Here is a 57,820-nt window from a genome sequence, read left to right as displayed (position 1 = left end):
ACACCACCCCCCCAGCTATCCTACACCCACCCAAGCGATGCTGCCAAGTCCAGAGGGGGGCCCTGCAGCAGAGCCTCTGTGCCGGCTGGCCAGGACGCCCACCTCTGGCAGACTGTGGCCCCCACTGCAGGGTCCCTGCTGCCAGTGTGGAGAGAGTGCACCACAGGGAGACCGGAGGGTCCATAACCCCTGGGAACTTGACCCACAGAACACAGCCCTGCCCCCAGCTCCTGGCAACCTGTGGACACGTGCAGCAGGGGAGTCCCCGGTGAGCCCCGGCAGGGAGGCAGCACCTGCTCTCGGCCAGCACAGCTGTGTTCAGTGAGAGCTTCGTGGGCTGGCATGCAAGGGAGGGCGCTGCCCCAGGCCATGTGAGGAGCAGGGCGCATGGCCAGGCCGCCACAGCACGGAGCGCCGAGACGCTGAGGACACACACAGGAGCTGACCTGAGAGAAGTCTCTTTATTACACCCGCACAGGGAAACCAGGCTCTCCTGCCCCCGGCCGCGGCTCCGCACAGGCCGCCCCGCAGGGCACCGCAGCCCGGAGCCTGGCCAGCCCCGTTCCCCTCCTGGGCAGTCAGGACAGCGGAGGGAGACATTGCAGCTCGCGGGGCTCCAGACACGCGGCCTCCCCGCCCCTCCAGCCGGCCCTGAGCCAGAGTCCAGATCGGGCGGAGGGAGAAAGCCAGGCCGGGGTCTCTAAAAGCCACTCCAGCCCGAGCCAAGACAATGGGCGGCAGAAGCGAAGCCTGCGGGCCCCGCCGCGGGGAAGGGCCCCCGCCCCGCTGCGTATCTCCCCGGAGGCCAAGGCCGAGCCGGGGGCGGGGCGGGCGCGGAAGACCCGGAGGGGCAGACCCCAGAGGGAGACGCAGACGGGCGGCCCCGGAGGTGTCTGCCACGGACGAGCGGAGTCCAAGGTTCTCGGGGCCGACGCCAGAGTCCGGGCGCCCACAGTCCGTGCGCGCACAGACACGGACGCGCGCGGGCGCCGCCGGGCTCACCTCTCCTTGACGTGGTTCTGTGCGCCCGCTGCCCCGCCCGGCCCGTCCCCGCCGCCCCCGCCGCACAGCGCCTCCGTCAGGTCGTCCATGACCGCCGTCTCTTTGGGGTCGAGCAGGTTGAACTCGCGGGCGAAGAGGATGAAGTGCGCGTAGAGCGTGTTCAAGTGTCCGTGCAGCTCGAGCGCCAGCGTCTCCTTGAAGTGCGCCGAGTAGATATGCGCCAGCACATGGAACAGGTACTTGCAGATCTTCTTCACCAGGGCCTCGAAGGAGCTGGGGAACTCGCGGCCTGCGGGGCGGCCGGGTCACCACCCCGGCCCCGGATCGGGGTCTGTCTCCCTCCCCCCGCCGCAGGCCTCCCTGTGCGCCCGCCTGCAGCGCCCGAGTGACTGGGCGCCGAGCGGGGTCCCGACGGTGAGCGCTCTCCCCGCTGGGCCGGGCGCCTCTGGGACCAGGGGCCCGCGACCCGGCCGAAGCCGGCCCAGCGCCCAGGGCGCTCGGTGCCCTGGCCGCAGAGGAGGGGCCTGGGCGATGGTACCGCCCATGGGCCAGGTGCTGCCTTGGCGGCTCAGGGCGCAGAGCCTCGAGTGGGCGGGGTCGTGGGCGGGGCGGGGCGGGGCGGGGACACGCACCGTATTTCGTGGGGAACACGTCCTCGTCGGTCACCAGCTTCTGCACGGAGCTCATGACGAAGTCCACGTACTGGGGGGCCGTGCACTTCACCTTCTTGCCCCGCTCGTCGTACCAGTAGTACTGTCTGTGGGGACAGGCGAGCGGTGACGGGCGGCCAGGAAAGCTGGCCGTGCTCAGGCTTTGCTCTACACGGGACCTCCCCCTGCGTTAACGGTTAACGTTAACAGACAGCTTTCCCATCTTTCCCCGGAGGCCCTGCCTTGTCAGGATCCGGGTCTTCCCTGGTGGCTCAGATGGTAAAGAATTTGCCCTCAGTGCGGGAGATCTGGGTTCGATCCCAGGGTCGGGAAGATCCCCTGGAGAAGAGACTGGCACCCCACTTCTGTACTCTTGCCTGGAGAATCCCATGGACAGAGGAGCCTGGCGGACTACAGTCCACGGGCAGCAGAGAGTCAAACGTGACTGAGTGACCAACACAGTCAAGCGCCCCACAGGCGGCTCCCTGCTGCCCCCAGTATGGGCCAAACCTGCGCCCTGGGCCGGGTGGGGTGAGGGGGCCCCTGTCCCTGGGTCCCTCACAGACTTCCCCAGCAGGTGGGGGTGGGTCAGGGCGCTGGGAGATGCGGACCCCAGCCCAGCCCTGAGACCAGGCGTATCTCCTAGTTCACGTAACGCTGCTGTTCTGCTGTCCTCCAGACATGGGCCCTGCAGCCGCCATGTCCCACTCTCCCCTCCCGCCCCAGGTGGGCTCCAGTCTTCCCAGCAGGGGGCCCTGTGTCCGCAGGCGGGCTGGCCGAGGGCTGCACGGAGCCACTGGCAGGGAGTGGGGAACTGCAGGCTGCCCGGGTCAGTGGGCGATGACCAGGGCACCCCTTCTTCAGCCTAGGCGCCAACCCTGCCCCATCAGACCTCTGCCAGCACCCCGCCCCCTTCCCGCTGTCTTTACTGGGCTTCAGAACTGACAGCTCTCCCCGACACCATTCCACTTATCGCAGGCCAGGACCCCAGGCTGGCCCTGAGCACTCTGCCCTGACTTCCTGAGCTCACTAAGCACCCCTGGGTGTCAGCCACAGGGCACCCCCCTACTCCCAACACCTGGCCAGACCTGCTGTCAGGACAGCAGGCTCTCCATCTCTCCTGGCCAAAAGAAAAGACACAGCCCAGGGGACCTCAGAACAGCCCTGCTGCCCACACCTATTCCTCTAGCAGGAACCAGGGCTCCTCTCACCCCCTTCGCCTGTGAGTTCATCCGTGCCCCTGGGTGGGCAGGGGTCAGGCTGCAAGACGGGAACACAGCCCACAACAAATGGGCAGGCCACCAGGAAAAAGGCCGCCCCTCTGTGGACAAGGGAACACAGCCCTGACTGCCAATGGGTTCCAGGCCCCGGCCTCCCCACTGCAGAAGGCAGATGACACCTGCCAGCCACTTCCACCTCGGCGAGGCCTCCCTGCCACGGCTGCGCCCAGGCTGCCCCAGCACTGCGGGCCCCGCAGAGCCCAGCACCTGCACGCCCCCCAAGGCCCCGGAGCGAGCCAGACAAAGCCCTGAGAAGCTGGCTGAGCTCCCTGCGGGCCCCCAGGAAGCAAACACCCAGGAAGGATCCAGAGCCCTCCCCACCACAGGGTGGCCCTGCTGACCGTCTGTCCCCTGCCCGGGCCCCTGCCCCGCCTGAGGATGCGCTGAGAGGACAGATGATGCACCCCTCCCCTCACGGAGGCCCCTGGGGTCCCAGGGCCGGTGCAGGGAGGGAGGCAGCACCACCCCAGCGATTCCCCAGCCCTGCTTGGTGCTGATACCCCTGGCCACTAGTGCCAGAGTCAGAAAAACCACTGCAGCTCGAAACCAGGAGACCCTTCCATGAGGTCCAGACCCGGAGACACCAGCTCCTCAGGGGTCCTGCTGCTGCCCCGCCCCCGTGGCAGCAGGGACCCGCTGCTTTCAGCGTTCCTCTCCTCCGGTCTCATTTTATTTTTGCACTGTCTCACAGTAAAGCTGTCTGGCTTTGGCGTGCAGCCTGATGGGTTTTAACCCCAACAGAGGACACATGATGGGGCACAGCTCTCAGCCCGGCCCCTGGCCTGCTGGTCAGTCCCTGCACGCTAGCGATGCGTCCTCAGGAACTCGGGTGGTGTCTGGAGCCCGGCTCTGCCACCCGTCCTGCCTTTCTCGTCACTGAGATGGACTCCTGTGTGGATGCCCCAGTCCATCACGACGCCTGGGTGCCCTGAAGTTTGGGGCAACTATGGGTCAGGCTGCAAACCCTCCTGGCAGGTGTCTGCCTGAGCTCCAGTTCCCATTTCTCTCAGGTGGATGCTCGGAAGCAGGACAGCCGAGTCCACAGCAGGAACGCCGAGATGTCCCAGCAACGGCCGCCCCACCGGCGCCCCCTCCCTCTGCGCCGGCACGTGGCGAGGAGGTCACAGACGCCCGCACAGCCAAGTCTGAATCCGTGTGCTCCACCTGCTGCTGGTGCTCCTCTGCCCGTGGGGGCACGGGGCACCCCCGTGACCGGTCTGCGTCCTCTGCCCAGTGATAATCCGACTCCTCACTGTGAGCCGTGAGGTCCTGACCCCTCCAGCCAACAGTCCTTCCAGGGATGTGGGGTCAGTCTGCAGTCTGTCCTTCCTTTCTCTCAAGTGTCTTTCTCAGAACAAAAGTTCTAAATTTTGATGAAGTCTACTTTACTGATTCTCCTTCATCAATGGACTGTATCTTGTGTCATGACCAAGAACTCTTCGCCTAATGCTACATCATGAAGGTTTCTCCTGTGCTTTCTTCTGAAAGTTTTATGGTTTGTATTGAGAGTTAAGATTTACTTCAAGTCAACTCTGGCAGAAGGAGACATTTGGATGACTGGTTTTTCTAACAGCTTTAGTTGAAAAGACTATTCTTTCTCCACGGAATTCTTCTGCACCCCTGTCACACATCAAGGGGCCATGTTTGTGGGATGCATTTCTGGACTCTGCTCTGTTGCACTGACCTGTGTCTCCTCTTCACCACCACCACAGTGTTGGTCACCACAGTTTTATAGTAACTCTTAGCACAGCACTGTGGGACTCTACCGATTTGACTGTTTTTTCAAAATCACTGTAGCTATTCTAGGGGTTCTGCTACTCCATGTACATTCTATAATCAGCTTATTTACAGATAAAAACTCTGCTGGGAGTTTGACTGAAACTGCACTAAATACGTGTATGCTTCTGGTGTGCTGTCTCCCCGTCCAGGAACACAGCGCCTCCCCACTTGCGCTGGTCTTCGGCTCCATTCACCTGCATTTTATCGTTTCCCTAAGTCTACGTCGAAGTACTTCACTGCTTTTGGAGCTGCTGTACATGATGTGACTCCATCGATTTTGTGTTCCGCTTGTACTGCTAGGACACAAACTATGATTGGTTTTTTGTGTGTTGAGCTTGCTAAATTTATTGATTCAACTTTTTGCTAGAGTTCTTGGGCTTTTCTACATAGACGATCATGCTGTATGCAAATGCAGTTTTATTTTCTTCTCCAATTTAACTGACTTTTATCCCTTTTTCTTGCCTTACTGCATTACCTATCTTGGGTCAATTGTGATATTTTGTGCTTTCCAAGGAACTAGTTCATTTAATCTCAATTGTTAAATTTACATAAGCAGAGATTTTTCTGAAGCTTCCTTATTACCCTGTAATTTCTGCTGGCTTTATAGTTACTTCCTCTTTTATTCCTTATATTGATAATCTGTCTTGTCTCTTTTTACCTTTGTGAGTTTTACTAGAGGTTTCTCAATTTTACTTCTCTTTTCAAGGAACCGGCTTCTGGTTTCATTTGTTTTCAGAAATCCATGTCAGTGATTTCTGTTCCTATTTTATCATTTCTTTTCTTCTGCTCAATTTAGGGTTTTGTTTTTTGCTCTTTTTTTCTGGGATTCCCCAGTGGCTCAGTGGTAAAGAATCTGCAATGCAGGAAGACACAGGAGACGCAGGTTCATCTCTGGATCAGGAAGATCCCCTGGAAGGGCATGGCAACGCCTCCAGGATTCTTGCTGGGAAAACCCACGGACAGAGCCCGGCAGGCTACAGCTGCAGAGAGCTGGACACGACAACACACACATGCACGCACTACACGCTTCTTTTTTTCCAGTTTCTTAATATGGAAGCGTAGGCTGAATTGAGATCTTTCTTCTTCCAAAATAAGCATTTAATCCTCTAAACGTTCCTCTAAACCTTGCTTTAGCTGCATCTCAAGTGCAGTTCAAATATGCTGCATTCTTATTTCCCTTTATAACATTTTCTAATTTCCCTGGAGACTTCCTCTCTGACCCATGGAGTATTTGAAAGTGTGTTAATTTCTTGGGATGTCCCTGGCATTCTGGTGGTTAAGACTGTGTGTCCAATGTCAGGGACACATTCGATCTGCCTTGATCAGGGACCTAAGAGTTCACATGCCACACAGCATGGCAAGAGAAAAAAAGTATGCTGATTTCTAAACGTTTGGAGACTTTTCTGTTACCGATTTCAAACGTAACTATTGTGGTCGGATAACTTACTCCGCACCTCTGACTAGTTCGTAGTCTGTTTTGTGAGCCAGGACGGGACCTCCTGTGGTGAGTGCCCCAGAGCACCTGAAAGGAATGCGGACTGGCTACTAAGGGGCAAACGTCGCTCCGGTCCAGCTGGCTGACGGTGCTGTTTAGTCCCAGTTCGTGCCGGCTTTCTGCCCACTAGTCCACACACCACCAGGAGAGGAGTGCTCAATCTGCAACCACAGCATGTGTCCTTGCGGTTCTGCCCGTCTGCTTTGTGTGAAAGCTCTGCTATTTGGCACAGATGCATTCAAGGTCAGTACTTCTTGACTTGAAGTCTGCTTTGTCTGGTATGAGCGCAGCCACTTTAGTTTGCTTCTGACTTATGTTTTATTGGCATTTCTTTTTCCATTTTCAACCTGCCAATGTCATTGCATTTAAAGTGACTTTCTCATATTCCCTGCACAGCTGGTTCATTTAAAAAGCCCCAACTTACAGCCTCTGTCTCGTCACCAGCATGCTTACAGCACGACGTTAACTGCGATGACGGATCTGTCTGAATTTAAGTTCACAATCGTTTACTATTTGTTCCCTTTGCTTTTCACTCCTTATATTTCCTGCCTTGCTTGGCACTATTTCCTTTTAATTTATCTATTATGATTTATGTCCCTTATGCAACTTTTTTAGAGGTTGCTCAAAGGATTACACGGAGAAGGCAATGGCACCCCACTCCAGTACTCTTGCCTGGAAAATCCCATGGACGGAGGAGCCTGGTAGGCTGCAGTCCATTGGGGTCGCTAAGAGTCGGATACGACTGAGAGACTTCACTTTCACTTTTCACTTTCATGCATTGGAGAAGGAAATGGCAACCCACTCCAGTGTTCTTGCCTGGAGAACCCCAGGGACGGGGGAGCCTGGTGGGCTGCTGTCTATGGGGTCACACAGAGTTGGACACGACTGAGTGACTTAGCAGCAGCAGCAGCAGCAAAGGATTACAAAGCACATCCTGACTTTTCCACCCGGTACCTGGCGCCCAGGACCTCTTCTACATCTGGAGTCAGAAAGCCGACCAGCACACAGGGCTCTCTGCCTGGCCCCAGGCGGCCACTGTCTCAGTGCTGCAGGCACACACTGGAGACATGTCGCAGCTGTGGCTTTTGCTCACCTACCAGACATGTCTCCAAGAGCTGAAGAGAAGAGGCAGTTATCACGTCTCCCCGTGTCCTCTGCCCTACGGCCCCACCTAGCACTGCTTCCTTCACTGCATGCCAAGTGAGCTCTCCAAGTCTCCCCTCACTGACAGCCATCCCTACCTCACCTTCGTCCTTGAAGAGCAGTGTGTGGGCTCCCGGGAGGCTGCTGTCTCCATTCAGCACCTTAGCCACGTTGTGGGGCCTCCCCCTGCCCCGGGTGGGTGAGGACGGCCACAGCCACCCCGCCACGGCCCTACAGGGGCGATGCTGCTGGCTCCGCTGGCTGTTACAGCGTGTTCTCTTCAGCAGTTTGATTATGTGCCTGTGGTGGATTCACTGGGTTTATCCTATTTCAAACTCACTGAAAGTGAAAGTGAAGTAGCTCAGTCATGTCCGACTCTTTGCAACCCCGTGGACTGTAGCCCACCAGGCTCCTCCCTCCATGGGATTCTCCAGGCAAGAATACTGGAGTGGGTTGCCACTTCCTTCTCCAGGGGATCTTCCCGACCCAGGGATCAAACCCTGGTCTCCCACATTGCAGGCAGACGCTTTAACCTCTGAGCCACCAGGGAAGCCCAAACTCATTAGGCTTCCTGAATCTGTAGGTTTGTGTCTTGGCCAAATTTGTAACTTTTCAGCTGTTAGGTCTTCAAATGTGTTGCGGGCACAGGCCTCCTTCTCTTCTCTTGGGACTCCAAACTCCCCTTTGGTTCCAGCCCTTCAGGCATCAGCAGGGTGGAAACAGTGTCCGGCCTGGGCTGCAGCCCCACTCTGGGCCCTGGGTGGACCTGAGGGCCCTGTGATAGACAGCACACGGCTCTGTGGACCTCTGATAAACCTCCCATTTCCTTTTAAACTAACTCATGTGAGTTTCCATTCCTTGGTCTTGAACGATTCCTAGAAAGGCATCTGCTCCTTGGAAGAGAAACTATGACAAACCTAGGCAGAGTATTAGCCTTGTCTGCCTCAATGAAACTATAAGCCATGCCGCGTAGCGCCACCAAGACAGACTGGTCGCGGTGGAGATTTCCGACAGAACGTGGTCCATCAGAGAAGGGACTGGCAGACCAGTTTAGGACTCTTGCCCTGAGAACTCCACGAACAGTACGAAAAGACAAAAAGATACAACACAGGAGGATGAACTCCCCAGTTGGTAGGTGCCCAATATGCTACTGGAGAACAGTGGAGAGAGAACTCCAGAAAGAATGAAAAGACGGAAAAAAAATGAAAACAACACCCAGTTGTGGATGTGACTGGTGATGGAAGTCAAGTCCGATGCTCTAAGAACAATATTGCATAGGAACCTGGAATGTTAGGTCCATGAATCAAGGTAATTTGGAAGTGGTCAAACAGGAGATGGCAACAGTGAATGTCGACATTTTACGAATCAGTGAACTAAAATGGGCTGGAACGGGAGAATTTAATTCCGATGACCATTATTATATCTACTACTGTGGGCAAGAATCCCTCAGAAGACATGAAGTAGCCCTCATAGTCAACAAAAGGGCCCACAGTGAAGAGCTTGGGTGCAGTCTCAAAAACGACAAAATGATCTGTTTGCTTCAACATCACAGTAATCTGCCCCAACAAGCAATGGTGAAGAAGCTGAAGTTGAACAGTTCTATGAAGACGTACAAGACCTTCTAGAACTAACACCAAAAAAAGACGTCCTTTTCATCACAGGGGGACTGGAATGCAAAAATAGGAAGTCAAGAGATACCTGTAGTTAACAGGCAAATTTGGCCTTGGAGTACAGAATGAAGCAAGGCAAAGGCTAACAGAGTTTTGCCAAGAGAATGCACTGGTCATAGCAAACACCCTCTTCCAACAACACAAGAGACGAGTCGACACATGGACATCACCAAATGGTCAATACCAAAATCAGACTGATTTGCAGCCAAAGATAGAGAAACTCTATACAGTCAGCAAAAACAAGACTGGGAGCTGACTGCCTCAGATCATGAACTCCTCATTGCCAAACTCAGACTTAAACCGAAGAGAGCAGTGAACGCCACTGGACCATTCAGGTGCGACCTGAATTAACCCTACAATTATACAACGGGAGTGACAACTAGATTCAAAGGATTATATCTGATGGACAGAGTGCCTGAAGAACTATGGATGGAGGTTTGTGACAGGAGGCAGTGATCAAGACCATCCTCAAGAAGTTCCGTTCAGTTCCTCAGTCGTGTCCGAGTCTGCAACCCTGCGGACTGCAGCATGCCAGGCCTCCCTGTCCTTCACCAATTCCCAGCACTTGCTCAAACTCACGTCCATCGAGTGGGTGATGTCATCCAACCATCTCATCCTCTGTCATCCCCTCTTCCTCCTGGCTTCAGCCTCTCCCGGCATCAGGGTTTTTTCCAATGAGTCAGTTCTTTGCATTGGGTGGCCAAAGTGCTGGAGCTTTAGCTTCAGCATCAGTCCTTCCAATGAAAATTCAGGACTGATTTCCTTTAGGATGGACTGGCTGGATCTCCTTGCAGTCCAAGGGACTCTCAAGAGTCTTCTCCAACACCACAGTTCAAAAGCATCAATTCTTTGGCGCTCAGCTCGCTTTATGGTTCACCTCTCACGTCCACACATGACCACTGGGAAAACCACGGCCTTGACTAGACGCACCTTTGTTGGCAAAGTAATGTCTCTGCTTTTCAATATGCTGTCTAGATTTGTCATAGCTTTTCTTTCAAGGAACAAGTGTCTTTTCATTTCATGGCTGCACTCACCATCTGTAGTGATTCTGGAGCCCAAGAAAATAGTCTGTCACTGTTTCCACTGTTTCCCCATCTATTTGCCATGAAGTGATGGGACTGGATGCCATGATCTTAGTTTTTTGAATGTTGAATTTTAAGCCAGCTTTTTCACTCTCCTCTTTCACGTTCATCAAGAGGCTCTTCAGATCCTCTTCCCTTTCTGCCATAAGGGTGGTATCGTCTGCATATCTGAGGTTATTTATATTTCTCCCTGTAATCATGATTCCAGCTTGTGCTTCATCCAGCCCGGCATTATGCATGATGTACTCTGCATATAAGTTAAATAAGCAGGGTGACAATATACAGCCTTAACATACTCCTTTCCCAATTATGAAACAGTCCGTTGTTCCATGTTCAGTTCTAACTGTTGCTTCTTGACCAGCATATAGATTTCTCAGGAGGCAGGTAGGGTGGTCTGGTATTCCCATTTCTTTCTGAATTTTCCACAGTTTGTTGTGATCCACACAGTCAAAGTCTTTGGCATAGTCAATAAAGCAGAAGTAGATGTTTCTCTGGAACTCTCTTGCTTTTTCTATGATCCCCAAGAAAAAGAAACACAAAAAGGCAAAATACTTATCTGAGGAGGCCTTACAAATAGCTGAGAAAAGAAGAGAAGTGAAAGGCAAAGGAGAAAAGGAAAGATACATCTGGAGTTCCAAAGAATAGCAAGGAGATAAGAAAGCCTTCTTCGCTGATCAATGCAAATAAATAGAGGAAAACAATACAATGGGAAAGACTAGAGATCTCTTCAAGAAAATCAGAGATACCAAGGGAACATTTCATGCAAAGATGGGCTCGATAAAGGACAGAAATGGTATGGACCCAATAGAAGCAAAAGATATTAAGAAGAGGTGGCAAAAATACACAGAAGAACCATATAAAAGAGATCTTCATGACCCAGATAACCACGATGGTGTGATCACTCACCTAGAGCCAGACATCCTGGAATGCAAAGTCAAGTGGGCCTTAGGAAGCATCACTACAAACAAAGCTAGTTGAGGTAGTGGAATTCCAGCTGAACTATTTCAAGTCCTTAAAAATGATGCTTTTAAAGTGCTGCACTCAATATGCCAGCAAATTTGGAAACTCAGCAGTGGCCACAGGACTGGAAAAGGTCAGTTTTCATTCCAATCCCAAAGAAAGGCAATGCCAAAGAATGCTCAAACTACCGCAGAATTGCACTGAGCTCACACGCTAGCAAAGTACTGCTCAAAATTCTGCAAGCCAGGCTTCAACAGTACATGAACCGAGAACTTCCACATGTTCAAACTGGATTTAGAAATGGCAGAAGAACTGGAGATCAAACTGCCAACATCCACTGAATCACTGAAAAAGCAAGAGAGTTTCGGAAAAACATCTACTTCTGTTTTATTGACTACACCAAAGCCTTTGACTGTGTGCATCACAGCAAACTGCAGAAAATTCTGAAAGAGATGGGGATAACAGACCACCTGACCTGCCTCTTGAGAAATCTGTACGCAGGCCAAGAAGCAACAGTTAGAACTGGACATGGAACAATGGACTGGTTCAAAACTGGGTGGGAAAGGAGTATGTCAAGGCTGTATATTGTCACCCTGCTTATTTAACTTATATGCAGAGTACATCATGCAAAATGCCAGGCTGGATGAAGCAGAAGCTGGAATCACGATTGCAGGGAGAAATATCAATAACTTCAGATATGCAGACGATACCACCCTTATGGCAGAAAGTGAAGAAGAACTAAAGAGCCTCTTGATGAAGCTGAAAGAGGAGAGTGAAAAACCTGGCTTAAAACTCAACATTCAAAAGCTATTTTCTTGGGCTCCAAAATCACTGCAGATGGTGACTGCAGCCATGAAATGAAAAGACGCTTGCTCCTTGAAAGAAAAGCTATGACAAATCTAGACAGCATATTGAAAAGCAGAGACATTACTTTGCCAACAAAGGTCCATCTAGTCAAAGCTGTGGTTTTTCCAGTAGTCATGTATGGACGTGAGAGGTGAACCATAAAGAAAGCTGAGCACCAAAGAATTTATGCTTTTGAACTGTGGTGTTAGAAAAGACTCTTGAGAGTCCTTTGGACTGCAAGGAGATCCAAGTAGTCCATCCTAAAGGAAATCAGTCCTGAATATTCATTGGAAGGACTGATGCTGAAGCTCCAATACTGTGACCACCTGATGCGAAGAGCTGACTCACTGGAAAAGATGCTGATGCTGGGAAAGATTGAAGGCTGGAGGAGAAGGGGACGACAGAAGATGAGATAGTTGGATGGCATCATTGACTCAATGGACATGAGTCTGAGCAAGCTCCAGGAGATGGTGAAGGACAGGGGAGCCTGGTGTGCTGCAGTCCATGGGGTCACAAAGAGTCGTGCATTACTGAATGAAGGAACAACAATAACCATTGATATAAACCTACAAAAGCCCTATAAAGCAGGTTACAGGTAGGAAGACTAAACAGAATTCTGAAGATCTCCAGATCTCCAAGTTTGATGTGGCAGAGCCAACATCTAGACAGAGGTCAGCCGGACACCAAATCCTGTGCCCCTTCAAGGAGCCTCTTCTCAAGCACTCTGGTGCCTGAAGGGTGCCTGGTGGTGCATCAGGAGGGCCCTGGCGTCCGCATCCGCCAGCCCGCAGGCCCCCTCTGACACTGCCTGGCCAGGCACCTGCTGCGAGGGTGCCGTAGGCAGGGCGATGCCACACTGCCCTTGCCTCCTTCTGGCTGCCCGGCCACGTCTGCTCTAGAGGACACCGCCTCACACCGAGGAACCCGGGCTCACTTCGCGCATGCGCCCAGCACTGCCACACCCTCTGCGGGCCAGGCCGGGCTGTGGCTCTCTGGGGACACAGTGACACCCGAGTATGCCATCCGCAGCTCTCGCCGGGTGAGTAAGGAGTGGAGAGCAGCCGTCTTCTGCACTCACGCCCTCTGTGGGGCTGAGCTTTCAGGGGTCTCAGCAAGAGCAGGGCCCCCTGTCCGGGTCTGAGCTGGGCTGCCCGCGGCAGCACAGCACGCCCACTAGTGGACGCTGGCTGCTCGCACACGCTCGTGTCAGCCCGGCACGCAGGCCTTGACCCTGACGGAGGCTGTCAGAGAGGAGCTTCCGCGCCTCCCCCTTGGCCCACGTGGCCTCTTGCCGCTTCCGTGGCTTCTGCCCCCCAGGCTGGGGGTGAGCCCAGGGCCACATGGTGGCTCTCCTACCCGTGCAGCTTCAAGAGCTGCTGCAGAGGCGGGGGTGTCCTGGAGTCCTCGGGGTGCCCATTTCCAGAAGACAGCAGCCCTGCCAGGCCTGCGGAAGGGCACTGCGCCGGTGGCGCCAAAGCATCCCAGCCCCGTGGGCCGGCAGCACCTCCTCATGCAGTGTGAGCTCCGAGTTGGCCCTTAGCCGGCGGGACCAGCACCAGGAAGTGTCTCTGGCTGCACACGCCCCGCGGTCTCAGGATGCACGGTGGGCATGTCCTGTGGAAATGTCTCTGCCCCAGGACACAGCCCGTCAGGGCCCGGCTGGCTCCCTGCACCTGTGCCCAGGGGGACCCATGCTGCCCGGGTTCCCCCTCTGCTGGGCTCTGCTTCCTGTTTCCCCACCAGGTGGGGCCTCTGGAGACAGGGGAGCAGCCTTGGTGAGACTTCGACAAGGACACGTGGGCGGGCCGGGAGGGGCCGGGCGGGCGTGGCGGGACAAGGACACGTGGGGAGGGCCGGGCGGGAGCGGCGGGCACGCACTCACGTGTTGCACACGGCCATGGTCTGGCACGCTTCACCCGTGCAGAACTCCGAAATGGTGCTGTACTGCAGGTTCACGTGGTGAAAGAACGTCGTGGCTGCGAAGGGAAAGCGGAGCCTGAGGGCCACACCGGGGCCGCCTCGCCTCCAGGGTCCTGCGGGCCCAAGGGGACCAGAGCCTCTCCTCAGGCCCTGGGCGTGGCGGCTGGTGTTGACCAGACCAGAGACCACAGCCTCAGCACAGCACTGCCCTCAAGGGCGGGCAGCACGGGCCACGGTGCTGAGCTGGGCAGAGTGCCCCTGGCCACTGAGACCAAGTGCCCTCCACGAAGGCCTGGGCAGAAAACCTCACACCCCAGCTCTTGCCATCCCCAGCCGGTCGGGGACACCACTGACATGGCCGGCAGCACCAGCTCGCGGCCACAGAGACAACCGCTCCTCTGAGGAGAGCCAGCACAAGGCCCTGCGGGGGTGCTGCGTGAGCTGAGCGCCAAGCCTGGCTGGCAGGTGCAGGTGAGCCGCCCCCAGGCCGCGGCCCTCCCCATCCTGGCCCTGCTGCCACGCTTGCGTCCCGCAGCCTCCCCCTGCCATGGTGTCCCGCCCCCGGTGCGACCAGGACCCGCACCGAGTACCTGTCTCTGCAGGGACCCCAAGGCCCTGCGGGGTTGGCCATCCCGTGCCTCAGCTTCAATCAGCTTGTGCATGCAGATGCTGAGCACCAGCTCCGGGGGTCCCCGGGGAAACGAGAGCCCGCCCTGCCCCGCCCCACCCCCGCCCCCACGCACTGTTGCTGGCCAGCCACTCGTTGAGGTCGATCTCCCGGGGCAGCACCACCAGCTCCTTGAACCCGAAGTCCGTGATTCTGGACTTGGCGTACTCTGGCTCCAGGTACACCTTCTTCTCCTCGGCGGCGGGCTTCTTCCCGTTGGGCTTGGCTTTGGACTTCCTGCGAAGAGAAGAGAGGCAGGGGTCACGGCGGAGGCAGGCGTGGAGGCTGCAGGCCCGGCTCTGGGGGGCAGCTCAGGGGCTACGGCTCCTGGGGCCCTGGTGTGGGTGGAAGCCACCCTGCGCCTCTGCCCTCCCTGCCCTGTCAGGGCCCAAGCCTGGAACCCGAGGCAACAGGGGGCATGCAGCCCACCCGAGGTCAGGAGAGTGGCCATACGAGCCAGCTCACCGCCCCCCAACGTGTGACACCACGGCCCCGCAGCCTCACAGGGTATCCTTCGACACAGGGGGCCAGCAGCCCGCCATGCTGAGGCCCTGCTCTGCGCCAGTGCCCCAGGCCGCCCCGAGGCCTGCTGTCCCCACAGCCCCCTGCCCGCACGCCTGCTAAGCGGCCCCACGCGGTTCCAGGCACAGACGTCGGCGCGAGCTGATGTCACAGAGATTTGACGATACGGCCACTTCTCACTAATGTTTTTCTTTCTTATCCGCTGAGAGTCTGCTGCCGTATAACAGGACACACGCCTCTGAAGTGTCCTCTGGACGCTGAGAACCAAGACCCAGCGCTCCTGGGACTGAGGGAGCCCCAGCCCCACCTCAGTGGGGACGGTGGTGGGCCCACAGCCGGCCTCCCCCCGGCCCGAGGCCCGAGACGGAGGGGTGGCACATCCTCCAGGGAGGAAACCGCCCGACGGAGCAGCCGGATCCGCGGCCGGGACGCCAGCCTGGGCCGGGTTAGACCCGAGTTCCCGTGTCTTCCGCAGGCTGGGGCAGAAGGAGCCAGTGTGTGCCGTGTCCAGAGCAGGGCCCCGGGGCCGACGTGGGGTCACACTGCTCGCACCCACGTTTCAAGGCTGGTCGGGCTCTCGAGGAGGGTGGGGGAGGTTCCTGAGAACAGACGCTCGTCTTCTTCCCCCACTCGAGTGCACCATCCCGACTCTGAGCAAATAAATGGCCGGTCCCTCAGCCTGTCCTGAGTCCACCGACCAGAAAAGGCTGCCCTCAGCTGTGGACTCTTGAGGAAGGGCCATCTGGGATGGGGGCGGGGGCATCCGAGGGCGCAAATGCTCGCTAAGGCCCCCACCCGAGGGGCAGCCACAGGCCTGGGGGACGCAGCCTGGCTAGCGGGTGGGGCCGGTCTCAGACGGAGGGCCCGGGCGCCTGGGGGAGACACACCGTGGACCCTGCATGGGGCACCAACAAGACACTCTGTGTGCCCCCCGCTCCAGCCCCAGCGAGGCACAGGGGTCAGGGGATCACACAGGATGGAAGGTCTGCAGCTCCTGACCTCGCCCTTTTTGTTCTTCTGTTTTGAAAAGTTGCTAGTGGTTTATTTAAGAGAAACAGGAAGGAAAAATGCTCCCTGAATGCCAGGGAAATGTTTTCCCCTCAGCTTCGCACAGCAGATCTTTGCCTTAAAAGGAACGTGTGCTCGGCCTCGGGTGGGGCACGGCAGTGGCCCGCGCTGGGCGGGGCCACGAGGTCCTGTGCTGGGCCCAGATGCAGACACAGCACACACAGGCACACGCGGGGCGCCTCAGGGGTCCTGGGGGTGCGGGTCACGGGGACACACACAGGCACACGCGGGGTGCCTCAGGGGTCCTGGGGGTGCGGGTCACGGGGACACACACAGGCACACGCGGGGCGCCTCAGGGGTCCTGGGGGTGCGGGTCACGGGGACACACACAGGCACACGCGGGGCGCCTCAGGAGTCCTGGGGGTGCGGGTCACGGGGACACACACAGTCACACACAGGGCACCTCAGGAGTCCTGGGGGTGCGGGTCACGGGGACAAGTGTGGACATGGGCCTCTCGGGGCACAGAAGTGATCAAGCCCCAGAGGGGCTGCAGAGACCAGAGGGTGGAGCGCGTTCGGAGCCTGGGTCTGAGCCTGGAGCCACCACCGCCCGGGGGGAAGCCTGCACTTGCCTGGACGGTGCTGTGTCCACAGCCCCGGGCTCCCGGGCTCAGCCCGCAGAGTGCACCTCCCACCCCGAGTGGCCCTCTGCTCTGCCCATCCCTGAGTGTCTGCCCCCAGGCGACTGTCCACTGTGTGCCCGGCCCCGCTGGCCCGACCCCCTCGCCTCTGCTCCAGGTGGCACACCTGGCTGGGGCCAGCCACCCCAAGGTGGTGGCGGGGGGTGGAAGGTGCCGCCATCAGCCGCGAAGGCTGGGGTGAGGGGGGCCCCGGCCAGAAGCCCCCGATGGCCCCGCCCACGCACCCTGAGCTCCACGCAGCAGCCTCCCCCTGCGGGTTTTCACAAGGGCGGCTGGGCCGAGGGGCAGAGGAAGTGGGTGTCATGGAGGGGTGTCGAGGGGCCTTGTGCAGGCCTGCCCGGGGTCTCCTCCTGCCCAGGGTGTGGTGTCCCTGTGCCCACACGTCCCTTCCAGGGAGATGGTCGGCCCCTCCAGCTGGGGGTGTCCTCCGTCTCTGGTTCCTGGGGGAACACGCCCCCCAGAGGACCTGGGCTTGTGCTCCATGAGATGGGCCTTGGGGGCCCTGGGCTATGGTCTGCGTGGTCAGAGGCCTCGCCTCCCCATTCCCTCACTCCGCCATCAGCACCTGCCCTCCCAAAGCCAGCCGGCAGAAGCACCCTGGGCCCCAGGCTCCAGCACTGCAGGGAAGCAGGCCCGGCCTTCTCTGTACCCATGCCCCGCGCACACCCGCGCCCTGCACACACACCACCGTGAGGACAGCCGCTGGCCAGAAGGCGCAGGACTGAGGGCCGGGCCTGCCTGGGGCGGGGCTGGGGGCTGGCAGGGCCGGCCACACCCAGGCGCCTCCGCCCCGTGCAGTCCGTTCTGTGAGAGGAAGGCCTGGAGCCGGGAGGCCGAGCCCTCAGGCACAGGCTTCCAGCAACACGCGGTGACCCTGGAGCCGGGCTCGGTTCTCTCCGTCGGCTCAGGCACTGGACGCCCCTCCAGCTGAGGCCCCCAGGTGCCGAGCGCCGCCGCCGCCAGCTCCGTTCATCAACTCCTGCCAAAGGCACCGTGGTCAGCTCGGCCCCAGGCAAGGCCACCCCAGGGGCCACCACAAGGACACCTGTGGCAAGGTCCTGATGTCCAGGAGCGGCAGGCAGTTCAGGTGTTACCACAAACCACCCCTCCAGGCGTCAGTGCTGGGCGAGAGGCCGGGGCCTTCAGGCACAGAGCTGGCAAGGTGGCACTGGACTGGGGGTACGGACACAGTGGGGGCGGCGCCCCTCTCCCCTCAGAGCCCGGCCGGCCCGCCGCCTTCCCCTGATGCGGACAGACGCCAGAGCAGCCAGCGCATTCCCCAGGAGGGGGCTCAGGGTGGCCTGGGCCGAGGGCCGCAGGAGCAGGGCGCGCACGGGCACGCGGAGGCCCTGACGGAGGCGGGCGGCCTGGGCGCGGCCTCATGGCTGGAGGGGAGCTGGGTTACGAGCCTCCTGCAGACGCAAGGACGTGGACTCCGAGTAAAACCTGGGTGCTGGGTGGGCCTCACAGGGAAGCCCTGGACACACTGAGCAGTGCGGCAGGCGATCCGAGGAAGGAGGTGCCCAGCAGAGAGCCCTGCCTCCCAAGACCCCACATTCTGACGAGCAGGCCTGGGCACCTGCGCTCGACACCTGGTGACCACCCTGCCCCCGGCCACGTTCTCACGGGTCCTCACGGGCCCTGGTGCCCGGCCCCTTCCTCTCTAGAGCAGGGACATGGGGGCAGAAGGCTGGGAAGACCCCCATGGAACCCCTGTCAAATCCCCACGGGCTGCAGCGACCAGACGCTGTGGGGAGACACGAAGTCGTTTCTCTTCTGGGTTAGAGGCCAGGCGGTCAGCACCCGAAACAGAGCGGGCTTTCACAAGCTGTGCGTCCCCACCAAACAAGAGACTGGCTGAGAGGGAAGGCGCCGGGCAGACGGAGGACGGCGGAGATCCCCAAGACCAGTCCTCGCGCATCAGGTGCTCATGGCGAGGCCCCACCCAGCACCGCAGCCTCCAGGGGCCGCCCCGTGCTGAGCCCGCATGCACGGGACTTCTCTCCCGGGGAGGGGAGCTGCTCTTCTGGGTCCTGGCTGAATCGCCACCTTTGTGTGAAGTCCTCCTGGTCCCCTCGGCCTCGGCCTCTCTCTCCCAGACAGCTCGGAGGGCCGGCCCTGCCCTTGTTCTCCTTGGCGCCCACTCCGGGTCTGGGCGCCCCCGCCACGCTGGGTGCACACGGCAACCCCCCGCACTGTTGGGGGCATCACCGCTCCTGATCAGAGCCAACGTCCCGGAGGGGGCCCTGCCAGCGTGGCCATTCCCCACACCTCTACACGGCGGCTCACTCGGCAGCCCACTCTGGGCTTCTGCTTACGACCCGGCGGAGTCCTCCGTGGTGGGGGGTGGCCGGGGGTGGCCCTGTGGGGTAGGAGGGTGGCAACCACAGAAACCCGGGGACGCGGGTCACGGAGCCCGTCGGTGGTCCCTCCCCCAGGGCTAGCAGCAGCCACAGCTGGGCCTCACCCAGACCCTCACACAGAGGCCTGCAGAGCCTGGTTACAATCAAAGATGGAAACTGAAGAGCAAAATAGAGTTTTCCTTCGGAGCCGTGATGCACCCAGATCACAAGCAAACACAAGACGTGCAAACGGGGGTCGAGGTCGGCCGGATCTCGTCTGAACTGCGGCTCCCGGGGGAGGAGGGCAGTGCTCCACCCCGCCAGCAGCGTGTCCAGGGCCCCCTAACCACGGGGCTGAGCCGGGCCCCCAGAGCACGCAGCACAGGATGGACGCCCCGCCTGGGAGGCCCGCTCCCCAGCCCCCCACGCTCTCCTGAATGCCCGACCTAGCCGCTCCCACCCTGACGCAGAAGAGGCTCTGGAGAGGCTCCAGCCTCTCACGTGGGACACTGGAGGCTCTGTGGAGCAGCTGAGGGAGGTGAGGAAAGAGGGCCCACGGCAGACACGACCAGGGCAGGCTCCGGACAAGGTCGCTCGTCACAGACTCCGGTCACCCTGCCCGGGGACCCGGGGTGGCGAAGGCACGGTCCAGGGGGCTCAGCAGGGCACGACACAGGTCTGCCACGGGCACGGTTCACCGCAGGCAGACGCCAGTCTCAGGGGCCCCCTGTTCTCACCCAGACCCTCTGAGCTGAACACCCGCTTTGGGGGCTCCCTGCCTCCCACAGACAGCAGGAAGGGCGGAAGTCTAGGGAGAACCTCACTCCAAACAAAGTTCTGAGCATGCCCAGCTACTCCCGCCCCAGGCCCATCTGCTCCCCAGCCCAGGCGGGGTCTGCACAACACGGAGACCTGACTGGGGGGACGGCCACTCCTCCCCAGATAGCCCCGGGGTGGGAGGAGGGACCCGCCAACGCCCGCGGCCCTGCCACGCTCACCTGAGCACTTTGCCAACTGCCTGAAGCACGGTCTTGCAGCTGAGCCCGGCCTTGGGGGGCGGGCTGAGCAGAGCTCGGTCTGCGGGGAGACCACTGTGGTCTCCAAGCATGGCGGGCAGCACAGAAGCGGGCCGGGAAAGCAGGCGCCCCGGCCCCAAGGCTCCCTGCCTTCCTCGCAGCCCTGACTGGGAGCCAGCCACGCCGGCCAATGAGGGCAAGCTGGGCGGGGAGGGCGGCCGGGCCCCGGCCGGGCAGGGACAGCAGCTGCTCCTTTTACAGGCAGGGCCGGCCAAGTCCGGTTACTTGAGGGGACGTCTCAGTCGCCTTTCAAAGTGGCGCCGCTCAGGCGCTGTGTGGGGCGAGGCCACTGCCGCGGGGTCAGCGTGGCCCCAGAGGGAACCTGTCAGGGGGCCCTTCTGATGCAGCCGGGGACGCTCTGGACAGACAGGGCTGCAGGGAGAGGTGGGCTGTGCACCTGCAGAGCGCGGAGGCAGGCAGGCAGCATCTCCACCCCAACGGTCTTGGGAAGACAAGGTGCCAAGTGGGCACGAGGAAGAGGGTGGCAGGCCCCGTGGACACTGCCAGAGGCCTCCCAAGAGGGCACGAGAGGGGTGTGACCGAGGTCTTCGTCACGCGGGCCCCACACAGGACCGTCAAGGACTAGAAAAGCAACCGTCCGACCGGACGACCCCGGCTGGGCTCCAGCCTCTGACTGGCCACAGGCCCAGCTCGTTGTCAGCACGGGGCTGGCCTGCACTCAGCAGCAGCCCCATCCAGCAGAAGCATGGCTCCGGAGCGGCCAGGCCCCCACACCACGGCCTTAGCCGGACTCTCTGCCCCGCGGCCACATCCCACAGAGCCAAGCATTCACCCAGGCTCAAGCCAGCTCTGCGCTGTGGCAAAGCCCCCGGAAGGACCACCCCACACACAGTGGAGCAGGCTGGCTGTCCGACCACACGTGAGGACCAGGGCAGGACCCAGGCACCGTGCTCACCCGGGGAGCATGGGCCGTGGCAGCCCTGGGTGGGGAGGATGTGGCCTGCCAGGCAGCTGGTGCAACTGAGCAGAGGCTGCCTCCAACTCTCCGCCACAGGATGAGAACTGCCACTTCCTCTGGAAGACTGAGACCTGACCCGGCCACCCTGCCGCCGGGGAGTCCCCTTCCTGGGCGCTCTGGGCTGGCAGAGCGAGGGCATGGGTGTGCACGCTCACCTCCACGTCTGCGTCCCCGCCCGGCGGACACGGCATCCACGTGGAGCCCGGCGTGCGTGCACCCTGACGCCTCCGCCTCTGGCCCGCCCCCGGAGACCATGCCCACCTCCTCCCCACCTGTCTGCAACCCTCCCACTCACGGCGCCCCAGCTGTGAAGGCAGCAGAGCCTGAACCCTGGTTGAAGGCGCCAGAACATGTGGTTCACGTAAGAGCAAGTGGGCAAAGCTTCAAGGCTAAGTCCAACGAGAATGGAAAGAACAAGGAAGGGTGATAATTACCACAATCCAGAAAAACACACACAAGCAGACGAAACCCACACCTCGATAAATCAAGTTTGGAACTCTCAGAAATAGAATTAAAGGAAGAACTGAACAGACAGACAAAAAGGCCAATAAGAACCAGAAACGGGAGCTCCTAAATGAAGTCCAGACGAGAGGAGACACCCCGGCAGCGCCGGGGAGACAGGAGAGGGGAGGGCTTGTGGTTTTTAATGAAAAGGGAATGAAGACCTTTCTCCACTGGGAGTAACCGACGCTGGACTCGCCCTCCACCATCAACAACCGCAGACTGGATACAACATAAGAAGCAACTGGTTTCAGACGCTGGAGGACGCGAGGGATGGTGCCCTGGACGGCAAAGAAGGCCTGAGGAGGGCCGCGACGGCCCGCTGGAGGGCCCAGGGTCTCGGCCACAGCCAACGCAAGAACAGAGCTGGGGCTGCAGACATGTGGGGCAGAGAAGCAGAGAGGGCGGGGCTTCCCAGACCAGGGCCGCACGGATGGACAGAGGGCCACGAAGCCTTTGGCCAACTCCCAGGCTGAGGAAGCTTTACCGCGGTGCTCACGGAGGGCACTGTGCTGAGCCCTGCCTTCCTGCTGGGGTCTTGTCCCAGCCTCACTGAGTCGGCCGGGCAGTGTCTCCTCCTCGGGGCTCCTCAGCAGGAAGGCGACCAGCGAGGGCCTGCGGTGGTGCCTGGCCACTGCCTTCGAGGACCCGCTCGGCGGGGAGGGGACCCCGCTGAGGAGCCCCAGCAGCGAGTCCGGGAGGCCGAACGGGCAGAGATCATGGGCAGCGCACCAGAGGGACGGGACGCCGAGTGCCGTGCAGACGTGCTGCGGGCCCTCGGGTTCCCGGCTAAGCCCACCAGGACACATGCTCCAGGACGACACCCCACCCAGGAGGATCGGCGCGGCCGACCTCAAGGCTCGCAAGGGCCTAAAACGAGTTCCTTCCCCCCAACCAGAGCGGGACAGTGGCGAACTCGAGGTCAGTGGTAAGAAAAACCGGCCAGATATGAAATAGTATCATAACCCCACCAACACAGAACAGACGCAAGACTGAGAGCAACCAGTCATTTCCAACCTGAGTCTAAGCAACTTACAGACACACAGAGATACCCAGCAACAAACAAGGCAAAAGACCCTGCTGCTGGGAAAGTCGAGGGCAGGAGGAGGGGGCGGCCGAGGACAGGATGGTTGGATGGCATCACTGACTCAGTGGACATGAACTTCAGCAGACTCTGGGAGACAGTGGAGGACAGGAGTCTGGCGTGCCACGGTCCACGGGGTCAGAGTCAGACGCGACTTAGCGACTGAAGGACACAGACGAACAGCAGCCGAGGTGAAGCTGCCAGGTTTTCTGTTCAATCAGAAACCACCAACCTCAAGAAGGAGGAAAACAACGCGAGGGACGTCGTTCAGTCACGTCCGACTCTGTGCAACCCCGTGGACTGCAGCCCACCGGCTCCTCCATCCATGGGATTTTCCAGGCAAAAATACCGGAGTGGGTTGCCATTTCCTTCTTCAGGAGACCTTCCCTGACCCAGGGATTCAACCTGGGTCTCCCGCATTGTAGGCAGATGCTTTACCGTCTGAGCCACACTAGGAATCAAATCAATTGATCAAAAAAAACCCCAAGACGGCTCAGGGAGACAGTGAGAAGACAGTGGTGTCGGGGTCACTATGACTGTGTCCCACCTGTTCCAGAGACAAGAGAAACACCGGACACGTTACAAGGAGATTTTAAAAAGTGTTTTCTGAAGATCCCAGTTGAACTTGTAGAAACTGAAATACCTGAGACAAAAAGTACCCTGGATGGAGGTGAAGGCAGGCCGAACACTGCAGACACAGCGGCGACGACAGAAGGTGCCGCAGCAGGAGCTGGAGGGACCGGCTGTGAGAGGAGGGGCCGCGTCCGCCTCCTGGGAAGACCACCAGCCCGCCTCCACCCGGAAGAGCCAGCTCCTCCTACATCAGGGACAAGGGTTGAAGGGACCTTCCAGGCAGAGCAGAGGGGTCAGCGCGAGGGGCCACGCGGCCACCAGGCTGAACACAAGAGGCCCCCACACTCAGAGGCTGCAGCGAGCAAGAGAGGGCTGGTGGGCCCGGCCCAGGGGAAGGCGGCCCAGCATTCTCAGACCCCACCAGGCAATTCGCCCCGGCGAGAGCAAGCTCAGGACTACAGAGAAACCTGCCTGCCAGGTCACAAACTGGAAACAACCCACGCGGCTGCCGGCAGCGGGCGAACAGGCCTCCCAGGCACCACCCAGCCGAGTGATGCCCAGAGCGCCCGGGGACGTCCCCCAGCCGGCGCTGCGGGTGGACCTCGTGCCCTGGAGCACAAGCCGCCCTCGTCAGGTGCCCCGTGTTCAGGACGCTTGGGCGTCTGCACCCCCACACCCAGGACCCCGCCAGGAGCCCGGAGCTCAGAGCCCATCCCCGAGGGCTGCTGTCCCCAAGGAGAGGGCCTTTCAGGACACAAACAACGCCCTGGACCTTGCTCCCACGGCCCCCCAAGCCCTTCACCATCAACAACCAGGGGCTGGGCCCAGGCCCCGCTGCCAGGAGGGCACCCATGAGCACACAGAATGTGCGCGCTCGGCCCAAGTGCCCTGGGGGCAGACTGACCCAGGCTGATGAAGGAGGGCCTCGGGGCCCCTGACAAATCACCCTGCCCGCTTCCTTGGTAAGACCGCAGGCAAGATGCCACCATGAGTTCAAGGCCCCCATTCCTGCAGGCGGACTTTCAGGAGAACAGAGAGCAGCCTGCTGTGCTGGAAGGTGAGTCTGGAGAGCTCAGGCCTCCGCAGAGGCCAGGAGGCAGGGGGATGGCAGAGCTGGAACAGAGGCGCCCCTGCGCCAGAAGCCCGTGCAGTGAGTGCCCCGCACTCGGGGTCCGGACAGTCCTCCCGACCGCCGAGCTCCTCTCAAGACCACCGCACACCAAGAAACCAAGCCCTAACCACACCGCACATGGCAGATGGCACGTGTGTCTACGTAAAGATACGTAAACACGCCTCCCCGAGTGGGCAAAGCAGTTCTCCAGGCCGGAAGCCACCCGCGTATTTATTTTCAAGACAAGCATCTGGACCGTCCAGCCTCCACGGACTCCTCTAGGGTTGTACAGGTGGAACGTGTGTGCGCGTCTACACAGGGAAGCGGTGTGTGTGAGTGGGAGTGTGAGTACAGCTGCAGGGCAACCATGCCCTTTCTTCCCACCCCTGGCCCAGGCTTTTCCCAGGGCACCCCTGACACCCTGCTGGCCCCTGAGGGTGCTGTGAATGGGCACAGGGAAGGAGCTGCCACCCTCCGGGACCACGGGCCCCCCTCTACAGGCCTGTGGCTGGTGTCAGGATGCGTCTCTCCTCGCCCCCTACCTTCCTGAGCTCTGGTAAGCTCAGTGCAGTCGCTCAGTCGTGACCAACTCTTTGCGACCCCATGGACTGCAGCATGCCAGGCTTCCCTGTCCATCAACTCCCGGAGCTTGCTCAGACTCATGTCCATCGAGTCAGTGAGCTCCAGTAAAGAACGCAAAGACAGAGTCAGGTGCCCATGTCCACCCGGACACCCTGCCTGCCTGCCCTTGACCCCTTCAGGAGGCTGGCCCCAGGTGTGCAGAAAGGAGCATGCAGCAAACTGGGCATCCTGTCCAGAAGCAGCAGGAGCCAATGCTCAGTCCTTGCACATAACAGAGCAAGCCGCCAGGGCCCAGTCCCCGGACAGTGATGAGGAGCTGGACACGATCCACAGCAAGGACTTCTGCACCCCGTGAGAGAATGAAAAAAGCATCGGGTACTGACCCAGGACTTCCCTCCCCAACAGACAGAGCGCTCTCAAAACGCAACTGAAAATGGGCAGGACATGGTGACAGACATGCCCCCAGAGAAGCTGCACCCACACGCCAGGACGGTCAGAATCAGACCACGGAGGCCGACAGGGCCAGACAGCACGTGCGGACACAGACGTGAGCCTCCACAGGCCACACGCGCCTCCCCAGGGACCAGCCACCTGCTCCCCTGGGCAGAAGGACGAAGGCGCCAGGCACACGGAGACACTGTGGGTGCTCACGGCAGCGCGATCCTGGTCTGAACGCGCGGGACGGGCAGGGCCAGCCGGGCCTCCTGTGTGCGAGGCCGCGCCTCACCAGAGGACAGAGGACAGCTCTGCACAGCGTGGGCGAGTCTCCCTGCAGCAGCCTCCAAGGGCAGACCCTGCACACCGGACACTCAAGGGTCCCCTCTAGACGGGTTCAGGTCGGAACCTGAGGCCCGCGGCAGCTCAGTGGGTGCTAAGCCCTGAGGGTGTGGCGAGGGCCGTCCAAGGTTCTAGATCAGCCTTGTGGGAAGTCAGAGACTACGCGTATCTGTCAAAATTAAACAAAGCTTACCTTCAGACTCAGTGGAATGTAAATTACACCTCTGCAAGCTGACCGGAGGCAAACATGCCACACACCCACAGGAAAGCAGGGACTCTCGCTGGCGCCCCTGCAGGGGGTCCCTCGGGCCCCAGAGAAGCCACGGCCCAAGGGGCCCCTGCTGAGGACTCCAGGCAAAGGGCGTCCAAGGGCAAGAGGTGCCAGAGGCCAGGGGGCACCAGAGGGCCAGCTCCTTTCCGGCTCCACGACTCGGAGGGGCACAGGGCGCTAACCTGAAACCCGCCACCTGTGCGTTTGGAGCTGCAGTGCTTTCCCTTCGCGCGTCCTGCTGCAAAGAGCCAGTCACTCATCGCACGAGAGAGAACAGGATGACCGTGCCGGAGCGCCTTCTTTCCAGGCTGGAGATGGTTTCAGGCTCTGTCACCACTTTCTCCAACCCCTTTTCTCTGACCGATCTATTTCACAACGCCAAAGAGCTTCATCTGGGTTTTCAAAGACAGGCAAAGGTTTGGGGGCCTTTCCTCCCAGGCCTGCCCTGTGTCTGTCCTCAGAGCCCCAAGACCACCTGCTCCCCCTACACACACAGGCCCCTGGGCACCCCTCACGGCAGCCACACCACTGGGGCCACATCCAGAGGTGCCAGCAGCCTGGTGAGCTCGAGGCTGGGCGGGTGGACGGAGTCCCTGTTCAAGGCCCTGCAAGTGAAACAGGGGCTTCTGTGGTTTCAGTCAGAAGGGCTGGGACGCCTTACTAAATGTCGCAGCTGATGCTACCGGTGGTGGTACGGGGGTGGTCACCACGCTGGATCTCAGAGCGGAAAGCTAGAGATCCACTCAAAGAAACCAGCTTGGAGCCAAGGAGAGGTCACACACACCAGGGAGAGGCGGGGGTGGAAGGTGGGTGGGTGGGGGGTCCTCTGCAGTGACTGCCTCGCGGCCCACACAGAAACAGCCTCCTGAGACCAGAGGCCCCCAGCCCACGGCCCCCAGTGGGAGGAGGCAGGAGCCGCACCTCCCGTGGCGTCTCTGCTCCGCCCCGAGCCAGCTGGAACCTCGATGGCCGGGAGCTCCGGGCACTAGCTCCTGGGCCTCCGCTGCCCAGGGCAACACCCTCGTGCCAGCCCCAGGCCTGGCCACCCCCCGCCCCATCCCGGTGCTCCCCTCTCCAGGCCCGCTCACCTGACCCGATGCCCCATCTCACGGTGCAGGAGGCGGAGGCAGAGCCGAGACAAGGTCCACATATGACCCTGCCACCGCGGGCTCCGGGGCGCTCACACCTCCAGGAGGGCAGGCCCGGGACTGAGGGATGTGAATTTCTACTCCTGGCAAGAGCGCGGCTGCCCTGGGCAGGGAGAGGCGGGCCTCACCAACAGCCCTGCTGCTGCTCGGGCGGCAGGTGAGTCACTGGCAAGCGCGAGGGCCACACCTGCCTCCCTCCCGGCCCTGCGCTCCTTCTCCAGAGGAGGAGGAAGCCCCAGGCCACCAGGGCTCCTCACACTAGCAGGGAGAAGGGCAGCGCCCCACCTCATGCAGCCCGGGCCAACAGGAGCCCCGCTAGCCTCGCCCGCCAGAGGCTGAGCGCTGGGCTCCCTCTGCATCTGTCCCGTGTCAGCCCCCTAGCCCCGGACCGCCCGCCAAGGAGGGCAGAGAAGACATGCAGGTTGGGGCAGAGTGCCCCCCTGGGCCCGGCTGCCAGGGGGAGCTGGGCAACGCCTGGACGCTGGAGCAGGGGGCAGCCAGGTGGGAAGAGCGCCTGGACGGGAGCGGGGAGGCAGGCTGCACCCCGCAGGCTAGGGGCCGGGAGCGCGGCACGAACACAGGACAGGCTGTCAGCTTTGTGTGAGGTTCCAGCCAAGCCAACTGCCCCCTGGCTCCTGGGCCGCCGCTGCCTACGGGGCACCCAGGTCACGCAGCCGCCACTCCTGAACCCCCCAAAGCGCTGGCCTGGGCACAGGGACTGTTGTCTCTCCCCACAAGCCTTCCCAAGCCCAGCAGGCACAGAGCCCAGGCTGCCTAAGAAAAGGCTGAGGTGAATCCTGCCAAGTCACCCCGCCCTCCCTGCTGGTATAAAAACGTTGGAGGCAACATTTAGCCCAGGCACTGGAGAAGGAAATGGCAACCCACTCCAGTGTCCTTGCCTGGGGAATCCCAGGGACGGGGGAGCCTGGTGGGCTGCCGTCTATGGGGTCGCACAGAGTCCGACACGACTGAAGCGACTTAGCAGCAGCAGCGCACAGGAAGGAGGCTGGGGGAGCCGCCTCCCCCGCCCGGGGCCCGACCCCTACAGGCACTCAAGCACAGACACTGGGACTTCCCCGAATCTAAAATGCTGGAATCCAATCAAGAAACAGACTTCCCTGAGACAAATGTCAGAGAGAGATGGACGAGGTCCACTGCTCATGCAGGGCTGTAGGGAAGCTTCCCGAGTGGAAAGGACCCCGAGAGGAGACAGGCTGGGAGCTCAGCGGGGGTGGAGAGTGACACCCCCTCCCCCGATGGTGAGCACGTCAGGCTGGCCCCCACCGCCTCCAGGGACACCCCGTCAAGTGTCCGGGAGAGCCCCCCGCGACCCAGGGGCGCCCGAGGCGCGCCACGCGGGTGGAGCAGCTTCCTGTTGCGGACGCACGGTGTGCAGGCAAACCCGGCGGCACCTGCCCCCCCGCCGGGCCGCTGTCCCGCTGTGGCCGTCGCGCCCAGGACGGGCCTGTCCCCAGGGGCGCTCGCAGGGCTCTGTGTGAGATGGTCTGGCCCCGTGGAGGCTGCTGTGCAAGTTCTGGGCATGTCTGAAGCAGGTGAGGAGGTCAGATGCACTGAATGCCTTTTCAGCTTTCCATATTTTCAGCTTACGACAGCTTTGGTGGGAGGTAATCCCACCGTGAGTTGAGGGGAGATCTAAGGACATGCCCCCAGCAAGGATCAAACTCCTCTGACAGAACCTGCAGCCACCTCGATACTTCCCAGGCAGGTCCTGACGGGGAGCCTGGGAGGAAAGTCTCCTCTTCCGCCCCCAGCTGCCTGCTGGGCTGCGCGGCCTCCAAGGACCCCCTTCCTCTCCCTTTGGTGCTGGGTCTCCTCAGCAGTTAGTTTCCCAATAGGAGGCGGATGAGGACTACTTTTTCCAGAATTTGCAAGTGAAAAAACGTTTTATTCTGTCCTTGCGTTGGATTACTAGTTCGGCTGATGTGAAACGACTTCCACGTTGGAATTCCTTGTTTTTTAGTTTCCGGGTTGGATTTTGTTCAGATTCCTGGTTAGTTGTGCTCTGTTCCCTTCTGAAGGTTTCTGAAATCCTTCCCTTATCCCATGCTCTGAAAGTCCCACTCGTGTTTCCTGGTGGGAGCGGAGAAGTTTGCACTCTGGGGCAAGGGGTGAGCCTACTCAATCTCAACTCACTTCCTGTGATTCTAGAAATTTTCCAAGTTGCTTCAAAGCCCCTCTTCTGGAACCCCGCCGTGGCTCAGGGCCCCTGACCGATGAGCTGACACCTTCACCACCGCCGACCTGGTGTCCATAGCTGACGCTCTGGCCCTGCTGGGAAATACACCCAACTACCGCCTCTTCCTTTACTAGGATTTCACTTTGTCATCACACCTCCAGCCTCCAAGCACTCCTGTTAATTCTCTGGACATTCCTTTTCTCCACTGGTTGGTTCTTACTTGCCGGGGGGGTCCTCCGTGCTCTGCAGTCTCTCAGGAGATGAGCGACAGGGCCAGCTCGTCTGTTTGTTCAGTCTGCTTCCTCTTTTTCTGCTGGTTTTGGTCTCTGCCTTCCTGTTCACAGTCCATGAAACATGGGCTGCTCCCTGGCCATCCACTCATATTTAAAGATGGGCACTAAAGAGCTCACTGACAGTTTTGTGTGGAGGGCTGAGTGGGGGCAAGGGGGGACGGGGCTGGTTCAGGCTGCACGCAGGGGCATGCCCACCCCTCCACTGTCCAGTGTCTGGAGGGCTCTCCTGGGCAGGTCAGACCCCGTCCTTCCACCTGGGGAGTGGACAGCAGGCGCCAGGGCCCTGGACACAGGCTGGGCTGGGAACCATGCTCGTGGCTCTGTCTGCATGGCGGAGGCCCTGGCGCGGTCCCGGGACACGCACTCTCAGGAAAGCGATACTTGGGTTCGAGGCAAGCAGGAGGGAGCAGGCTGTCCAGCTGCTGCCGTGCACCTCCAGACCACCAACCGGCCCCTCCAAGGTCCCGAGGTCCCACAGCCCTGGGAACCACGCTAGGTTCCTAGGCTTCCGCTTCCTCATGCCTGCGTTCCACCTGATCACCAGCCTTCCAACTTCTGACTCTGCTGTCTCCCCACTTTGTTCCCATCGGTCTCTGCCTTTCCAGAGCCCTCAGCTCTCATTCCAGGGGGGCTGGGGAGGGAGCAGATTCAACACACAAGTGCAAAGTCCGCTCTCTTCAGGCAAAGGGGCCAACACGACAGGACACTGGCAGGCAGCCCCTGCTCCCCTCCAATGGGGCCCCTGGGCTCTCCCCTTTCTGACAGCCCCCCCTCAGCTGCCACTCACCTGAGCGGTGCTTCCAGACAGGGGGTGCTCACAAGCTGCCCACACCCCTCCTCCGCCCACCTGTGGGCAAGGCTTCCCACCCAGTTCAGGCAGATTCACGGAGGCTGGCCTACCCTGCCTATGGGGCTGGTGGGCCTCAGAGACAACTCATCTCAACAGTGTCCCGTCACAGCTCAGCCTTGCCCGACTCCCCTCCCTCCATCCCTCATCCTCAAATACCAGTCAGAGAACCCTGGGACCCAGCCCTGAGGGTCAGTGGGCTGCCTGCATCCTGTCCAAGGCTGTGGGCTAAACCCAAGGCCCTGCCCAAGGCCTCCGAACGGACACCTGTGTTTTCACAGAGACGTGCCCAGAGGCCAGGACAGAGCGCAGGTCTGCCATCCCCTGGACTCCCCAGCCGGAGCCAGCCGGGGCTGGGAACCCAGGCTCCTGCCTGCACAGGAAGGGCAGGACGTGCGGGGAGCAGGCGCACCCACATCCGCCCAGAAAGGGGCCCCGGGGAGCCTCGTGCTTGCGGCCCCTTGGGCACCCTGCCTTCACAGGACCACGCCGCCACCAGCCACCGCCCCCCTCGGAATTCTGAACCACGTGGAGGAGGGCCCTGTGGCTCAGGGAGGCCCCGCCCCCGCTGCTGGGACACAGGCGGGGTCCCTGATGCTGGATGACCCGCCCCGGTCTCAGGCATCGTGGCAGAATGGGTGCGGTGGACGGTGCGCTCTGCCTGGGGCTGTGTTTTCATGAGGCGTCTAGGAAGTATTGACAAAAACTTCACTGAAGGTCATCAGTGAGCGGCAAAACACAGACCCTGGCCTTGGTGGCCCTTAGCTGTTCAAACACGGGCAGTCACTGCAGCCAGCCCCTGGTGGTGGCCAGGGCTCCCCAGAGCACGGGGCACAGTATGAACACGTGCCCCTGAGGGCCGTCACCTGAAGGGTGCTTCCAGGCAGGGGGTGCTCACAAGCTGCCAAGAACCCCTCAAACAGGATCCCAGTGGGGGCGAGGAGGGGGCAAGACACAATGAAGGAGGCCAGCAGTAGGGCCTTCGAAGACCGAACACCTGCTTCCCCGTTCAGACATTCACACTGAGACACTGATGCTGCCGGGAGCGCCCCCTCCCCAGGCCCTGCCCCTGCCCCACGCAGGTGGGAACGGGAGTCCGGTGCAGGCCCCGGAACTCGAGGCTCCCACCTTCCCACCAAACCCACCCCGTGCCACACCCACCCGATGGAGCGGCAGCGCCCCGCAGCCCGCGTGGACGCGCCCCCGCTCCCCGAAGAGGGAGACCACTCTGCCCGCCCTGCGCTGTGGCTGCCGCCCCGGGGCTCCGGAGTCCTGCGTGTCCGGCGCGCCCTCTGGTGGACTCAGGAGCCACAGGCGGCGCTTTCAGCCTGAGGAGCCTCCCGCCTCCTCCAGCAAGTGCGGGAAAGAGCTCCCCAGCCTCCCCATCCCAGCCCCGGCCCGAAGAACCGCGAGGCGGGTCAGCCCGCCTCTTGGGTGCCCCTTGACCAGCCCAGAGGCCTGCAGAGCAGGCTGGGGCAGAGATCGGCCAGCACTTCCCAGCGCACGCCCGCCCCATGGGACAGCTGCGGGGCGGTCCAGGGAGCTCCTGGCTGGCAGAGCTTCTGAACTGCCTGGGCCCCCAGGATACACGACGTGGGGGAGCATTTTCCATAGGAGCAGAACGCAGGTGGCGACGGCAAGGACGGTGATCCGGCAAGCATGGCTGTGGGAAGAAAAGGAAATCTTCCCGCTGCGCAAACAAGGCACCAAGCACCAGCTGCTCCCAAGGTCTCGCTCCACCCGTGACGCGCAGCTTCTGCCTCCTGGAGGAGGTCCCTCGGCACGGTGAGTGCGGCTGAAAGAAGGGACAAGCAAAACCCTTTTCCTGCAGCAAGCACGTGAACCCCAAGAGCACCCCGAGACCCTGCCGAGCAGTTCCCAGAGGAAGGCTCATGAAAAAAGGTAATAAAGATGTCAAAGCAGGCTCAGCCCCACTGACGAGAAACACCGCGACGGAGTGACGCTCCACTCAGCAAACGGAGGGCCAGAGAGGACGGGGAGCCGCAGCCATGGAGGCCCGGCCGCCAGCCAGCCAGAGACAGAAGGCGCGGGACCCGGTGTCCCAGCCGTGGTTTCCTGAAAACAAGTGGCAAAGAGAACGGCTGTTGGGATAGCACCCAGGAAGCGGCCACCCCAGATGGGGTCACACTCACACGAGTGACACGGCCGTGGGGGTGCAGAGCCAGAACAGACCCACCCTCCTGCCGTTCACCCCCTCCTCCACCGTCTCCACGCCTCCGCGTCCCGGGCCCGGCCGGGGAGAGGGGCTGAGGAGACAGGGCCTGGGCCCCGGAGCCCCTGCCATCGGCCTGGGACCAACAGGGCCCGTGGGCTGGACATCCCCGCACAGCAGCCCCCCGAGACCCTGCAGCTCTTGGCAGGCGCCACGAAGGCTCAGGGGAAGGCTCGGCCCGAGGAGGGACGCGAGACTGGACTTCTATTTGGGAAAAGCCTCCCCTCACGCATTGACACGCCTCACCACTGTGGGTTCCGGGAGCGGAGGATGTGAAAGGCAAGGGTCCCGAGCTCCGCGGTGAACTCTGAGGGGGCCCGGGAAGCCATAGCCAGGCCAGGGAGGGGCTCAGAGAGAGGAAGGGGTGTGGGGTCCCCCGCGAGGGGAGGCCGGGGCGGGAGGGGTGGGGAGGGACTGCCCCAGAGCAGCAGGGGCCCCCGTGCCGCCCCCTTCACTGTGGACAGCGGCCACCAGGGACTGCAGAGGACCGCCCAGGTCCCGGCGCCTCGGGGGCCCAGCGCCCATGGACCCCCAGGCGGGGCTGTGCTTGGCCCAGGCCCGTCCCAACAGCAGTGGCTGCAAGGCCGGGTCAGGCTGGGTCTCATCCCTGCCCCAACACTGCACACGGCGGGAGCACAGACCACACGCGTGCACACAGTGCACCCTAGGTCACGTGACAGACTGCGTCTACCAGGGGTCATGATCACCGCTGACAGAGGCCTCCAGAGCAGGCGGCCGCGGCCTCTGGCCCTCCACCTGCGGCGGTCCACACAGGGCCTGGGCCTGGGCCCCGCCGGCCGCGGGCGTCCTTCCTGTACACGCAGGGGGCACACGAGAGCCTGGTGCAGACAGCACAGTGGGCACCAGGGCCTGCGACAGTGCTGAGGAGACAGTCGAAAGAAACGCCAAGTGTGCCTGAAAACAGCCAACGGGAAGCGCTCTCCAAGCGTGCTGCCCTCAAGTGTGTTCAATGAATCCGTGTTTCCACAGGCTGGTCGTGAACTTCAAATGAAGTCTGCTATTTTTAGAGTGCTTTTCAAGTTCTACTCCAAACAGTTATTCAAAGTGTCCACTTAATGAATAAATGCCCTTCCCAAACATGTCTTACAGAACTGTCACACCAACACCCAGTATCGCCATCCAGCTCGCCACCCCGGGACCGTGGTTCCCTTTCTGTGTCTGTCTCAGGCTCCAGCATTTCCCAGGTCTGCAATTCTCCAGATCCAGTGGGTTTGGTGGTTTAAGAGTCAAGACAGGTCGATGAGAAAAACCTCAAGCTGGGGAGCGGGCCCGCCCGGGGCCTTCCTGCTGCACCGGGTTCCCTCCCGTCTTTCCCTCCAGGAGCCTCGGCTCAGCTTCGAGCCTGGCGCTGGCCGCTCCGCACCCCAGCACCTGGACGTGCAGCTGGGGCAGCGGCTCCCCGCTCCGGGTCAGGCTCCCTGCTCCAGGTCTCCCTGGAGCCCTTCAGAGGCCCGATCCCAGCCTCTCACCCAGGGAGACCCTGCCTGTCCCACACAGACGATCAAATTCCTGCTGCCCCGAACACAGGGCCCACCGCGGGTCAGGGAGCTTTGTGACCACGGCTGCCCCGGGCAGAGCAGACAGGTGGGAAACGAAAATGCTGCTCATGTGGAGAAAGAGGAAGCTGAGAGACGAGGGGACAACAGGGGGACACCTGTGCTGGCTCTGGGGCCAGTTCCCCCAAAGCGACTCCCTCCATGGGCAGAGAAGCTGCTCGGTGCCCCTGCTGACGTCCTCAAAGAGGGATCTGAAACACGTGCGGGGCAACCACAGGAAACGTCTCGGCGCATAAAGCACATGACGGGGCAGCACGGCGTGTGGAGAGAGCAGGGAGGGCAAGGGCCTTTGTGAATGCCAGGGAGCCTGCCACCGAACACAGGTGCCCGGAAAGCATGGAAGGCGCCCAGCATGGAGGCGTCCGGGCTCAGGTGGACCCTGACACGGTGAGGTCTGACGGTGTGGACAGGCCAGCCCGGGCCAACCCGCACAGCTCCTTTCCGAGGGGGAGCCTGCACGGGGAGGCCGACCCAGCCGGACTCTGTCACCTCTGATGACGGAAGCGGGACCTCTAGAGCGCAGAACTGAAAAGGCTGGTGTAGGCACCCAACGCACACAGACATACACACACGAGAAAACTCACTATTTAAAAAGAGATCCAATGAAGGTGATGGGTGGAGTCTGATCCCAAGTTAGAACACAACACAGAGCACTTTCTTGGTGGCACAGAGGGTGAGAATCCGCCTGCCAATGCCGGAGACACAGGGCTGACTCCCGACTCAGAAGACCTCAGATGCTGAGGGGCGACTGCGCCCGTTTGTCAACTACTCAGCCTGTGCTCTGGAGCCTGGGGGCCACAGCCACTGAGCCACAAGCTGCAACTCCTGAAGCCGCACACCGACCGCCTGTGCTCCGCACCAGGAGCCGCCACCGCGTGAGAAGCTGCGCGCGGCGACCAGCGTGGCCCACACGTGCCACAGCCAGGGCAGGCCCACGCACAGCAGCGAGGACCCAGAGAAGTCTGAGACACACTCACACATAAACAAACGTCGTGGTTTTTTTAAAGTGGAGCTCTCTTTCAAAACATAAAGACAACACAGAGAACAAATAAATAAGAATCAGAACAGCCTCTATATCAGGACAGCATGCCAGGAAGATCTACTCCTGAAAATAAAAACTGTCACGTATAACTCAGACAGGACTGAGGGGCCTGGACACCCGCTGCCCCAGCCCCGCTGTTGGCAGGAGAGGCCCCTGTCCAGACAAGGGGGAGTCACGGGGCTCGGTCAGCAGGCGCCTGAGCCCCTGGCTCCTCAGCGTGGTGAGGGACGGCTACAGAGTGGGCCAGGTCTCCCGTGGAAGCCCCAGGCCCTGCAGTGGGATAGGGAGGGCCAGCATGACTCCAGGGCACCTTCAGTCTTTCCACGAGTTGTCTGTTCCCTGGGAAGTCCCAGAGACGACAACCATCCCAAAGCAGTGGGCGCCCCTGGCACCGGGAACGTGGTCTCTACGAGCCATTCCCACCACAAGAAACCAGGCTCCTCAGAGGAAAGGCGGGCTCCAGCCGGGGCTTTGCTGTCACAGCAGAGAGCAGGGTCACCCTCCGAAGCCCCGAGAGTCACTGTCACAAGGCCTGGAACCAGCTTGAATCAACGCCCAGAGGCCACGGATGGGGCAGAGTGACCATCAAGGAGGATCAGAGCTGCAGTAGACTCCAAGGCCGAGACTGTTTCAATCCGTCAGTTCTTAGTAAAATATATACCTTAAACCTTGGTTACTTGGAAAAGGCGTTACAGAATCAACACTTAATTCTGAGAGCTGGTAAGCAGAGGCAAGGAGTCAAGCATTTATCCAGACTTGCGTATATTGATGCAGAGAAACCAAAGGGCTGACGGGACAGTGTCTCTTCAGAGGCGTCACGGCCAGAGCCCCTGTGCTCCAGGCCGCCAAAGACCAGCCTGTGGCCTTCGTCACTGTGTCCACAGCCTAGAAAGGCAAAGGCTCACACCTGCTCTCTCCCCCTCGCCCTGTGAGGAGGGAACAAGACACACGGTGCCCAGAAGTGTGTGCCCAAGCCCGACCTGGGAGGCGAGACCGTGAGCTCCAGAAGGGAGGGTCTCAGGCCAGCACTCAGAGAGGCCACGTCAGGCTTTGCAGATCTCGCTCTCATCCTGCGTGTGGCCGCTGCGGGAGACCGGCACCGCCTCTCGCCAGCTCCTCTGAGCACGGAGGACAGGCCTGGCCACCACGGCCCAGGAGGACACTCCCCTGGGGGCCAGAGAACATCCGGAACGAGAGGCGGTGCGCAGCGGCCCGGCGGGGCCTCGCTCACCTGTCTGTTGGCTCTCAGGAAGCCGAGGGTGTGCTTCCCTCTCCCCAGGTCCCTGGTCACCCAGGGCGGCTGAGCCGGGGGAGGCAGCAAGCTGCCACGTCCTGAGCTGCCCTGGAGCCCAGCACTCGCTCCGTTCCCATCACAGAGGGGCTGCTGTCACACCTCAGACCCCTGCAGCTCACAGGAAGCTCTGCAGGGCGCGGTAGGGACCCACCAAAGGGGCAGCCTCGGCTCCCCTCCAAGGCAGAGGGCCAGGCAGACCTGTCTCAGCAGAGGCCCTGGTCGAGGGCAGGCTGCTGTGTGGGGATGCCAGCGTAAGGCCGGGGATGGCAGAGGGGGGCGGGGTGCAGGCTGCAATGGGCACCTCCCCAGGCCGGACCCAGAGACCGACACACAGACGTGAGCCCTCCCTGCCTGCCTCCAGAGGGACGGCTGGAGGGACCCGACGCTGCAGGAGCACAGGACGGCGACGCGGGCGGGGCCTTTCTGGGCATTGCTGGCCACCCAGTGGAGAAGCAGGGAAGAACGAGACACTGAACGGGATGGAAGGAGGAACTACACTGGGTCCAGCAGGTTCTGGGAATCTGTGAGGGGGGCGCTGTGGGGACAGCCGGGCCCCCCCAGGACACACGTCAGGTCTCTACTGGGAGGGTCGCCAGGGGGTCATGTGAGGTCTGCTGGGACAGGAAGCGTGCTGGAGCAAAGCCTGCCCAGAAACCCCAGTGGACACTGGCCCCCTGGCCTCACAATCAGATCAAGGGGCTCTAACAGCACCAGCTGGTGACCCAGAGCGGAGGCAGGGCTGCAGACAGGAGCGCGGGGGTGGCCTCTCCTATGAACAGCTTCAACCCAAACACTCAGAACCAGCAGAGACAAAAAGAAGGATCTCACTGATTTTCATCAACAGAGGCTGCTTTCAAAATCCTTCAGTAAGAAACAGGCTGAGTCGCTCACGCAGCTGATGTCTATATGGCGACCCATCTTGTTGAAAAAGGGATAGGCTACCCACTCCGGTATTCTTGGGCTTCACTGGTGGCTCAGCTGGTAAAGAATCTGCCCACAATGCAGGAGACCTGGGTTCCATCCCTGTGTTGGGAAGACCCCCTGGAGAAGGGGCCTCAGAGAGTCGGACACGACTGAGTGCCCTCCACATCCCTGTCACCTGTTCCCCAGCCTCTCTGCTTCTGGCCCTGGAGCCGCAGCCTAGCTGCTCCCGCAGCCTCTCCTCCCTGTTTCGTCCACACTGCCCTGCGCCTCAACCTGAACAGGGCTTTGGCCCACATCTTGGGAAGGCTGGAGCCTACACACATGCATGCTAAGGGTAAAGGGTGTTCACCTCCACCCTCAGGGTATTTCCGTACGTGTGCCTGTCCACTTACAGGAGGCCAGCAGAGATGCGCGGTCTTGTGTCGTGGACGGCCCCTCGACTACAGCCACGAGCAGCGTGGCCAAGCTCTCCCCAGGGGCCTGGGGCGCATCCTCCCTGCCCGTTCCTCTGTTCTCTGATGGGGTCTGGATGTGCCTTCTGCCGGGGCCGCGTGCACCACGCCTCCCCAGGCGGCTGGCCTTTCCCCTCCCTAGGGGTCTCTGTGCCCACACGTGCAGGCCGCGTTTTCCCCATCCGTTCGCCCACCAGTCGACACTGAAGACACTTCTGTGTCTTGGCAACTGCAACTAGCGCTGCAGCGGATGTAGAGACGTCTACACGGACGTAGAGAACTCTCTTCCAGAATACGATTTCCTTCAGATATACTCCTAAAAGCGGGCTGCTGCATCAGGCAATAGCTCCATTTCCAGTTTCCGGAGGACCCTCCACACTGTTTCCCATGGTGGCTGTGCCAGCTGACATTCCCACCAACCCTGCGCAAAGCCTTCCTTTTCTCCACGTCTGCACCGACTCTTGAGACCTCTCGTCTTTTTCACAACAACCATTCTGACGGGTGAGGTGATAGCTCAGTGTGGTTTTGACGTGCGTTTTCCCGATGATTAGTGGTATTGAGCATCTCTTCACGTGCCTGTTGGCCATCTGTGTATTTCCTCTGGGAAACATCTGTTTAGGTCTCTTGTGCACCTTAGCGCACGGTGTGTTTTGGATCTGAAGCCCATGTCGGATGGGCTATTTGCTGCCCTTCTCTCCCTCTGCTGGCAGCCTCCGTTGTGCGCAGGCTCTGAGTTAATGTCACCCCACTGATTTTGGCTTTTGCTGCCTTTCCTTCTGGTGTCAAATGCAAAAAACAATCATCACCAAGAGCAATGTCAACATACTGCCTATGTTTTCTTCTGCAAGTTTTAAGGTTTCACGTGTTAGGTTCAAATATTTAATCCACTTTAAGTTCATTTTTGTATGTGGCAAAAGACAGTGGTCCAGTTTCACTCTTTTGCATGTGCATGCCGTTTTCTCGGTAACATTTGTTAGAGAGACCATCCTCTGCCCGTTGTACATTCTTGGCTCCTTTGCTGTAAAGTAACTGACCACACACACACACACACATACACACACACACACGGCTGTTCCCCCGTCCCCGCCCCGGGCTACGATTCTGTTCAGTTGATCACGGCTGTTTTTACCAGCACTACACTGTTCTGATCGCTGCTGCTTTATAATGTGGTTTCAAATCATTGCATGTGATGCCGCCAACTTTGTTCTTTTTCACAGTTGCTTTGGGGTCTTCTGTGTTTCCATACAAATTCTACAATCATTTTTTATATTTTTGTGAAAAATGCCATTGGAATTTGGATAGTGATTACACTGAATCTCTAGGTTGCTTTAGAGAGTGTAGACATTTTAACCACATCAATTCTTCTAATCCATGAACACAGAATATCTTTTATGCCTTCAATTTATTTAATTGACGTCTTATAGTTTTCAACATACAAATTTTTCATCTCCTTAGTTTATCATAAATATTTTATTCTTTTCAATGTTATTGGAAATGGGATCATTTTCTTAATTTTTTTTTCTGGCCACACCAAGTAGCATGCAGGGTCTCCAGTTCCTCAACCAGGGCCTGGCCCCTTCAGTGGAAGCCGAGTCCAGCCACTGGACTGCCAGGCAAGCCCCCTTCGTTTCTCTAACGGATAGGGCAAGCACCTTTAAGAAGATGGCTGGGAAGCTCAACCCTTGCCCTCATTTGCGTCTGGGCCCTGAAGCTGGAGGTCAAATATTCTAAGCGCCGTGACCAGAAAGCCACACAGGAGCCGGGTGGGCAGGCGGGAGGTTCTCCAAGCCAAGGAGCCCAGGCAGGGCTTTTGGCATCAGAGGCTCAGAGCAAGGGGCACCCACGGGTGCGGGTGGGGATGGAGGGAAATGAGGACTCCATCCCTCAGACAAGGGCGTCCAGAGGGTCTTCTGGGCAGGAGTACGACACGGTCAGTACTCTGCTGGTTTGCGGAAGATACGAACCAAAGATAAAGACATAAGCTCTCCAATCCCACCCATGGGTGCCTGGGTCTAGGAGGGCCTGAGGCCCTGGAGCTGGGTCAGCCCAGGGAACCGTGGGCCCACCCAGAGGGAGCCTAGGGAAGTCGTGACCCTGGTGTGGTCACACCGCCCACAAGTGATTCCTGGGTCAGGTCCCGCGGGCAGGGCCGTGGGCCGTGCAAGCAGTCAGGACCCGCCTGCTCCAGCACAGGCTCACAAAGGCCAGGGTGCAGTCTCTAGCCCAGACCCCTCCAAACCTCATTTGAGGGGATATTTTATTGTTTTCATTAGAAACCAAGTGACCCAGACTTCTGAGAAAAATACACGAGGTGCAAAACTGCAGTGCTACCTGTGAGCTGCTCCCGGCAGGTCGCTCAGCTCCCGGTGGATGGGAGGGGCCTGGTGATCACCGCTGCTCTCCCATCTGCTGTGCTACGGGAGGACCCTGTGACCCTGATTACAGCCAATCAGCAGAAAGCTGGGGACGCCCGCAGGCCCAATGTCCTGCTGTGCGCTGACACCATAGGGCCCACGGACGCTGGGCAAACACAGCTGCGCACCCAGCCCTGCTCTCCCCTCCCTGCTGGGCAGGCGCGGGGCAAGGGCACTGTGGAGATGCGTCACCATGGCCCTCACAGCAGAGCCTGCTCCTACAACGCAGCCAGCACTGCGGGCACAACAGGAACAGATGCCAGGACGTGGCCCCCTGCCCACGAGGAGCCACAGCCCCCAGGGGGAGGCGGCGGGGCCAGACTAAGGCCTGGAGACCCCCAAGAGAGCAGCTGCGGCCACCCGGCTGGCGGCAGAGAGAGGGCCTCTGACCACCACGTGCAGGGCTGGCCACGCTGGCCCCGGTCAGCCCTGTGCCCACGGGTCCTGGCTGTGCTGACAGGAGTGGGGCAGACCCGCACACAGGAGCAGGCTGATGGCAGACCCCATCAGGCCCCTGCTGCTCCATCCTGAAAGCGTCCACGCGGGTCCCATGAGCATGTCTGCACCCCACGGGGGCTCCAGCTGGGAGGGCAGCTGGACCTGCCTCAGCCCCCAAGCAGGAACCGAGGAGGCTGCGGGGGGCCCTGGGCTGGCCTGTGCACGCCCCTGCCCTCAACCGTGTGGACGGTCACGTGGGCCCGGCAGGCCCCAGCCTGATGGCCGGGCAGGGCCCGGGGTGGAGCGTGAGCGGACGTGAGCTCCACGGGCTCCACAGCAGGCGGCGGGCTGCGCCCTTACACGGCGCCACCTCACAAGAGAGTGCCGTGTGCTGTGAGCCGGGGCCCGCTGTCTTCCTGGCGACAGTTCAGACTCAGGGCCCGCAAACCACCAATGCTCCCACCTACACCCACACATCCAGTGAGGAGGCAACACACGAGAAGAAATGATACACAGCACCCCAACATCTCCACGGCCGCGCACAAGCTAGGGCTCAGGGGCCTTCCTGCCTGGTGGGGCTGACAATCGTACATTAAGCCCAGCTACAAGTGGTGGGCCTGGAAGGAAGTGCACGAAAGCCAGCAAGGTCACAACAAGAGAACACATTTATTTTTGTATGGATTATAAACGCCAGAGCTCTCAACAGAACTCAGCTGAGCCCAGCACTTCTTCAGCCAAAAAGGTAGGAGGCCTTCCAGCAGGAACAAGAGAATGTACTTGAAAACAAGGGTTTCATCACAAAGCATTTTCAACCCCTGCTGCAGGCCCACGTCCGGAGAAGCGCCTGGGTCTCCGTCACAACAGCACAGAGCCATGTGGGGGCACTCTGCAGACAGCATCCCCAGACCCGGGCCACTGCACGGGGCCACACGGACCCAGCCGACGTCCTGCTTCCAGGAGGCGGGAGCGGGCTGGGCAGGGAGGGCGGGGACAGCCTGTGATGACAGGCAGGACCCACAGGACCTCCGCCGCGTGCCCCGGCACTCTCAGCGCTTGGTGGGCGTGAGCACGTCCACATCCATGAAGCTAGTGAACATGACCGCGGCCACGAGAACACCTGCCACACAGCAGGCGCCGAGCAGAAAACTCCTCCCAGCCAGAACCAGTCTGCAGGGCTGGGGCTGGAGCCTCCCCATCAGGCGCCAGGGCCCAGGGAGCAGCCGTGAGTGACCCCGAGCTGACCTGACCTGCGGACGGGGCGGCAAGGGCGGGGGTTGGGAGCGAGCCCCACTCCTGGCACCTCTCCCGGGACCGGAGCCCATGGGGCCAACGCCCCGAGGCCAGCTGCTCTGGTGCCCGCCTGCTGCTGGGCTGCGGGAGTGAGGCTCCTATGCTCTGGGAGAGAAGAGCATCCGCAAGGGAGGCCACACGCTCCCCCGGCCACCAGAGGCACGCCTCCTCTAGGGGGAGGGACAGAGCCCTGTCCTGGGAAAAAGCCGCACCCCGCCAGCGCACACCCCGTGCCGGGGATGCTCAGGAAGATGGGCAGCCCTGGCCCTGCGTGCCGCCGGACACCACGCTGCCGGCCGGACAAGGGAGGACGTTCACGACGCCAACCGCCCCACACCCCCAGCAAGAAGGTCCTCTGAGAGGACGTGGTCCTCCCAGGGAGTCATACCGTGCCCGGGCAGCAACCGAGAGGAGGGAGAGGAAGGGCAGCCCGGGGCAGCCACGCCCGGGCAGCAACCGAGAGGAGGGAGAGGAAGGGCAGCCCGGGGCAGCCATGGCCTGCGCTTTCTTCTGTGGAGTCCTTCTTTGCTCTCACCACCTTCAAAAGCTAAGAGACCAAAGGACAGAGGACCAGGAAGCGGGCCGAGATGTCCACAGTCTCTACCTCGGGACAGCTCAGCCCCACCTCCCGCCTTTGCTCCCAACACCCAGGAGGGGCCGGGCACTGCGCAAGCTCACCTGGAGGACCACACTGCCCCAGGCTCTCCGTGTGCCCTGCCCCAGCCGTCTTCCCCACGGCCCCAGGGACCACATGCGGCCTGGACTGGGAGCCACACTGTGAGGGCAGTGAGAACGGAATTCCTTTCCCGACAGAATCAACTAAATGGCACGCACAGTCCCAACACAGAGACAGAGACACAGAGAGAGAGAGAGAGAGAGAGTGTGTGTGTACACGTGCGCATGTGCACACACAGCCAGGAAGGAGAGGGCAGGGGCACGAGCTCTGGTCCATCCCGAGGCCCTGCTGGGGCTGCAGCCCGCAGATGCACACTCGGCCCCCGGCTCCCTCGGCCTGGACACACGCACACGCAGCTGCGCCTCGGGGTCCCTGCTCGGGCTCCCTCATGGCCGCACCCCCTCTCCTCGGCAGCAGAGCCTGAGCCCAAGGGAGACAGAGTTGGGCGGGCCAGGGACACAGCACTCTTAGCTGGGAGCTAGCACCTCCCAGTTCCTGTCTCTGCTCCTCCCTGTCTCTTTAAGAATAAGTCCTGTTCATCCTAACACTTGGGATCAGATCCCCTTACAATACTGGGCTGGCCAGAAGGACCATGCATTTCTGTGATGACCAGGTAAAACCTGTTATAGCTCGGCTGGGAAGTTCCGATTCATCTCTGTATCCGTCAGACACTGCAGCTTCAGATTTCCCTTTACTTGGTCGTTAAAAATTCTGCAAATGGAAAACATTCAATTCCCTGGCAGACTGTGAAAAGGCAGGTGCAACAGTTCTGTATCAAAAAGATACAGAAGGTTTACAAAGATGAAATCGGGAGGTCATCTTGCCCCACTACCTGAAAGATGGCAGGAGGCGGTGGAACAAAACGCTTCAGTACAGTTCTGGGTGAAAATTAAAACCTGCGTTTTCTTTATAGCATTGAAAAACTGAAGGAATTTTTTGTCCAACATAATAGCAAGGACTCACCTCAGTCATAAGCAGCCAGACGGCTCTGTGAAGAGCAGGCCCGCGAGTGACCACAGAGGCCCACGCGCCCAGCCCAGCCAGGGAACAGTCTCGCTGCCGCCTCCACGGCCGATGCGGGCCAACCCGCACCTTCCCCACCTGCGCCGAGTGGCACTCCTGCCCACCGGGAGCCAGCGGCACCCCAGCGGGGCGCAGCTCCAGGCCCTGCCCAGCTGGACGGTGAGATGGCTCCGGGCTGAGCCCCGCCGGCAGGCAGCCTGCTCCCAGGGCTGCGGCAAGGCCAACGCAAGGATCCCTCACCTGACCCGGGGCCCAGGCCCTGCGGAGCCAAAAACAGGCGCAAGTCAGTGCTAGCCCCACAGGAAAGAAGCTGAAACTCAGCAGCTCAAGTCCCTCTCTGAGAGACTCAGAGGCTCCGTTTCCAGAGGGCTGACAATGCCCCCAAGAGAGCCGTCTGGTCCTAACCAGCACCTGGCACGTGAGGACCAAGAAGGATGCCAAGCTCTCCAGTCCTCCTGGGCCGCCCCTGTACCAGGGGCCTCTGGGCTGTGTGAAACCACAGCCTCCACCCAACACAGCAAGGAAACTGGCTCCCTCCCATTTCTACGGGTGGGAGCGGGAACGAAGGATTCCACGAGGGTCATGCTGTGCGGACAAACCTGTGCTATGCTAAGTCGCTTCAGTCGTGTCCGACTCTGTGCGACCCCATAGACGGCAGCCACCAGGCTCCGCCGTCCCTAGGACTCTCCAGGCAAGAACACTGGAGTGGGTTGCCATTTCCTCCTCCAGTGCATGGAAGTGAAAAGTGAAAGCGAAGTCGCTCAGTCGTGTCCAACTCTTAGCGACCCCACGGACTGCAGCCTACCAGGCTCCTCCGTCCATGGGATTTTCCAGGCAGGAGTACTGGAGTGGGGTGCCATCGCCTTCTCCAGCAGACAAACCTAGACAGTGCTGAAGAGCAGGGACACCACGGTGCTGGCCGTGCAGTCAAAGCTGTGGCTTTTCCAGGAGCCGTGTACGGATGTGAGAGCTGGACCACAGGGAAGGCTGAGTGCTGAAGGACTGATGCTTTCAACTGTGGTGTTGGAGAAGACTCTCGAGAGTCCTCTGGACAGCAAGACTAAAGCAGTCAATCCTAAAGGAAGTCCACCCTCAATGTTTACTGGAAGGACTGATGCTGAAGCTGAAGCTTCAGTCCTTTGGCCACCTGATGTGAAGAGCCAACTCAATGGAAAAGATTCTGATGCTGGAAAGACTGAGGGCAGGAAGAGAGGGGGGACACAGAGGATGAGATGGTTGACTGACTCAAAGGACATGAGTTTAAGCAAACTCGGGAAGACAGTCAAGGAGATGAAAGCCTGGTGTACTGGAGTCACAGGGTCACCAAAAGTCAGACACGACTTAGCGACTGAAGAACAGTAAAGGCCACAGACCAGGTCCCCCACCCAGCTCCCTGCCCTCCACTCCCAGCCCCTGGCAGCTGTTAGGGCCCGACGAGGTGAGCTCACCCAAGCCACAAAAAGCATGAAGGTCTTGGAGCTGGCGTGGATCAGGGCTCTGGAGACCCGGCAAGCCCCGTCCAGAAGGAGCAGGCCGGCAACTCGGAAGCCCCTCTCCGGTTTCCACATTTTTCTTCCACTCCGAGGCGTGGCTGCCGAGCCCAGCGTGCACACCCACCAACCAAGGCAGCGGGGGCCGGGAGGGGTGTGTGCCCCACGCCTTCAGACACCTTCCTCCCAGAGGGGGTCCGTTCCATGGCCACATGGAAGACCTCCGGGTGACACCACCGAGTCAGCCCAGAAGTGGGGACAGACAAGGCCACACTCAGCTGGAGAAGCGGGGAGGACCCTCCCCTGCAGCCCCAGCTGGGAGACGGTCCAGCAGAGGCGCCCCTACAGGAAGAGGCTCTGCGCTGGGGTTGCACCCGCCAACCCACAGGCTGGCAGGAAGGGAGAGGCACCCCCCGCCCCAGAATGAAAACTGCCACTGCCCAGAGGCCTGTTTGTTTTGGAAGCACCTCACTAAACGGCTTCCCAGGTGGCTCGGTGGTAACCCACCTGCAGTGCACGGGTGGGATCCCTGGATGGGGAAGATCCCCTGGAGTAGGAAATGGCAACCCGTTACAGTATCTTGAGGGCTTCCCTGGTGGCTCAGCGGTAAAGAATCTGCTGCAGTGCAGGAGACCCGGCTTCGATCCCTGAGTCAGGAAGATCCCTGGGAGAAGGGAATGCCCGTGCTAAGTTGCTTCAGTCATGTCTGACCCTTTGCAACCCCATGGATGGTAGCCTGACAGGCTCCTCTGTCCATGAGATCCTCCAAGCATGAACACTGGAGTGGGCTGCTATTTCCTTCAGGAAGATTCCTGGGAGAAGGGAATGGTTATCCACTCCCGAACCTTGCCCGCGGAATTCGATGGGCAGACCATGGGGTTGCAAAGAGCTGGACACAACTGAGCAACTAATACTTTCACTTTCACTAACAGGCAGTCGGGACAGGTGATAACCACTTCCTCTGCCCTCCCTCTGAGACGCCCCCAGGAACTTGGGGGATGGACCACCGGGGCCAGTCATGACCACGAGCTGGACCACACAGACGGGGGAGCTAAGCCTGGGACCCGAGTGGCTGCTGTGAGGACAGAGCCAGCAGAAAGTCCTGCAGGCGGCCCCGCAGCCCCAGCACGCGCCCCTGGGGCGACCCAGGAGGGCTCTCAGTGCGGAAGGCGCGGACCTGAGGACACGCCGCCGCAGAACTTCAAATTCCATACCCGGCACCGCCACCCGGAGGGAGAGGAGGCCCAAGGAGCGGCCGGGCAGCTCCCGCAGCACCTGGGGGGCAGGAGAGCGGACAGCGTCAGAGCGGCACTGGGTGCTGGTAGGGGCAGCGAGCGGAGGGTCACAGATGGAGGGCGCGGTCGGCAGGGGCTGGGATGAGGCACCTGCAGAACACAGAGCCCCTGGACCCTCGCTCCCTCCTGAGTCACCCCGAGAGCCAGGCCTGCTGCAGAAGGGGCCGCGTGCCCAGGACCAGGGTGGCTGCTTGCCACAGCAGCACGGCAGGGCGGGAAGCGGTGACACTGGCAGGGGGCTGGGGGCCTGGTGTGCAGAGCCCTCCCCCGCACTTTGCACACAGGCACCGCCGAGGGCACCTGGGGCCTTCTCCACGTGGACGCAGAGCACCCTCCCACCACCCGCTGGGAAGGTTACTGTGCATCCTCCGCCCCTTTCACAGAGGATGAAACAGGCTCTCGAAAGTGAGACAGGACATCTTGTGACGCTGCAGTGGGGATTCAAACCCCCAACCATCCGGGCCCTGAGCCCCATTCATATCCCCCAGCTCTTAGCTCAAACAGCAACTTCTCAAAGACCCCTCAGAGTCCCCACTAAACAGCTCTTGTGTAACCCCTCATTGGACCCCGCCCCACTTCCCAGCATTGCACCCACCCTCTGGGGGAGCCCGCCAGCAGCAGCAGGGGGACATCAGGCTCAGCCACTGCAGGCGAGCACGCACAGCCACGCTTCCCACCAGCAAGGAGACGTCTTCAGAGACGAAAGCCAAGAGAGCGTGGCCGCGGCCCCAGGCATGTGGCTCCAGGCAGGGAGAGCCGCACAGCCCGGCCCCTCCTCATCTGAGTGTCCACAGCCTACCCTCCGGTTCCAGCTGCTTCTAGCCCCATCCCCAGGCTCCACTCCAGGGCAGAGCCCTGCATGCGGCCCGGGGTGCCCCGGGCCGGGAGAAATGCTGGGCAGAAAGAAAAACAAACTGGAGGAAGACAAAGAAGCGCAGGCCCTCCAGCCAAGTCAGCTGGGAACAGACGTGGGGATGCGTGCAGAAGTCACCATCAGGCGCGGGGCCGACGCGCTCCACACAGGTGCAGAGGGCGCCCCGCCGAGCGCACTGCGCCCAGGCCTGGCCTCCCTCTCGGACCCCGCAAACCCCTCCCCGACAAAACCAGGTGGGCCTGGGTACAGCAAGTTTCCAGGACACAGCAAGGGCAGCGTGGAAAGGCTGGTGCAGGCGGATCGTCAACAGAGGCATCCGCAGAGGTGGCTGCCAGCACCCGCCAGAGCAGGCGCCTCCCAGGCCAGCATGAGCACTGGACGAGTCCGGCAGCCAGCGCCCTGGTGCCGCCCCGCTTTCCAGCATCCTGAGACGAGGCTCGGTGAGCCCAGCTTTCCAGCGTCCTGAGACGGCTCGATGAGCCCCGCTTTCCAGCATCCTGAGAGGAGGCCTCAGTGAGCCCCGCTTTCCAGCGTCCTGAGACGAGGCTCGGTGAGCCCCACTTTCCAGCATCCTGAGACGAGGCTCGGTGAGCCCAGCTTTCCAGCGTCCTGAGAGGAGGCCTCGGTGAGCCCCGCTTTCCAGCGTCCTGAGACGAGGCTCAGTGAGCCCAGCTTTCCAGCATCCTGAGATGAGGCCTCAGTGAGCCCAGAGGGCAGTGACACCGGGGCAGGGGTGAGAAGCAAGGCCAACGGCTGGGACGGGGTGCTAAGGCTGCCCCAGGAGCATCTGCCAGGCGGAAGGCAGGCCCTGCTCAGCACCCACCGGGCTCCCTGTGGCTCTGCTGGGTTCCCATCCGCCAGTCTCTCACCAGCGGCACAGCCCTGGGGACGCTTAGTGCAAGGGTTCCCTGCAGACCCTCCAAGCAGGAGGACAAGTGAGAAATGACGTGTCACCACCAAGTGTGCAGACACACGGGGCTCGTTCCACGAGGGCCCCGCATGGACCTCCCTGGTGGTCCAGCGGTTGAGACTCCGCCTGCCAATGCAGGGAACATGGGTTCAATCCCTGGTCAGGTAAGATCCCACAGGCCACAGGGCAACTAAGCCCCCGCGTGCAATGAGAGAAAGCCCATGTGCAGCAACAGAGACCCAGTGCAGTCAAAAGTAAATAATTTTTCAAAAAGAGAGAGCACACTCCACATGACCGAGGCTCCCCTTGAAGGGATTGGTACACCCGCCCAGGCCCACCTGCCGCACGCCCGACTGCTGCTCCTGCCCCGGTGCCTTTGCACGGGCCATTCCTCCTCCCAGGGACATGACCTTCCCTCTCTCCTACTTGGAAAGCTCCTATGCACCCTCCCAAGCCACCTGCCTGGCCCTCGGCGCCCCCAGCGGCAGCCTGACACAGTACAGACTCTCTTCTCCATCTCATCCTGGGCTCAGGGCCTGGCCCATGCCAGACGGTGAACACAGCAGGGCCTGGAGGTCTCCCGGTGGGAAGCGTCCGGCGCAGGGCTGGCTGAAAGAGGCTGGGTCACAGCAACGTCTCTCAGGACCAGCGGAAAGCAGGAAGAGCCAGGTGTCCATGAAGAGGCGATACACACGAGTCTCCACACCACGGATTACCACTCGGCAACAGAGGGACAGCCGAGACCAGCAACAGCGCGGAGGACGTCCACGGCAGGGCTGCGCGAGCAGCTCACCGACGAGCACGTGCTGTGCCTCCGTCCCCTCTGCAAAAGCCGCCCAGCAGGCAGATGTGCAGACGTGGACCCTACAGCAGTCATCGCCCGGGGCTGGGGTGGGAACAGGGAGCCACAGAGCACCAGGCTTCTTTCGGGGTGAACACAGTGTTCTCAAACTAAACTGTGGTGATGGTCACGCTACTCTGCAATTTTACTAAAAATTACTTAATTGCACACCAAACGCAAGTAAACTTTATGGTATGTAAATCACACCTCCATGAAGCTGTTCAAGTTCAGCCTGGGTGTTCTCATGATTGGATTTGACAGCCAGCCACCGCGACATCCTCCCCAGAGGCAAACCAACACCTCAACACCAAGTTCAGACACCCACAGGGGTGGCAACCACAGGCTTGGGTCCCCTTCACTCGAGCACAGGAGGCCTGCGGGCAGAGCCACTGGGCCCGAGAGGCCCCGTCTGCACAGCAAACCCTAGGCACAGCCCCAAAGCGCCAAGCCCATCGCCCTCTGGAGTAAGTGACCAGCCCAGGAGCCGCTCTCTTCAGCAGGAGAGCCAGGAAGCCCTACCCTGCACCTCTCCTGCCTCCCCTGCCTCCAGGGAAGAACAGGAGGCACCAACATCAAGGCTGGGAGCCGCCCCAGTCAGGGGCTGGCGGGGTGCACGGGCCCCGCCCTGGCGGGCAGGTCCCTGCAAACTTCACCCTGTGGGCCCCACCAGGCAGAAGCGAAGGGAGTGCATTTCCTCTCCTGCATTCCCAGATGCTGCTGGGAAGCTTCTGGAGTGGCTCTGTCGGGTAAAACATAAACCGTGCGGCTATCAACCACTCCCAGATGCCTGCCACTGCCAGTGAAGGCGCCCCAACCACTACACTCTGTCGGGTGGGTCCCTCGCTGGCCCAGCTCACGCAGCTTCCACTCTGGGCGAGGAGGGTACCAGCCTGTCAGCCGCTGTCCAGAAAGGACAGAGCCAAGGACCAGAGGCGTGACCACACAAGAAGTCATGGCCCCTTTCAAGTTAGAAATTACTTTTGTAAAAGGCGAGGGACAAAGCTACCACGCACCGACTTCAATGGCCGGCTCAACGCCAAGCAGAGGAAACGCACAGGAAGACGGCGGATGTGAGCTGCCTGGCACAAAGCTCTCCTGCAAGTGAGCCCAGCAAAGCCCAGCAGCAAGTCGTAACATGCTGGCTTCACTTCCAGCTCCCCAAGCAGGTTTCCTGCAGGCCTCACTTTCCTCAGCCACGGCAGGGAGAACTGAAGATAAGGCTGCCAGCATCACTCAGCAAGACCCTACAGTGGCGGGGAGGACGCGAGCTCACAGAGCCGTCTGTTGGCCGCTGCTGTGGTCAGGACGGCGAGCACAAGAGGAGGAGGGCGCCCCATTCACCACTCCACATGCGGCCACACTTTGTCACTCAAGATGAATGAAGGCAAAGAAAATCCTTCTTTTGAAAAGAACAAAAAACATGAAAAACATGAAAACTCTATTCCAAACAACCTGGTTGACAGCAAATGGTGTGAATTAACAAAAATATCAAGAAATAGTAAAACACACACACACTTCCTCGATTCTTCCAGGCTGCAACCTGGCCAATGGCAGTCCCAGCACTGAGCACGTAAAGGGCGTCGGCAGGAGCCAGGCCCCTCACCTGCCTCTGGCCAGCCCTCCTCAGAGAGGCACTGGGTGGAGCAGCAGGTGGGCCAGGGTGGGAGACACCGGGGTCTGCACCACTCACATCCCCCATGGCTGTGAAGTCTGGGCCTTGGCAGCCTCCTACGTCACAGCAGATGCTCGATAAACTCGTGGGATGGACAAGGGGACACCCCGGCCCTCCCAGCTCTGGTGTCCCAGAACACTCACCCTGGAAACATGTTCTCAAGATCAGAACCTGACGACTGAGATCATTCCGCCTTCTTTTTAAGGAGCAGGGGGTTCATAGTTAAGGAGACGTGAAAGAATTCATGATTCACCAAATCTGACATGCAGTCCAGCAAGTTTAAAAAGACACACACACACAGAAAAGCAAACTTCATCCTAACCTCTTTCTTGAGAGCTCAAGTCACTTTAGAACTGCCCACTTTATAGCCAGGCAGCAGTGAGGGCTCCTTCCCTCCGCAGAGACCACAGAGGCAGCAACTCCAAGCCAATCCCTTTTAAAACTGTCTTCCTCCAACACGGGCACCGGCCAGCAAGCACGAGGAAATCAGTGCTCTGCTGACCTTGCCCAGATGACCACCTGGGTGCTCAGTCTTGACAAGAGCCTCAAGAAGAGCTGTAGTAAATTTCTGGTTGTTCACAATGATAACAATAAAGTCCATAAAGCACAGACCTTAGGCAGTTAGGAAAAACAGACTGCTGGTCAGTTTCCAGAGAGAGAGTACCTGCTTCCTACAGACACGAGCACAGAATGATCACACAGACAGAATATGATCAGCTGCCTCCTCGGCAACCCCGCTCATCAGGCTGGTCCCTCTGTTACGGAGGCCTGCGAATTCAACTCAGCCAATCAGCAGTCTGCTCCTCTGAAACCAACGAGCAGGAGGCCAGGGGGCTCAGACACCATCTCTCCTGATAAAGGCAGAAGCAAGCACCCACCATTCAGAATGAACACAGCTGCCTGCCCTCCAGGCTTGGTGCCCGTGAGCTACGAAGGCCTCCTACGAACACCTCCTCTTACACCCACCAAGGCCGGGCACTGTGCTTCACGTTTTGCTGTTACCTCAGCGTACCCTTCCACAGTGCCAAGTGACAAGGACCACGGCTCCCACTTTACAGATGACTTTTTAAAAGCAGGTCTGGAGAAGAAGTGACCACCTAGAGTCACAAAGCTCTTGAGCAGCAAGGCTGGAATTGGAGTCCTGCCTCTGCAAGGAACGAGGTGAGCTGCCTTGCCCCACAGCGCCGTGCTGTCCCGGCCCCTGCGCTCTAGCTCCAGGTCCTCCCCGACACACTCAGCACCTGTCTTTGGCCTTCTGATTCCTCCCTCACGCTGTCTGGTCTCCCCCTTCACTAGACTGCAGCCGACCTGCCAGCAGGGAAGGGTCTCATTCATCTGATGCTGACTATCCTGCCAGCACCCTCCACTCCGTCTACGCCAGCAACAGCTTGATAAGACACTGACATGAAACGTACATGGGACCTTTCGCCTCCCTTCCAGGACTTCGGTGTCCAGACAAGCCTTCCACCCACCCCGGCCAACAACACGGCAAGCGCTCCCTCACTCCCACCCCAAGGCCCTAGAGTAACTACCCTGACTCCAGAGGAGCGCTGTGCACGTTAGAGCCAGGCTGGCGAAGGACCGCCCAACTGGGTGAGAAGTGCCTGCCCTTCTTCATCCTCAAGAAGTTAAAAAAAAAAAAGAAAGAAAGAAAAGAAGAAAAAAGGGCCGAAACAGGTAGAATAACTTGTGCAGGACGACGTGACGTTCCGCACGTTGATCTAACCTCCAGCAAGCCCAACACACGCCGAGGGAGGGAGAGCCCGGCCCGGGCCCGGTGCTGATGCTTCCTTCCTACCCCGCCCTGCGGCGGCCGCCCGCGGAAGCGCCGAGCGCACCCTGCCCGCCGACCTCGCCCGGCGGACGCTGGCAGAGTTGGCTTGTTTTGCTCCTTTTCCCTCCTTTTAAAAGAACTGTCCTCTGCCGGCATCAATGTTATTTCTTGCAGAAGCAAGTTCCCCGCGCCGACCGGAGAGCAGCCCCGGTCCGACCTCCCCCGCCGCCCGACAACCAGCGGCGAGGTGTGGCCGCCGGCCCCGGTCCGGCTCCCGGGACGCGGCGTTCGGCGCGAGCGCTCGACTGCAGGCCGGAAGCGGGCCCGCTCCCGGCCCGGCCCCGACCCCGCTCCAGGGAGCCCCGGCCCCGGGCCCGACCCGGGGTCGCCCCTCGCCCGCCCGGTAGGATGTCCTTCACCGGTGCCGCCCGCGGCGCGCCCCGCGGCCCGGCCCGCCCGCCCCGTCGCCGGACTCACCCCATGAGCCAGTCCATGGCTGCGCGGGGCCCGCCGCGCCCGCCGCCCGACTTGCTCGGCCCTCAGCCCGCGGCGGCGGCGGCCGGAAGTAAACACTCTCTTACTCACTCCCACACGCGCGCCGCGGGCGCCGCAGGAAGTGACGCATGGCGCGCCGCCTGCTGGGAAACGTAGTCTCGGCTGCTACTGCGTCCCCGCCCGCCGGGTCCTCAGGAGCAGGCGCAGGAATTTTCCCTTACGCCCTGGGATGTCCTCTCCCACCCCGTATGTCCCGTCACACCCCCGGCTGTCCCCTCACACACCCCGGATATCCTCACACAGGCTGTCCCCTCACACCCCGGATGTCCCCTCACACCCCCAGCTGTCCCCTCACACACCCCGGATAGCCTCACACCGGCTGTCTCCTCACACCGGCTGTCCCTTCACACCACGGATGTCCCCTCACACCCCGGATGTCCCCTCACACCCCCAGCTGTCCCCTCACACACCCCGGATATCCTCACACCGGCTGTCCCCTCACACCCCGGATGTCCCCTCACACCCCCAGCTGTCCCCTCACACACCCCGGATATCCTCACACCGGCTGTCCCCTCACAACCGGATGTCCCCTCACACCTACTGTCCCCTGACACCCCCGGATGTCCCCTCACACTGGCTGTTTCCTCACATTTGCTGTCCCCTCACACACCCCGGATGTCCCCTCACACCGGCTGTCCCCTCACACCTGCTGTCCCCTGACACCCCCGGATGTCCCCTCACACCGGCTGTCCCCTCACACCTGCTGTCCCCTGACACCCCCGGATGTCCCCTCACACCCCCGGATGTCCCCTCACATCCTGGATGTCCCCTCACACACCCCCGGATGTCCCCTCACAACCGGATGTCCCCTCAAACCTGCTGTCCCCTGACACCCCCGGATGTCCCCTCACACCGGCTGTCCCCTCATACCCGGAATGTCCTCTCACACCGGCTGTCCCCTAACACCGGCTGTCCCCTCATACCCCCGGATGTCCCCTCACACCGGCTGTCCATTTCCACCGGCTGTCCCCTCACACCCGGAAGTCCCCGCACACCCGGATGTCCCCTCACACCCAGATGTCCCGTCACACCCCGAATGTCCCCTCACAGCCCCAGGTGTACCTTCACACACCCCCGGATGTCCCCTCACACCCGGATGTCCCCGCACACCCGGATGTCCCCTCATACCCCGGATGTCCCCGCACACCTCGAATGTCCCCTCACACCCGGATGTCCCCTCATACCCCGGATGTCCCCTCACACCCGGATGTCCCCGCACACCTCGGATGTCCCCTCACACCCGGATGTCCCCTCACACACCCCAGATGTCCTCTCACACACCCCAGATGTCCCCTCACACCCCGGATGTCCCCTCACACACCCCCGGATGTCCCCTCATACCCCCGGATGTCCCCTCACACCCCGGATGTCCCCTCACACACCCCAGATGTCCTCTCACACACCCCGGATGTCCCCTCACACCCCGGATGTCCCCTCACATCCCGGATGTCCCCTCACACACCCCCGGATGTCCCCTCACACCCAAGATGTCCCCTCACATGCTGGATGTCCCCTCACACACCCCTGGATGTCCCCTCACACCCCAGATGTCCCCTCACATCCTGGATGTCCCCTCACACACCCCCGGATGTCCCCTCACACACCCCCGGATGTCCCCTCACACCCAAGATGTCCCCTCACATGCTGGATGTCCCCTCACACACCCCTGGATGTCCCCTCACACCCCAGATGTCCCCTCACATCCTGGATGTCCCCTCACACACCCCCGGATGTCCCCTCACACACCCCCGGATGTACCCTCACACCCCCAGATGTCCCTGAGGCGGTCTGGGCTTCGGGTTCGATCCCTGGGTCAGGAAGATCCCACGGAGGAGGAAATGGCAACCCACTCCAGCATTCTTGCCTGGAAAATCCCATGGCCAGAGGAGCCTAGTGGGGTACAGTTCATGAGGTCACAAACAGTCGGACACGACTGAGCAGGCACACAGTGAGCTCAGCACACTCAGCGAACTCTGGTCAGAGATGATGTTGCCTGCCCAGTGTCATATCCTTCTCTTCTCCTTCCCTTTTTCCTGTTCCTTCATTTTCCTCCTTCTACTCCTTTACCCCAGCTTCCCATGTAGACAGAGTGGCCAATGAGATGTACGTGGAAGTTGTTAGGTGGCTTGCAGGGTATCCTTTCTATCCTTCATCCCACCCACCCCTGGCCCAGTCTCCTGGTTCCTGCCAATAATAGGAAGACAATGGCTAGAACTTCTGCAGCCGTCTTGGACCACGAGGCATGCTAATGATGGCAGAGCAGAAAGATGGAAAGGATTTGAGTTTACTGCTGAAACTTCGAAACCTCCACAGCACTCTTGCACTTCTTACTTCTGGACTTTTTTTTTCCCCACACTGTGTGGTTTGCAGGAGTTTAGTTCCCCTCCAGGAATTGAACCCAGGCCCTTGGCAATGAAAGCATGGAATCCTAACCACTGGACCAGCAGAGAATTCCCTGGATTTCTTTTACTTGAAAACATCTTATGTTGCTGTGCTTTCCAGTTTAGACAATTGCCTGATTGATATTCCCAGCAAAATGTGTGTGCTCTTCTAGTGTTGAGGTGCTCAGGTGTAAAAACGTGTCCCTCACATTGGAGGGGACGTCTTGGTACTTCCAGATAACTGAACTCCCCCAAAGGTGCAGTCAGCTAGGTGTGGCAAGTTCCTAAATTTTAATGGGATGTATCCCTTCGGCATGCATGTATGTTATTTTAGATCTAGAACGTCCCTCAGTCCTGGGCTCTGCAGTCTATCTAGGGGACATCTTCCCTGTGATGGCACGGTGAGGCTTCCTGCGATAATCAGACTCTGCACGGGCTATGGTGGGGGGCAGCAGAGTTGGTGTGACCCTGCAGGGAGGTGGTGGAGGTGCACCCCTAATACTGGCAGATGGGGTCTTTGCAAATGAAATTAGTTGAGATAAGGTTACGAGTGTGGGCCCTAATCCAGTATGACTAGTGTCTTTATAAACAAGGGATGTTTGGACACACTCAGGCACACAGGAGAATGTCATGCGAACGTGAAGGCAGAGATCAGGACTCTCAGCACCAGGCCCTTGCTGGGCAGTGGGGGCAGAGGCAGACCCCTGACGAAGGAGGATGAGTGTGAATGGCTGCTCAGCAAAGGAGGGATTTGAGTGAGGCCCTGCACCTAGGTGAAGAAGGGAAGAGCAACCCACTCCAGTATTCCTGCCTGGAGAATTCCTTGGATGGAGGAGGCTGGCCGGCATACAGTCCATGGGGTCGCACAGAGCTGGACACCACTGAATGGACAGCACACGACTGCACCTGAGCCATGGATGAACATGGAGCACATTGGCACCAGTGGCACCAGAGCAGGGGCACCTTCCAGGAAGAGAGAAGCAGTGGCTGGCAGAGGAGGGTGCTTGCAGGCAGCTCAGTGGAGGTGGGAAGGTGTGGGGGCCCACGGAGGAGGCCTGGACGTGGTGACCCCATCCAGATGAGAGGTGCAGGGGCTGGGAGTCACAGTCAGTGCTGCTTACTGGAGGGCACTGGAGTGAGGGACGGAAGGAGGGGTGAGGGGGCGGGCAAGGGGAAAGGAAGGGAGCCAAGGCGCCAGCTAGACTGTAGGTGGCACCTGGCAGCTTGTCCTTTCTGGGTCTGAAGGCCGAGGATGAAATCTGGCTGGAGACACAGCTGTGGCCGTTGACAGCAGATGTGACCCTGAGCCCTGGGGTGTGGCAGTGGGCCAGAGGCCCGCAACAGGGGGATGCTGTGGGCAGTCGGAGCTGCAGATGGGCCAAGGGGAGGGTCTCGGAGGAGGATGCGGGAGGGTGCCGGAAGGCTGGAGACCGCTGAAGACCCGGACTCCCAGGCCACACTTCCTCCCAACCTGGAGGGCCCTCGGGGGTCCGGCCCGCGCGGACCGGCAGCCCCGTCCAGGGCGCGGGCAGCAGGTGGCGCTGCCGGGCTGCTCGCCTGGATCGGGAAGAGCTGGGTGGGAGCTGAAGGCCGGCCAGGAGCACAAGGAGCGGCGCCCGAGTCTAGTACTCGCCCGGCAGGTGTTTGCGCACCTGGGGCCTGGGGCGGGGCCACCGTGCCCTCGGGCTTGGCGCGGAGCAGGTCCTCACTGCGCCCCGCTACGCTCCCGGCCCGTGGCCCGCGAGGGCGCGCGTAGGCGCGGGGAACAAAGGGACAGAGGCGCTTGGAGGATCAAGGGCGCCGCGGCGGGCCGGGTCCGTCCCTGCGCTAGCTCAGCGCCCGCGGGCGGCGCACCCACCGCGCCTAGCCTCCGGGCCCTGGCTGTGCGGGGCGGTAGGGCGGGATCTGCGCTCCCAGAAAGGGGACCCCAGGGACTGGAGTGTGACGGCGACGTGTCCTGAGGCCGACTCCCTGGGAACCCCTACACTGGGCTGACGTCACCGCCCAGCCGGCCAGCCCTACCCTCGCCCATGGGGGCGGCCGCGCCCATTCCCCCCACTGGGGGTGCAGCCACACCCTTCCCCTGCTGGGCCCCAGGGAGGGCCAGGGCACCAGCCGCGGGCAGGGAGAGCTGAGGCCCCCCAGATGTACCCTCACCC

At 60.6% G+C, this 57,820-nt stretch overlaps 1 protein-coding gene across 2 annotated transcripts; it reads right to left on the bottom strand.

Annotated features, from left to right (window-relative positions):
• Nucleotides 1–442: 442 nt before the first annotated feature.
• Nucleotides 443–53,329, bottom strand: MOB2 (MOB kinase activator 2). Of its 2 annotated transcripts, none has more exons than XM_070782848.1 (5): nt 53,203–53,329; nt 14,571–14,731; nt 13,790–13,883; nt 1,635–1,759; nt 443–1,291 (listed from the first exon to the last, which is right to left on the bottom strand). In XM_070782848.1, exons 1-5 carry the CDS (start codon nt 53,217–53,219, stop codon nt 999–1,001), a joined length of 690 nt encoding a protein of 229 aa, XP_070638949.1. In that variant the 5' UTR covers nt 53,220–53,329; the 3' UTR covers nt 443–998. The 2 variants fall into 2 exon arrangements, with proteins under 2 accessions (XP_070638949.1, XP_019810027.2); XM_019954468.2 differs by lacking the exon at nt 53,203–53,329 and adding an exon at nt 20,066–20,228.
• Nucleotides 53,330–57,820: the final 4,491 nt, after the last annotated feature.

The sequence above is a fragment of the Bos indicus genome, chromosome 29 (genome assembly GCF_029378745.1).
Source record: "Bos indicus isolate NIAB-ARS_2022 breed Sahiwal x Tharparkar chromosome 29, NIAB-ARS_B.indTharparkar_mat_pri_1.0, whole genome shotgun sequence".
NCBI classification, from domain to species: Eukaryota; Metazoa; Chordata; class Mammalia; order Artiodactyla; family Bovidae; genus Bos; species Bos indicus.
The sequence above is the reverse complement of the archived record's forward strand: the minus strand, read 5'-3'. Positions and strand labels throughout refer to the sequence as shown.

Excerpts from the sequence above, each read along its gene's own strand:
- MOB2 (XM_019954468.2), bottom strand. The coding sequence starts at position 20,175 with ATGCTTGGAGACCACAGTGGTCTCCCCGCAGACCGAGCTCTGCTCAGC. Across the intron at positions 1,760-13,789 it reads ACCATGGCCGTGTGCAACAC|ACAGTACTACTGGTACGACG; the intron begins GTGAGTGCGTGC and ends CTGTCCCCACAG. Across the intron at positions 1,292-1,634 it reads CGTGTTCCCCACGAAATACG|GCCGCGAGTTCCCCAGCTCC; the intron begins GTGCGTGTCCCC and ends GCCGCCCCGCAG.